The sequence below is a fragment of the Saccoglossus kowalevskii genome, chromosome 5 (assembly GCF_978046115.1).
Source record: "Saccoglossus kowalevskii chromosome 5, keSacKowa6.1, whole genome shotgun sequence".
NCBI classification, from domain to species: Eukaryota; Metazoa; Hemichordata; class Enteropneusta; family Harrimaniidae; genus Saccoglossus; species Saccoglossus kowalevskii.
In genome coordinates, this window is record NC_140645.1 from 30,905,965 (window position 1) to 30,978,053 (window position 72,089).

The 72,089-nt window shown below is 35.4% G+C and overlaps 2 protein-coding genes across 2 annotated transcripts in view; both read left to right on the forward strand.

The window, feature by feature from the left end:
• Nucleotides 1-569, forward strand: part of LOC102801152 (tyrosine kinase receptor Cad96Ca-like) — a 3,977-nt gene extending 3,408 nt beyond the window's left edge. Inside the window, exons 8-10 of the mRNA XM_085498911.1 lie at nucleotides 117-213; nucleotides 314-413; nucleotides 522-569. Of these exons, the coding sequence (XP_085355037.1) occupies nucleotides 117-213; nucleotides 314-413; nucleotides 522-569 (245 nt within the window). The remainder of the gene's footprint in view (nucleotides 1-116; nucleotides 214-313; nucleotides 414-521) is intronic.
• Nucleotides 570-30,097: 29,528 nt separating this feature from the next.
• On the forward strand, nucleotides 30,098-60,071 carry LOC144361011 (nephrin-like). The gene is made up of 14 exons (XM_085498912.1): nucleotides 30,098-30,366; nucleotides 35,114-35,181; nucleotides 36,575-36,901; nucleotides 45,920-46,201; nucleotides 46,844-47,128; nucleotides 47,651-47,920; nucleotides 49,713-49,979; nucleotides 50,714-50,995; nucleotides 52,691-52,990; nucleotides 54,037-54,324; nucleotides 58,362-58,495; nucleotides 58,789-58,884; nucleotides 59,061-59,108; nucleotides 59,641-60,071. The coding sequence occupies exons 2-14, from the start codon at nucleotides 35,130-35,132 to the stop codon at nucleotides 59,644-59,646; spliced, it is 2,637 nt and encodes an 878-aa protein (XP_085355038.1). The 5' UTR covers nucleotides 30,098-30,366; nucleotides 35,114-35,129; the 3' UTR covers nucleotides 59,647-60,071.
• Nucleotides 60,072-72,089: the final 12,018 nt, after the last annotated feature.

Genomic DNA, 72,089 nt, shown 5'->3' on the forward strand with positions numbered 1-72,089 from the left:
CGGAACCCGTCATCGCTGCTATGCAGCTATATTTTATATTTAAAACTGCGTCAAGTCAAGTTGGAGAAATATTGTACGACAATCTCACCCACCTATGTTATTCTGTTTAACACCAGGTGCAGTGCCATACCAAGGAGCGTCTGAACAAAAAGTGACAAGTATGGTACGAGAAGGAAATCGAATGCCAAAACCAGTACATTGTGGAAATCATATGTAATTATAATTTCTGATTGTGTAAATGCTTTAAATACAGACAATATCCCACCAATGAGAACTCAACTTTGAAACTATGTCAATACATATACCTCTTTAGATTCAAATTACTGACCTCTTGTTGGAGACGTCATCCAATACACCGACCATCATTTACTCAACTAAGACAATCTATTAGCCAGATAATTCAAGACAAAAATGTAAGTAAATTAATTTTGAATTTGTTATCAATTGTATTGAGTAGCAATTCGCGGCAGAAGTACGATTCCTGTTGACTGACACGTGTTTATTATTTATATTTCTTACAGGTTCATATTAACGTTCCACTACTTGAGTCGCCATATGAAAATGTTTGAATATGAAATAGAGTTATGAGTGTACTTGAATTTAACATGTACATCCTCGTGGAGTAGATTCATAATTACTTGTGTGATTAATTTTAATATTAATGAAAGTATTAGTTACCCAAATGCGAAATAGTTGTCTTGAATACATTATATTCCCTTAAACTTTGTACTCGTTTATTTCCATCTTACTAATATTTTCAATATATAATATGCAGTTGTCTATATGTGAATTATAATCCACAATTAAGAAATATCTGGCTAGAGCATCAACAAATAACCGAAAAAAGTATAATGTTAATCAATTATAATGTCGATCACGATATTAAACCTTGGTAATAATATCTTAATAAATCGCACTCTTTTTTTTAGCAATGTTTATATTTCAAATCAGTGTTGTGAGTCACTTTGTTGATTTATTCATATTTGTATTGTTGCACAAATATTTTATTTATGATTCACTGTAGTTTTATCCTTGATGTTGTAATCTGTCCTGTTAGTTAACTATTTGTGTTATTTTGTATGGACTGTGGAAAATATCATCTCGTAGATTGACAGTTTAGATTCCGAGCCTCACAAATGTAAATGTAAATGTTAATTTCTTGGCATCTATGTATAAACATTGTGTTGTCGTATTCCTAATATGCATTAAAATTAGTATTTGATGTATACTATACCCATCTCGGTCGTAACTGATTGGTAATACCACGTGACCATGTGATTGTAAGTATATTAACGTGTCTATATTGTAGTTGATGTTGTTCATCATAACGTAAATGAATCATTTTCTGATTTATACTAATTTGTATTAATTATAATGTTTATGTACTATTTGTTATTATTGCTATGCGAATTGAAGTGTTTACAATCCAAGTAATTTTTTGGTCGATTTGTGCACAGTTTCACGAACTGTGATCTTATATTGGACGACCATTCAAGTTAATAGCATATCCGTTGGCCTTAATCTAAGTTAGTAAAAATAGCAACACAGGAATTGTATTTCAGCCTTGATTTGAATACGCGGTTAGAAGTCAGTGAACGCATTTTTTTATTCTCAGAATGCAGCGGTAGAATGTTGTTTTATATTGAGTGATTCAATTGTAGTGATATTGATTTGTATTATCTTTGTATTACTGTTTTCCACTTCTATGAGTAAAATCGGACAGATTGTTTTAATACGATTTTCGCTCTGCTAAGTGATTAAACATTTAAAGGACCGTGCTTGTGACTTTGGACATTTTGCCTTCCCTTTTTTATGTTAGTTTACGGTGTTTAACATACATGAAGAACACTTTTTACTACATTCAAAAATGACTTTTGAATTGTGAACACATTACAAATGTAATGGATGTTGTGCGTAGTTTAGTATAGGGGTGTATAGTATCATTTGTATTCAATAAATTATATAAACAAATAAATATTTATTCTGTGAGGGTCCCAATATAATTAAATGTTAATGCATTGCACCATAATCTACGACAGGCAAATACGTGATGAATAAATGTTTTTAGGTAACTAAATAACTCTATAAAAAATACATAATTTATATATTGTGTCTTTGCTTTGACGAACACGAATATTTAAAACATTTTTTGGGCATGAGGTGTGGCTTGTATAAAATTCAAATACACGATGTTGAAATAATTTAAAAAAAAATGAATCCCAAGCAATGATAACATCACAAGCTAAAAACGCAAAGGCTTATGGGTAGACGCCTGTGTGTAAACAGTGACACGCTATGACCATCAGACCATGCTCAGGTGATGTCTCTCCGTTTTAATTATATGCCAAGATTCGAACCTAGCCACCGGTTAATCGTTTCTGTAAATAATTTTGTTATTAAGGTGTAGTCATATCTGTATTTTTTGGGACTTCCTGTTTCAATAGCATAACTTTGTACTGTATCTGCGTGGGCAACCGATAACCTAATAACAAATATTGACTTTTCTAACAGCTATGTATGTAAATATCTCGCTAAGTTTTAGATTTTCAAATGGTGTGTATTTTTATATCGCGGGTCATTAGGTTCTATCATAATATTAGTTGAATTAAGTATGTGTATACTCTGATAATATGAGCACATTTAGTGTATGACATGCGTTTCTGTGACTCTATGTAACGCTTTTTGGAAACATCTCATATAAATTTATATCGAAATATATTCATGTATTTAACATTCATATGACAACTGTCCAAACATCAGTAAAATTAAAAATAAACGAAGGCGAACAATTTTATTTTGACCTTGGTGCAATGAGACGGACTGTTCGGCCTTTGTAATTTAATTGCCCATGGACATAGACATCTTGATGCTGAAAATACCAAGAATTGCACCTTGATTCCACCATGTGAACACACAAATTTAAAATAATAATATATGTTTAGATTGTCTTAAATATATTTATCACTTCGGTTCATTTTGAATGTATTAACTGCAAGTACATCATGATACACTTTGATATACGACAGGGAAGTGCCTGGATAAATGTTTTACGACGGGAAGAGCGTGATTAAATATTTGTATGTAACTCTACATAATTTACTTCTTACGAGTTGAAATATTTATATTAATTCATTATCTGTCTACTTATACACGAGCGGCATAGATCATATTTATATTTTACGGAACTTCTTGTTTCGATAGTACAACTTTGTATTGTACCTACGTTGGCAACCGATAACATGATAACAATCATTGACTTCAAACTAAAAATACCGAGAACGAACAATTTATTTCACCTTGGTGTAAGGAGTTGGACTTTTCAAACTTTATAATTTAATTGTCAATGGACATGCATATATTGGTGCTTAAAATACTTTTTCAACAAATACACTATACATGATATGTAGGTACACTGCCAAAACACAACATAATACTTAACACAGTGACGCCGTTCCACGGCAAAGTCCATGAATCTCATTTCTTTAACCGAACTGTCAAACCACAGATCGAATGTCTCAAAGCGCGATTGAAAAATCAAAATCATGTAATATCCTATATACATCACGCAATGATGTCTCGTCATCATAACATTTGTACTTCTTAGTGTCATATCTACATCAGTTAACGTCATATATGCAACACGTGATGTTAAATACTAAAATAGTAATTGTAAAATATGTACATTACAAAATTCGTATAAATGCCACGTTATACTAACGTATTGTTTAACAGCCGGCATATTGTATTCATAGACCTTCACAGATACAAACTATGGAAAAACAACACCAGCAGCCGAATACGGTTGCTACGAATTGAGGTCAAAGTGCGAAAAGGATACCCACAACTCAAGCACACTGTGATGGCGGTATTGACGATGTCGAAAATCTAATCTACATACGAACATGTATATGTGTCGTGTTATGAAAAAACAATGAGAAATTTGATAGCACAGTCGTTAAATGCTGCTAGGTTTAGGTTGCATTAATATTTTATGATCTGCAGAAAACATCTCACTAATCCTTGTTCGCATCATAACGGACCAGTGCGGTTCTTATTCAAGATACTCCTGAAAACGAGTTTGGATGCCTCTCCTAAAATTAAATGTAGTGACTATGAATGAATGCAGCAATGACAATTATGTTTGGTTTCGCCAGCTCTAGTGCTGAACTATTTTAGGATATATGGTCAACTAAAATGATTTAAAATGTTCCATGGTAATAACTACAATAATAAGTGTTATATATAGTATACAATTCGGAAAAGCAACTTCAGGATTTGATACCACTATTTCCTGAGCTGACAATCACGATAGGATTAAATGATCATATCTGTGGATAAATACCCAGAACAGGTACAGATACACAACTAATGTCTAAAGGGTGACATTTTCGCATTTCTCCGTCGAAAGTTGGTTTATATACAACACAAATCCGACAAAAGCTCCATAAAGTGTGTAGCAATTTGCGATACTGGATCTGACAACAACTGATAAAAATCGTTTTTCTAATTTTAATTTTGTCGTCTCTTTTTATCATTCAAACATGCATGACATCGGTTTTGGTCAATAAGCTATGCATTTACCATGTAATTACTTTACACAATGAAGCAGTACAATGAGGTACCATACTGTAACATTTCTAATGATTCGACTCACTCCGATGTCTACAACACAGTCGTTCCCCCAAAAAAGTATCTTTGAACCATAATTACATTAGTAAGGGGCGTCCCACTACATACGGCTTCAGAATAAATTCACACTACTGCATTTTTATATGTGAGTAGAATTATGCATTGACCGTTAGGTCAGGTCTTAAACCGGCACATGACGTATGTCACATTCTATTGATCCACGGGTAATCTAAAACTTATAATATATGTTTTACACGTCTGCTTCTTCATCAATCGATCGTTTACGTTTGTTTCTGCTCGGAAATGCAATGGTGATAACACCCGATTGTGAAGGACGCAGCTCGCATGGATTACACATTTCTGATGATGTTGTATGTCAAGAAATAGAAAAACGTTTGGTAATTACAGAAGAAGTTGAAAAATAACTGTGATGTTGAACATCACTAATGGCGATATCTTCTACACCTAACAATTCTAGGTGAGGTCATGTGACAGTTTTTTTTATTATTGAAATAACTTAAGGAAGAATATCAGTACAGGATTATTCATAACAGCTTATATTTCTTGGCCACTTGATAACATAAGGCTACCAACATATCAAACCGCGAGAATGTCATTTTGGATGAGAATGGTAAGTTATGGGTAATCCGTTGTAATTTATCTCGGTTAGTAAAAATTGCCATCTAATTCTAGAGTTATGTACGAATCTTACTGCGTAGTAATAATCCGGTATGAATATGAGGTTATTACCAGGATACCTCAAAGTATGCACGAAGACCGTAAAGCCGCAGTACTGTCTGATTACATCCTTTCTGATACTTCGTAATAGCCTTATTATTATACATATTTTCCTTCCAAGGATACATCATGAGAATGACGGAACCCAAAATATTTAGAACAGATTTGCGTTATGGAGTTGACAGATGTATAATAATAATTTGTATTCGAAACAAGAAGATTATTTTGTTATTCGTATGGATTTTAAATCACCGCTTGATGACTTCATGTATGTGACGTTACTAATTTACCGCTATACAAAGGTTTAACAAAAGCTGCATACATATTTTAATGCATATAGAGTAAATCACACATTCAATGTCATGTGACGAGATCAAATGCACGTAATAATACTACGGGAGGAAATGACATCATTTTAATAAAATATATAATTTAAATTGCTCGTATATTCTAGCGGGATCACGATTGTTAACAATACAATGAGTAAAAAACAAAGTCATTGTCATTTCAATTTTTGGTTTGAGTGAATGAAACAAGCCATTATTGAGTTGCCAGTTTATTCGCGGCTTTAATTTATACATGCGGGCATGTGGTTGACGTGAAAAATATTCAACCCAGTCGGTTACAAACATTTATTGCATTCACAATGTGCAGTTATCGCATTTCCGTCATTCGTTCATTTCCGTCTATCGTATTAATTACCAAAGAAATAATTTAGATTTGCAATTATTTATTTCAAGCATTGAACATACTATTATACATACTATTAGCCCCTGATTTATGAATAAATATATTATTTGTATGTCACAATGTTCGCCGACTAAAATGTGTTGATAAGCTTCAAGTTCACTTATATAGATTATACACATTTATGTCTTCAGAAACGTACACTCAAAACATCAGCTGAGCAGATTCACTTTCTTAATCTTCGTATGTTGGTGCCATAGTGTAAATATCCATGTGTTTTCGTCACAATACGTTTATTTATTTTATTCTAGATTATCATGACTCGGATTACATTTACATAAATCTAACTTAATCACTGTTTTATAGTAATACTACGGATGCTGATGGACAGATCGAATGAATTGAAATATGCGAGAAAACGATGGGACATGGTACATCTTTCTATTTTTCAAACAAATTTTCCATTAATCATCGGTTGATGACAGAAATAATAATCAAGAAATAAGTGTTTAATATGTTGGACGAAGCATCTGGTCAAATCAGTGTTGTATGTCACAGTTTCGGGTTGAAATATTCATCAAACTTCATGGGTTTAAATAAAACAGTAGTGAAACCTACGCATAATTATGTATGCAAGTTAAACGTGAAATGCCGGCATGTTAGATTTACAGACGTTTAGTGGTACGGTTGTGAAAAAACAACAAGTCAGGAAATTGAAACAACCATGAATACCATCAGAATGCACAAAGAAATTACACCGTGGTGGCAGTAGTGACGATTTTGCTCACACGGTGCCCGAATTGTTAAAATCTAATTTGCATATCAAAGGTATTGAGGACATGAACCTAAATTGCCAGTGTTTGCTTCAAACACGATTGACCTTTGTGTTGACCTGTATTGTGTACCGCATTCCATGGTATTCAATGGATTTTCGAGTGGTTGGTGTAGCGTTTCCATTCAAAAGAATGACACACAGACACAATTTAATTATGTAATGTTTACACTCATTTATATTTGTCGTAATTTTGTGTAAAATTTCGTTATTTACCATGCACAACGATAGGAATAGCCATAAATACATAATATGCGGTTCTGGTCGTTTATTTATTTATTTTTGTAAATCTGCACATATTTGTTTGTTCTCATGCTAATTGTAAACCACCAGTAAAACAGATTTTAGGAAAATTACATTTGTTTAAATGAAGCAGTGTTTCACACTCTCGAGTGCATACATGAAATTATGTATGCAAGGTAAACATGAAATGCTGAAGTCATAAATTGAGGCCAAAGTGCAATGAAACAGTTACTGAAGAACACTGTGGCGACAGTATTGCCAATTTTGTTCACTAAGTGTCTGAATTGTGGAAATCTAATCTGCATATGTAAGGTATTGAGGACATGAACCAAAGTAGCCTGTCTTTACTTCAAACACAATTGGCCCCTGTGTTGACCTGTATTGAGTCGCGCATTCCATGGTATTCAATGGTTGTTGACTTGTCTAAGTTAGAAGGTGTAAACTGGCGTTTCTAATAAAAAAAATGACAACCACAGACACGCTCATTTATATATGACATGAATATGTGTAAAACGTCGTTGTTCCCCATATGCAATGATAGCATATTGTATAAATAAGAATGTATCTGTACCTCCTAGCCATAGATAAATGATTATGTAAGCCATTACTTTCGTTAATTAGTTTAGTAAATCCACACGTGACTCTTTTATGCAAATTTTAAACAAGCAACCTTGTATTAATATGCAGAGTGTAATTTCTACAGTTGCATTTATATTGCTGTACCATATTTTGCATTGTCTCAGCTACATAACTTTAACATATTTAGTATACTGGCATTGTAAATCAGACTTTACATCTTAGTTAGCAATTAGCAGTTTTAGTCAAGGTGCAACGTCTGGAATTGAGGAGGTCATTGAGTTCCTCAATTATTGAGAGAAAAACAAATGACTACCCAAAAGACTAAAGGAAAGGTTTCGAACGCACAACATCATGGTAAAACATTCAATGGACGCTCGCTTAGCAGAGAAACACAACCTGCATGGTTTGGTTAGCTGTTTTTAATATTACACAGGAGAAGTGTGGCCAGAAACACCATATCTTGCTTGTCATGGCGATTTCGGACGTATAAAGCTCAAGTATAGTCGACGCCACACACTTGAAAAGGCAGGACTGGAGTCACGCGGCATTGTGACAGGCCGGGGCGATACTAGGTTTGATGCGGCTCCGCTTACACGGCGACAGGTAGCACATTTGCTAAGTATCTGATTGACTACCCGGCGGATGGAAATAATCCAGTAATGTTCACGCAGCATTGTTACCGTTGATTTAACAATCATGATCAAGGCGGTAAGAGGGTAATTACTTGGATGTAGAATAGAATATTTGGTTGTATATTCCAATCACAATGAGGGCGATATCTACTTCATCATGAAATGCAACGTTTGTAATGCTAGAAAGGGTGTAAAGTTGTGCCAAGGCGACCTGACGCTAAGAGGGTCATTACTTGAAAGTAGAATTGGATAATTGGTTGTATATTCCAATCGCGAATTATGTAGTCGTCCACCTACTACGATAAACAACTGGTTAGAAGGAGAACCGTGTTTATTTTCTCTGATTTGCATCGGCGATATCAAGTCCGCACATAACATTGTCGAAGCCACGCTTCGTTTCAGAATATCCACAAAACGTAATATATGCGAAGTCACACGTAGTAATTTGACATAATTATTATAGCGAATAATGTCAATAGTGAGATGTACATTGGTCGAAGCACTAACCTGCGTTGCACACTCGTTGTCAATGGAAACGGTGTCGTCGACCTCTTGGTGGTTCTTTGCGTGCACGTCGACGACGGGTGATGTAAACAGTGGTTCGATGATTACTTCCGGTGCAGTGGTGAGGTGATTGACAATAACGGAATAAATCACACGTGGGCCAATTCTAGATACTTGAATTTCGTAAGGCGTTAGGCGTAATTCCTCCCGTTAGCAGATCGGTAGGGTTGTCACTCGTTGGAACGTAGCGATACTGCTGGGTGAATGCGTTGATTTCCTTGGTGCGATTACGTGTAAAGACGTCTAGATTTCCACTGTCATTAATCCAATGATAACTCAATACCAACAACCACTGCATCCATCAAATCTAAGGCGGGGTAATGTCAAAATTTGTTCTGGCGATGACAAACGAAGTGCGAGTGCTTGATCGAGCATAACTCACAGCAGCGTAGGGTTTACTTGACGCGTCGGAGAAGGCATGGATTTCTATCTCGCTCGGAGCGGCAATACCCGGGAAACATTTACGCGGAATGTCAATTGAATTGCAGCTTCTTGAGATCGAAGGCGATTTCGGATCAACTGCGCTGGAGATCTTCGAATAGCGCAGCGTTCCAGTGCCGATCTTCCTTCCACAAGCATCATATAAACAATTTGGCTCGAATGTGAACGGGTGATAAAGTACCTCATGGGCCATATAAGGCCGCGGTGTAGCTAACAACATCGCGTTTAGTTAGCATGGGTCCAATATCTGTTTTTTGTGCGGTTTGACCATTTAACCATTCCATTTAACACCAATCACACGATTGTGTGGCTGTTTTAGTTTGAGAACGGTCATCTCGCGAGGTTATTTAATTCTCTATTGCCGGAGACGTAAATTAAATCCTCTGGTTTTCAAATTGTCGGTGGCTTCGTTTAGTAACGAGTGGCGGCTTCAGTCGAATCACAATGGTGATGAATGACGTCATCGACGTATATGTTGTGTTGAGATAACGAGCGGTGGCACTGTCATTATGATTGTTCATCATCATTTTGATTCAGAATAAATGGGCTACATGTAACACCGAATAAAACTGAATTTGTAGGTAACGAAGGGGCTTTTTATACATTTGTCGGATCGGTTAGCCATATGAACTTAGTATACTATTTATTGTCTTTGGTGAGTCGAAATAATAATGGTTGATTATTCTCCCTGTCATTGACATTATATATGCGAAATATTGCATGACACTGAGGCAATATACATAATATCGATGAACGCCAAAGGAAAACATTATGGATATCTTTTAAATAGGAATGCGATGTCAAGCAAACACACCAAAACATGCTTTTTGTTTAAAAACATTGAAGATGACCGCCTGTATAAGATGTCTAATGTATGTATCTAATGTATTTCAAAATAAGATGGCTGCCAACCCATGTGACTGATTATCATTTTAAATCCCAGTTACCATTTGTCCGCATCAGCATACACAGTTACAAGTTTCTAGAATCAAACGACTTGACGAGAAAAAATACAGAATGAAATATTGATTTTTAAAAAAGTACGTTTATCCTTTTAAAAGTACAACTCAACAATTCAATAATTTCAAAGCGATAGCTTATTTTATAAACTGTAAGCTGATTGCAACGTGTTAGTTTCATTTTAGTTACAGGGCGTCAGAGTGTGGTTGTTGTTAGTATTGGAAATGAAATACACATGCACCAAAATATCGAGTTAAAGCTCGTGGATTTAATACCTCTCAAAATAATTACAAGAAATAAAGCACAGAAAATACAATGAATACATTCACTAAAATAGAGGATAGCTGAGGGGCGTGCATTGGTGATAATTCACAGTTCCAGGGCGTAGAAATGAATGACAGTCAATGGCTTCTGCAACACAACAACGAAGAAATACGGGAGTCTTGCTTACAGAGAAACGCTGTTATTCTGGAGGGCACCACTGAAAACAGGAGATCGCAGAGCAGTTCATACAAGTCTCACATAATGATGTTTGTAGCCTGTATCACTTGTCACACAATATCGTAGCAGCAACACACATGATACTAGGTTGGATGATGGACCCCAACTCTCCTCAGTCTGTCCAATTTATAGGCATGATTGAGTGACACCACCTGGGTTTCCACATGAGCTAATCAGAATGTGATCTTGCCAGCAGATGGTCACTTCAGGCAACTTAGTAGATCATAAACATCTTTTGTTATTCAGTTAACAGCACACCTGGTAGATTCTGATTCTCCTTCCAAAGTTGTAAATACCCGTTGTTATGTAAATCACAAGCACATCTGGTAGATTCCAACTCTCCTACCAAAGTTGAAAACAAGTATGACCTGTCAATCACCTTTATGACAGTTATCACACGACAGTGCACACCGTTTCCTCCCACGATTACATGCACACTTCTATTACCAGGGTTTGAGGTAATATGACAAAAACATAAAATAAAGGATGCTGACAGGCGCCATGGTGACTGCGCTTTGTAAGTTGATGAATCAGAACTTGACTGTTGTCTACATAAAATGTAAGCTGAGCAAGGGTAACACAGGGTAAAAAAATTCAGGTTTACTATTTCTAATGGGAAAATATATTTCTATATGTATTTCTGTATATTATATAGTTCTAAGGTGGGAAAATATACCTCATAGAAAAATGGTTGACTACAAGTGTTAGTATCGATTTTTTAATGAGATGTAATGTCTTATCAGTAATATTCTCATTGAGTACATTTCATTTTATATCTGAGGTTAGTTAATATTAGCCAGCGATTTTTTTTCTGTGATTTGTCAGATCCCCGATAGTCGTGATATGGGCATAAATAAAGTGTTTTATTATTAGCGGTCAGTGCAGTTATTTTGGATAAGCGGGCCATTTCAAATATCCTCCACAGAAATTGGTGTGTTTTCTTTGATGATTTTATAGACGAGAATGTTGGCAAAAGGCTGAGATGGGTGAGATCATGATTGCTCTAACTGGAGGATGGTTAGAGTCGTGACAGACATTTGCATATTATACATTTATATGAGAATATTCTGTAAAAGCAAATCATGGATGTTGTAAATTTAAATATAGGTAATTTAGATATGCTGTATTGATTTGTGTATGCTTTGATGCGACTGGTTGGATGTACAAGACCAGGACCTCCACCTTTAATGGAGTGTAGACAAGTCCTGCTGGCTGCCCTTGACGACGACCTTGCCAACAAATTAAGAAAGAAAGATTCAATATCACTGATGACTGAGGCGGGTGGTGTGGACAGATTGTTTGCTGGGAGATGATACGGTACGGTACTAAACAATAGGGATTATTTCCTTGCAAGTCTTCTCATGCCAACTATGTTAAAGTTTCATTTTCTTCAACTTATGGGTCGATTATGTCATACAAAAATGGATGTACGTGACATTGAATATCACATAATTGATCACATCATGAATTGATCATTTATGACAATAAATACTGTAAAGTTGAGATTTTAACAAATAAAAGTTACAAACACGAACCGGCTGACGAATGCACTGCTTAGCTTTGGATTCATAGCTCTTGTTGTGCCGGTGCATGTTCCCTGTGACGGTATTTTAGCCATTTCTGATACAGACATTAGAATTTGTTATAGACTTGCATAAAAAAATCGATGAAAGTACACAATTTTCATATAGTACGCAACAGAGACTATCACCTATCGCTACTATGTTTATTATTATGATTTACCTCGCTAAACCGTACGTAACTCTAGTGACAAACTAACATTGCTTTGCTGAATGACGTCACGGTATTATAATTTCTTTTGGAAAGTGGAACAGCTAAAATGTCAGGTAATTGTCGCCTGCTATTATTAATATTCACCGTTGTTGTCTATTTTCCCTGCATCCTACATGCTTGGAAACACATTTATCCTTACATTTATCTAAAAGAAAATGTAATCAGTATACCCTTGCATCTAAAGTAGAAGACGAATAGTTCACTTCAGCGGAGTATCCAACAAGTTCTCAGGAATACATTCTTCAGTAATGTCATATTGTCCTCGCTCAACTGAAAGAAAATACATATGTAGGAGGAACCGTAGCTCTTCTATATCGATAAAAATCCTATTACCTGAAAATAACAAAACATGACTTAGTACATCAGAAATTATTAAAATACCATCAAAATCACTAAAGACCAACGCAAGAAGAGCTATATACCCACAGCTACGCGCTGCTAAGCTTGAATAATTAACTAGTGTCAATCAAAGTTACATGATGTGGAACCGCTTAAACAGGATACAACAGGGTGCGTCATCCAATCTTTAAAAAAAAGATTTGCTGTTCCTAATGCCTTTCTAATTATCACATATCGGATTCAAATTTTAAAAAAAATGCCACAGAGAGTGCGAGCCAGAAATATCTCTAGTTGTTCTTTTTCTTTAGTATTGTTTACTGTTCAGAATGTGTGAGTGTGTGCGTAGGGGTCTAACCCCGCATCGTTGTTGAATTCTTCAAATGGTGATTCGTTCTGATTCCTACCAACAACCAACTTCCAATCTGAGTGAATAAAAAATGCGCGGGTGTTGGCTTCTTGTTCTTCGATAAAACCTATGATTATTTTGTGCATTTGACTGAAACTTGTACATACCGAAATGGAAATATTTCAACACAAAATATTCATTCCGTTGCATTAATTGCATTCAGGCAATGGAGGGGCAATTTATGCACACACCCCATTGTACGTGTTATATCATGAGTACAACTTTCTGTATTAAGAAAGACCAGCAATGCTGTTGCTAGTATTAACATACAAATGCGTGTTCGCTTATTTATAGTAAAATAGAACTAATCATTCCAGCATGCCGATATCACGTCCTATGTATATGGTTGAGTTTATTGGCGATCCGCTCCGCTAGGATTGCCCTTAAAATCACTCTAATGTGTGTGTGTGATTTTCACTGTTTTCACATATTAATTCTTCTGTGATTTTTTTGGCTTGGCCGATTTCGCTAAAACCTGCAGGTAGTTCACACCTTCGCCCTAGTTATTAGGAAAAATCTGAACAAAATTTTGGCTCACCTTTGCCATAGCAACACCCAAAAACTGATATTTTGGATAGCTTCGCGCCAAATGTATCTTCTCCTACAAATTTAGGATACAACACGTCAGACGTAGCTCATTTTACTCAGCTTGAGTGTGGGCAAACATTGACTGTTTTTTTATGTATATTTTCATAGCCGAGGAAATTGACCTGAAAGTTGTGGTAACTTTTCACCAGCAACGGCTTGTAACTCCTCGATGACATATTTGGCTTAGCTGATTTTGTTCATAATGGTAGGTCGTAACGTCACTAATTGGAAAAAAATCCTGGCCCACCACTGCCATGGCAACAGCCAAAAACCAATTTCTGAATACTTTCGCCCCAAATGTATTACCTACTACCATTCTTGTAATAGCTGTGTTCAAATGAATACGTCCTAGCAATAAAGTAAAATGACTTCTAAAGACTGAATGTTTTTGCGAACTTCGTGAAGGGGCCCGGTTTTAGTATAAAATGTCCTACCATAGCAACAACTACGGTGGCCCCTATATATGGGACATATATACAATTGGTCCGCTACATTAAAAATCATCCGCTACTTAAAAATCGCCCCGCTATTTGAAAAAAAAAAACGTCGCTCGGCTACTTTGAAATTTATCCGCTAATTGAAAATTGGTCCGCTAAATGAAAATCGGTCGGCTACATGGAAATTGCTTCACCACATGAAAATCAGTTTGCTACATGAAAATCGACCGGCTACTTGAAAATTACGTTAACGCAAACGAAGTTAAAATGGAAACAGTCGACTATATGTACATCAGTGGGCTGAAAATGATGCCTCTGTGTCGCGTATTTGTTATGATGTACATTTAAAACTATATAACAGCATGGTGTAAAACTCGTATATATATATATATATATATATTTACTAAAAGCTTGTTACACATACAATGAGAGGTTGAAATTTAAATCGAAAGCAATGACTTGACATAAACACGGAGGTCTTTAACTTAACGTTGATAATTTAGACATTTTTTAATTAACACTATTGTTGTTTGCATACTTAGTCTAGTAGATATTTCTAGCTGTTATTGTAACTAACATTATTGTTGTTTAGAAGTTAAAATGTTATAGATATTCATATTGTTTTGAAAATATAAGTTTATGTATTACCATCATCGCCGGGAGTTCAGTTGGTTTTGGACCTTCACCCGGCTTGTTTCTACTATACGATGTCGTTGAACTTGAATATATCTACATGTAGTACTCGAGTATCAATCTGATCTATGCATATATCCATTTAGGCAATCGAGATTCTGTCCTCGTTATTAGTATCCAAAGTACATGGTTAGATTTTGTTCATTCCTGGGTGATAACAATTATTTTACTTCGCATAGAAATATGTTTTCTTTATTGATTTCCAAAATAGTGTTTATTGTTAAACAATGTGCCATGTAACCGAATTCATCAGCCTTTCCATTGGTTATAAGTTTCACAACTAGTTGGAGGGAGACGGTGATTACCAAACTTATGATGACTACATCCCAGACTGTATTAAAACATTTTAAACATGTGGATTTTTTCAATGTGGAAAAATCTGACTCCGTCTCTCGACTGTGCATTTATAGTCGTAGACACACATACTGCACGCAATTGGACGAGTTGTCTTGGGGCGAGTTACTGACATGAAAGGACATATTTCTTAGCTACAGTAATAGGGCTGTTTTAGCCAAACTCCTTAATCTATACCTGGTCATAGAGCATTTAAAGATGAAAACTATACCGCATGTTAGATCAAATTATGATTGAGTGTACCGAATTATAGACCAAACATCGACCACGATATTTACTAGGACTCATAGCAAGTCTTCATAACGCTATTTGTAGGGCCCCTCCCACAGTGTGGATGGGCCACACTTAGTAATAGTAAAGTGTTTAATGCGTGGATGCTAGGATTTTCAATGATGTAACCGTGATACACGATAGGCAGAGTCGTTATTTTTAGAAGTATGTTGATGTATGTCCTGTGAAATTTGTGATTTAATAATAACGCACTGACTTGTAACCTGAATACATTCAAAGCCTAAAGTCAGCATGCCAATACATTCACTACATGTAATTATAATGTTTCAAATATGCAGATTGGTTGAATTCATTTTATTTAATAAACAGATTTATGCATTGCATCACCAGTCACCTTTACCTACTTAGAATACGTGGTTTACCCAACTTCGTTACCTCACAACATACAACGCGATTTTCGAGATAGCGGAGCAATTTTCTTATAGCGGCGCGATTTTCAAGTAGCGAACCGATTTGTTTTCAAGTAGTGGAGCGATTTTCATGTAACCGAGGGATTTTAAAGTAGCAGACGGATTTTCATGCAGCAGACCAATTGTATATATGGACCTCAGTAGCATGGATTCTTAGCACGCGCTAACGAAGGGTAAACGCAATTGGTTCTATCCGATATGCAAATATAAGAGATTAGCTTAAATCAACTAATATCACAGAAAGAAATGCCAATCCGTCACCCGTCTCCACAATGTATAGCTGTATATTGCCCCTTGTTATTCCATAATGCTGTTTAGCAATCGCAACACAACAGCTAGCATTCCTTCTACATAATGTAAGTTAAAAATTTCCAAATTCGCTTTCAGAGGCCGATTAATCAAAACCACCCACCTCAAACGGAACACGGACTAAACAATATATAACACACAATTCCTAACCACTAATAAAAGAACGATTTGACATTTCACTACATTTGTGTCGTTTATTTTTAGTGGCCCAGAACGTCAAAAATCACCGATTTCAGGGCTACTGCAGAATGACAGTGAATATTGATGGCTGCCTGTTGTTAAATCTGTACCACCATAAATAATCACAGATATTAAAATGTTAGGATTTCATGATAGCTTTAGAAGCCACTTTGTAATTAATTTGTGTGGATTAAGGGATATGCGATATACAACAACAGTGAGGAAACAATATTGTCCAACAATAAAATCACATGACTATACTGGCTAAAGTTCATGAACCCGGAAACTGGACATTTATCTACAACATGTCAGACTGTGCTTGGTCTCTTTTACTGGTGGTACTTCTACTTCACCTTAATCGTGAGTAAATGATACATAATTTAGTATTTGGCAGGCTGAATGAGGCTTTGTGCGTTGGGTGCCCCTTGAAGTATTAATGCACAGACGACTGCAGCTCCGTTTGTTTACGGCTTGCTCACTTACTTACCCATATAATATTAGCAACCAACCAATTATATTCTTTCAGGTGTTTGTGTTGCCGAGTTCCAGTTAGTAACGAATCCAACACATACTGGTATAATAGGTGAATCTGTTGTATTACAATGTACATATCACGACCCAGCGACACCGTCAAATACATATATACAATGGACAGCCAACGGTGGAACAACTGCTGTATACACCAAGTATGACAATAACCCAGGAATTGGACAAGGTGACTATGCAGGAAGGACATCGTTATCTGGTTCAGACGCATCGTTACAAATTGATAATTTATCAGTGGATGATGAAAAGATATATCAATGTGATGTTAACTTTATTTATACAACTGATGATGATAAAGTAACCACGCAATTAATTGTAAATAGTAAGTATTTCTTTACCTGTTAATTATTTTAATTAATTTAGGATTCCTGACTTCTGTTCTACATGTACATTGTATTTCCTGAAATGTAACGTTTTCAAAAAATAAACATATCTTATCTATTATAACTATGTCAGTTGAGAATTTAATTAAATTAAAAATAACAATCCATGATGAATGCAATCCGAATTGGCTACATGTTTATCATACTGATTAAAATTTAACTCCTTGAGGAAACATGTTAAAATGTTAATTAGTTCTGGTCTATATTTGTTTCCAAAATCTTCAGCAATTAATTTTAAGCATACAATGAACTGTTTTACAGGCATGCCTAGGCTGATTTTATTCAAACTTTGCATTAAAATCAATTATGAAAAGTTACTGATGATATTTATTTTGTTGCATGGTTAAAATCACCGACTGGACGTAAATTACAGTGTAACAAATACATATGGTGAATTACTAATGCATACTGTTTACTAATTGTATGTCTATATTTATTTCAAATGTTAAAAATAATATAAAAATATTAAACTACGACTGTTTTGGACGATTATAAAGATAAGATACGCAGATTATGACACCAATTACAAAATCAATAGCACTTAATAAAACTTAAATTTATTCACTGTTTGTTTCTTTCTTTCAAGTTCCAGCATCAATCACTACCTTCCCGTCAGATCAGACAGTAACTGAAAGGGATACGGTAATATTACAGTGTACAGCTACGGGTAAACCCAATACTATTACATATACATGGAAGAAAAGCAGTGCTGACATCACCATAGGTGGTAGATACAGTCTGAATGGTGGATCATTGACTATTAGTAATATTGTAAGAGGGGATGATGGTGAATATACATGTTATGCTAGTAATGGTGTAGGACTACAAGCTATAAGTGATTCAGCTACAGTCACTGTACAGTGTAAGTATTCATTTTCATTATTTAATTACTTAAGGGGGTTTGGACCGCATTCAAGATTATAATTCTCCATTTTGGTAAAAATTCTACTGCTTTTTGAAAACTAACAGACCCATTGTTTAGATACACACAATTTAGATACCTTGGGTGGACCTTTTTCAGATTTGTTCATTTTATGATAAAATTATTATTCCTCTATTTTTAGTGACTTTTTTATGTAGTCAGTTTTAGCCCAATTAGGTCAACTGAGCTATACCGAAGAAGCTGTGTTTGACGTTTCAAGTCTGGATTGCTGTAAATGACTTCTTGTCAAAAATCGCTGATCCGTTTGACGTTTGATTTTTGTTGTGTAGCTGCCTTGATGAGTGTTGATGGAAATTTGTTCATAAAAAAGTAGACCCGCTTAAATGACTTCTACTATGATGCAATTTGGCCTACAGTTTTTTATCACAATTTGTTCATTTCGTGACGCTATTTTCGACTGCTTCTTTAAAATTGCTGGCCCTTTAACCTTGTTATTTTATATGTAGACATTTCGTATGGACATTTGTCATATTTTTTTCATTTTGTGATGATACCTTCATTTTTCTAATTTTAGAGAATATTTTAAAATTTTGGGTAAAAATGTATATTTTTGACTTTGACCCAATTGCATCAATATTTTATATATAAAAGCCTTGCAACAATAATATTGATGAATGAATAAACAATTAGTTTACTTTGTGACTTGTTTTTGACATCTACAAGTAAAACCACAGTACAGTGTCACACACGGTTACAGTAACAGAGGTCCAACTGACACATTTTCATGCATGTATCAAATTGAATTTACGTCTACAATCTTGGTGTAAACAAGGATTGTACAGTTATGGTTGGGAATTTGTCGTGCAACACATTATAGCATATTGAAAGTAGGTTATGATTGCCTCAAGGTTTCAGGGTAATGCACCTCATCTGTGACATCACAACATTGGCGTCTCTGACAGTTTTTACCGACCAGCTAGCAAGTTTTGGAAAGCTTGAGTTTCCACTAAACACTTACAGCTTACAAAATTCAGCTTTCATGTCACTTTGGCTTGAACAGGTCTAATATTTATTTCGTTCTGAAAAAATTAGAACATATATATTACTTACAGTCCGACTGAATTTAACTCATATGTGTTATTTATTCATTTTGCATTCAGTCAGGTTCAAAATTCAACCCTATATGTGCGATCTCTGAACCAAGACATGGAAACCCCAATATTTTCCTTTCCAATGCTACACGAATCACTTCATTTGTGCCTACACTATGTCAAAAACGAACGTTAATATAAACATAATTTATACATTATGAATTAGTTGTTGTTTTATTTACAATTTGTGAACAGTTCTTAGACGAATTAAATGCAAATATTGGTATGAGTAATTCATCGGTTCAAATCATATGGTTCACAGATACACGCATACCCCAGCGTATTTGATAATGACATATGTCGTGTCGTCGTTAATAGTCTATAATGTTATTGTTATCACCCGAATTATAAATGTAAGCTTAATTTGTGAAGATTGATGAATTAGTGTCACGACTACACATAATATCTCAACAATTATTCTAAATATAGGGTGCTAAACAATGTTTTGTAGAATTTATAATGCATTTCACAAAACAAATTAATAATTGTACAACAACCCTATATTTTTGGATAACAGTGAATGCACACCTTAACATCATTAACTCCCTAAACACAACTTGCATACATTAGTAACAATATAATTGTTACAGTCATAATTTGGACAAAATTTGAATATGAATGAATGCTTCAAAACTATTACTATCATATAGTTATAACTCGTTCATTGTTTGACTTTGTGAAGCTACCCAATGCATACGACCAACCAACCAAAATCAATCAATCATTCACAATTACAAACAATTAACAATTCCATGTTGTAAATTGAACAATACATATGAATGATGAGTGTAATTTCTAAACATTTAATTAGTGAGAAGTAGCAATTATCGCACACACATTAAACGACCGCTTGGTAAGCTGGTATGCATTTTGTGAAACAATGTGTAGTTGAATACAGGTTACTGTCAAATATAAAACACGTGTTGTAGGTTAACATCATAGTTTGTTAAGCTTGTCAGATTTCCAGTTAAATCAATCGTATGATTTGAGTGCCATTTCATCCGCTTAAACTTAAGTGTGAAAACTATTACTTTTACAGTTATACAAAATGGCATGTTGAATGAGAGCACGTGTTATGTGTTTGGTTCTGTGTATTCAGTCACGCAGAAATGATAATTACAACAATCTTGGGTCCTGGATAAAATGTGAACACTGTTTTTCGAACAATTCGCAATATGTCATGTACCTCGTATATAGCGCCACCATGGAAATACAACTCAACATACATTCACTTCCCTTCGACTGATACCACTGCAGTGTAGTATGTACAAGTAAGTTCAACAATTCATTACTGTCAACTGATAGGACCCTGGTAGACATAAGCTCAATGCATCAAGCCACATTGATAGAATCTGAATCGGGGCGCCCCTTGTATATGAGAAATATGTATAGTTAAGGTTAAGAATCAAAATCACATTGCATAAAGATATTTCGTTTGATACCTCACATGTTTATCTTAATCACCTGATGTGAAACTTTCCACATTGTAGAGGGCATTGCGGGAGATGTATTTAATAGCAATGCGTCCTGGGTAAGGGAAGTACGCGTTGTCATTCTAAAATTGTATTTCTTCATTACTTACATGTCGGTAAGCTATCATGAGTGTAATGTTGGGGATGAAACGTTTTGAAATTGTGCCTTCATTACTGATATCAAAGCCTTAAACTCTACAATATTTTTATTGAAGCCATCACAACTTAATCAAAGCATGTTTTTTGTGTTCACAAATTCATAATTAAACCTCCGCTCTGAAATGTTTAGCAAATGGCCAAATGGCGGTATTTGTAATATTCAAAAATCTTTCAGTACCGGGCACTTTGTTTTATTGTATGCTGTTCTGAAGCCATATCTCAGACTCTGACGTGACCTGAAAACTCTTCGGAATTATGTAATGTAATATCTTATTTTGAGATACCTTTTTTTAACCGGACTGATATACACCCCAGTTGTAAACCAAGTCCTGGAAATTTTGATCACATATTTTAGGTTAAAAAAAAAGTAAATTTACTGTAATTCAAATGAACAATATAATCTAAAGTTTTGCACTACAAATATCAGACATTACGCCTAGAATCACGTGAAAAAATCAACTTACTACTATATGGATATATTTTGAATACTGTGACTACTATTCATTCATTTAACATTACTCATTACATTACATTAAGGATGAGATATCAGATACTCAAATGACAGATGAATTATATGAGAATCATGTAATGTGTAATTGTATTTTGAGTTGTCACTGCTACATTTACAGATACGTAGGTGAACAGATGAATAGTCACCCGTGACACGACGCGGCACTGAGGCAAACCAACGAAACTAAATCGACGCCAGGAGCATATACCAACTAAATGTGTGCAAAGAGACAGAAAACATTTACCATTGGGGCACTGAAAACCGAACATTAGATTGCACCTAATGGTTTCCCATGTTTCAAACAGTTAAATTGCGTAATTAAATCTATTTCCTGAGGGTACGTGGTTGGAAAATGAAATTGACATATTGTTTTTTTCAAACATGTTTAGGTTGGCTGTTCATCAAGGGCGCTATAACACACATGTCTTCTATACAATCAAGGCTGATAGACATCTCTCTATTTAGTTGGCTACTGAAATAATCTCTGTAAACAATAAGCAATTTGTGGGACACGACTCCTTCACTATTACGACCACCGTTGGTTGCTAGAAAAACGCATGATGTAACATAACCCCCATTTAACTCCCGGGGGGGCCTACTTGCATAGAGATGCAATACGGGTATGTGCCGCCCGACTGGGGTGTCATTTCACGTTATTTTGTGGGTACTCATTTATCAATGGTTTGGTTTAGAAGTGTGTAGCATTTATTTACTTTTTCACTGGTCCTTATATTCAAAGCCAAATACCGGAAAAGGCTGAATAAAATGCATTACCCGGATGCGCTCGCTGGTTACGAAAATTGTGAGCTGGGTGTTTTTTTTCGATGAAAACACTTGTGTTTAGAATTGAGTATATAAATAGAAAAAAATGGTTTAGAAGTGAGTATGGTTTACGAGCGGTGGGCTCCACACCCTTACCCACTTAATGTGGAAGTAGCCCCCCCCCCCCCGGATTTAACTCCGTTACTTTGATTGCGATAGTAATTAACTAACTAGTTCACTCTGTGAAATGCTTTAGAAACATTCAGAAAGCTACCAAAGACACTTCTATCAATAATGCGCATTGAGAAGACAATACAGAAGCCGGTGGAGTGTTAGTTTTGAATTGATTGTCTGTTCGTCATAACTAATATCAGCCACGTGCAAAATCGTGATGATTTTTGACTAAATCATTCTAATCAGGTACATCATTAAATATCTAGAGCTCTTACGTCAGAAAGCATCGTCTGCCGTTTGTTAGAGAGAATTAACGATGTCATCGTAGGTATTGATCATATTATGATGATGAATATTTTGGCAGTTGAGCTCCGTACAGTTTTACGTTTAATGTAACTCTGTAATGTGCGAATATTTGTTGATTTCATTACGTGTGTATTAATAATAAACAGTGAAATGTCAGCTCCGGTGTGTCACGTGACATTCAATTAGTAACTGTAAGTTTAACTCCTGGTTTCCAATTGCTCAAAGTTAATGCATTCACGATTCTTATTGTCCGAAATATATCTTTTTATCATACCAGCCGTGGTGCCCGGTCTTTTCAACGACGTAAAAATATGGATATTCTCCACAGACCTGCGCGTTCCTTTGAAATTATTCAGCGTACTAAGAGTACGACTGTCTTGAGTAAAGGCAAGCGGTTTGTGGTGAGTCTTTGGCTTGACTGTGCTTCTATGGGTGACAGTTTTGTGTATGATTGGGTTGAATTTCAATGGTATCAGAGTCGAATAATTACGTTGCATGTTGCGTTGACGACGATTGTGGTTTGGTTTGAAGCCTTCCACGTCCACATCTTGTACCGCATTTAACATAAATGTACTTCTAGTTCATGTGCACCTGTTTTGATGTCAAACTTGAGACTAATGACGGACAAGTATAATCTGAATTTGAATCATTCTGACAATAACTCAGTGTATCCCAGCCATTATTGATTGAGAGGCAGATTTCACTCTTAAGGTAGCAGAATAGTTTTTTGGGCACTTTTCACATTTTTTTTTTAAAATCACACGAATAGCTCCCAAAGGCATGCTACATACATGGGTGTATTTATTTTATTGAAAAAAAATATCTTGTACAAGTAAACTGAATTTTTTCTAGTGTGCAAACAAATGGCCAAGTTTTTGTTTATCCAGTGTACACCCAACTAGTGCATCTCATTAATATGCATGGTTTACAAACATAACTGAACTGAGGGTAAATAGTTTTAAGTTGGGCCACTTTCTTTATTTGCTATTTACAAACAACTGATAAGATATCTGTTTGTAGTTTACACACAGCTGATAAGATGTGTGCACTGCTGCCTTTCTAGACAGGAAGTACAGCAAAGACAAAACAATCGCTTTAGAAACAACAAATTTTGAATAATCAAAAAAGTACATGAATGTACCACTTCAATGTAATTATATGTTAACAGAATAAAAACTTACAAAAAAATTTCTGTAATATTTTTTTCTTGGCTTTGTCATTGAAAAGTGTCTGACCACGGGGTTACTTTCTTAGTCCAGAAGTAATGCAGTTACATTGGGAGGGGGCTCCCTTTTACAAAATATGGTTGCAAACAATAAAATACGGCCATCTGTGGTGGCTATGCATTGCATGTAAATTCAGGCCACAAACTACATGTAAGGGTTGGTCAATGATAAGAATATGCTTGGACCTGGTTTATATAATCCATTTTTCAGAGGGGTTTTCACCAAGTAGGCATACTTGCATGATTAGGTTTTTCTAAATTCGTAAATTATGTTACATGTAATAAATCTGTCTAATAAATACTTGGTTGTTTTATCTAATGTTCTCATGCGAACAAAATGCACGGCAACGAAATAGTAGCGTGCCCCCCCCCCCTGGCCGACGTCTTGACATCGGATAGTGGACCAGGGTTTCACGCAAGGCAAGGGTTGACTTTTTCGTACGACTTCGGTAAAAAATAAAAGGATCATCTAAAATCTAGGTAGTTTTAATTTATAGATGATAACTGTGAGTCCGGTTACAATTAAATTTTGAAGAGATTCATCTACAAGTATAAGACCTGAGGTTACACGGGGTTTGATTTTTAATAGCACAGGAAATGCTACATGCCGGCATACATCACTGGGTCACATTTTACAATTATTATCAGCAATTCTTTAGTTTAGTTGTCATTCACTAATTATGGACGAGATAGTAAGCACGCGAAAATTTCCAAGAAAAAGAAAGCGAGGAAGAAAGAAGAAAAACATCAAAAGAATGATCACTCCTGTCAAAAAAGATTGTGAAAGAGACGATGCTGGGTTCGTACAGAACGGATTTCCCCGTCGAAACCAGTGTCAGCCATGAAGTGGGCGAAGAAAGTTTTACCGTGACACTGGGAGTCCGATGAATCAGACTTCGATATAGTGGGTGATACTCCTGTTCAAAACGTTCGAGAGATGTCTGTATCTCGCAGGAAAATATTGTTAACTTCCGACGTAGAAGAAGAAAGTGAGAGTGAATGTCACGGCCGATCGTTTGAAGACGGCGAGATTCGACTCGTTGACATGTCACTGTTGAAAGGCGCCCTAGAAAAAGAGATTTGTCAATTTTGCAAAGTAGGCAATATCTCAATAGTGGAGCGCAGGCGTCACGGTCTAGGCAGTTGTATTCGATCGAAACTGAGCCAGCCTAGCTTCCCGTCATCTCGAAAGAAGGGAGCAGTTTTCTAAATAAATAAAAAGGCTGCCATTGGAATGCGAGGGATTGGAAAGGGACGGTGCGCTCTGGTGAAACTGTCAAGCTATTAGGGGTTACCTCAACCAGTAACGGGTCCGCCCTTTCGCCAGTATGTACGAGCTGCCTCCAGGAGACTCCGAAACTCGTGGCATGCTTGAACTAATAAGTTTACAAACACAACGGCCCAAAAATAAATACACTGTATTTGCAAACACTTCAACTGCCAAGTGTAGTCTCTGTATTGTTTGTTACTCGCAAACAGAACCGCCCACTTTGCATAATCCAAGCTCTAATGAATGACGTCACCGTTCGTTATCAGCACAGACCGTCACAAAACTCCACAGCGTGAAAGAAAATGGCCAAAAAACAAAGTTTTTCACAGATATAAATGTCGGTTCATGATTTTTCTCGAAAACAACTTTCAAAGCATTTTATTTACAATTAGCCCATGTAAATTTTGCTGCTGAAACGGGAGGTAACGTTGATTGAAGTTTGAAATCATAAAAGTGCCGATTTCTCGGTGTTCGGTTTTTGGCAATTATCGTTGACCTAATTTTAAATGGCGTTTCAGTGAATAGCGCTACGATGTCACCGTTTAGCTTTTCTTACTCTTTGATATGTTGGCTTCATATCCGTATTTGCATATTTGCAAAATTCTATTGCGTTTTTTCACAAACCTCGCGCAAACCAACGGTATACTCTAACTTTAACACCAAAAAACGTGCTGGAAATTTGTGATTTTCGGAAAGAAAAAAAAACTTAATGCAAAAAATAGAAATACGGATTTAAACTTCATATCCTTTACTTCAAAACAGTGTAAAGTTTTTGATCGCATGAATGACTGTAGAGATGACAATTAAAATTTTATTCACGTTAGTTAAATTATCAGCCCCGCTGATTTTCAGAATCACGTGACGCTAAAACAAACACAATGTTCACAAAATATTAATAACATGAAAATACAAGTCAAGAGCTTTCCAAACATATATAGATTGTATGGTTTCTTGTAAAATTTATTCCGATTATAGGTGTTTACATTTTTCATGCAAAAAAACTATCCTGCTACCTTAATATTCTGAATGACTCCTCGTGTAGTTTGAAAATGACATTATTTTCGATTGTCTGTTATCGACATGATCTAAATTATTCGGTGGAAGCTTAGAAAGTTATTTAGCATCAAACACGGTGAATTATCGGATTCATTTCCTGCAGCAAAAATATTTTTGCACCTTGTCTTTTAATCATGATACATTTACCGAAATTGACACACAGTTTGAATCAACAAAACACTTGGATTCCTAGATGTCGGACTCCTCACGTGTATCCACGCACAGTTTGACGGGAATGTTCTATATTTCTCCAGTTCTCCAGATTCGTTTGGCATATATCATTTTGAATAAAGTAAATTGTTTTATTTATGGTCACAAATCTCGCTTAACTCTGTATAAATTCATAATGTCGTAATATATTGCCATTAGAGGGCGCACTCACATGCATATTTTGAAGTACTGGTATGTTAAAATGCTTCTTTTTTTCATTAATTCGTCTATTCTTACCTCTACCTTACACATACCTGCATCGATCAAAGTAACTTTTCACATTCAGCAGAATGTTTCGAACTCATGCACGCGTATTTATTTCTAACTTAATTAAAGATGGTCGAATGGTGGCCATTTAGGGTCCAACACATGCATGAAAGTTTACACATTTTTTTATAATTCCGGAACTGGCTCGCTGTTTAAACATGGGCTCGTATGGTTTGAAGCTCGCATGGTTTAAACATGCGATGCATTTGACACATTGAAATTTTGATGCATGTAATTTTATCTACTTCATTGTTTTGGAGGATGTGACATTAATGTGAACGTTGTCTCTAAATATTTACAGGATTTATTGGTTTAAAAGAATTCTGTAAAGATGACATTCAAGATGACATCTTTAAGAACCTACAGAAATGTTTATTGGGAAAAAAAGGCGAAGATAACGCCTAATGTGTGGTATGACGTCTTTTACCATATATTAATTTTATTTAGTCTATATTTTCAACATTTTAGAACATGTAGATTATTTTGTTTTATATTAAATATATAATATTATTCTACATCTCTCACCGTAACCCCACATATTACAGCGTGCCGTAATTTTGCGGTATTTTACTGGGTGTTTTCATCCTACCATATAAAGAAATGCGAATTCCAAATATGGACTGATTACGCGCGTAAGCGTCCTCTAATAATAAAAACAAACATGGCTGCCACCAGGGTTTGACCGGACTCCACACAAAGAAGTTCGCTGATTCTGTTCTAAACGTTTTGGATTTCGGCATTCCCATGATGTATCCTTGGAAGAAAAAGATGTATAATAATGTCATTACGAGGATACCTCAGAGTATGCACTTACACAATACGCTGTCGCATTGACCTCCGCTGCGCGTCGGTCGATACTCCCGCAGTACTGTTTTCGTGCATACTTTGAGGTATCCTCGTAATAACTTCACAGTGTAGATATATGTGACAGTTAAGTGTTCATGCTGAATGCAGGTTCACAACTCTTAAAATATGTTTTAGTAGTAAATGTTTTAAATACAAATTTCGGTTATATTAATGCAATTATTAAAACAATGTATATCATAAAAAATATCAGTCAATAAATACGTATTTCCATTGTAAACCTTTATTTTTGTTTTATAAATACTAGTATCTATAGCAAAAGCTAATTTTTAGAGAACGTAAGTGAGTGCGCCCTCACACATATCTTTCCCATATGCTTCTGTTCGAGCGACGCTATAAAAAAAATGGTTCAGCCTTCATAAATCATCCATACTGAACGTATTGTGGCTATGGTAATGAGCGTCAGATATCAAACAACAAATACACAATTCATGTGTGTATCAATAGTACTAGAGCGTGGGTGTGTGAATGACAGAGTAAAATTAATGACCTGTCTGTATTCGGTGTGTGTCGAACTGTACATAGAATGCTATTTACCAAGGTATTTAATATGATCTGTTTACATCATTTAAATATGAATACATTGAATGGGAAAGTTGATCTCAGTGATGACCTCAGATAAGTAGACACGATACCTGAACCAAGCCATGCCCGTATAAGATAGCAAACAGTGACATGCTATTCCGTACTAGTATTTCGTTGTATTTATATGAACGCTGTCAAGTGTTTTCATGCACAGTCCGGTGTAGAGGAACTGTGTTTCATGTCTGCGTTTGTAACAATTATGACGATCATGTCATATTTTGCTATGACACATCTGAATTTCATCAGAAATAATTGTATTGTCCATATCCTATGTTTTAAGAATGATTATTTTGATGAGAGAAATGTTTTTGTAATATTTCATACAAAATTTGAATGATATAAAAATATTAAATCAAGGTTATAATGAGTATTAATTTTATTATGATTGACTGGAATTAAGAACTGATAATTTTCTCATTTGTATAGGTCTCAAAAAAACTAGTGCTCTAACCTGTCAGCCGAGTGTGAGATATTATGCTTATCAGAAAAAGATATCATTTCACTTGTTCACTTGTATATGTATTTTCACTGACACTTTAATAATTAGGTGCGTAATGTAACTACATTCGGGATATATCTGTATTATTACTGCAGATAGAATTTACTATTTAATATTATAATGACCAAATGTTTTTATTTTATTCTGAAATTATAAAAAAAAAATTAAACTTAATTTTTCTATCATTGTTTCCAACATATGTCTACGTCATAACCTCGTTATTAGGATATTGGGATTGTTTCCGTATTCCACAAGGCATGCATCTACACAGTGAGGTCAATTGCAATTTTCGTTTTATGTGAGGTAACGTTCAGACCTCATTGATGGTGCTGAATGTTGTGTTATTATTCGAAGCCCAAACATAAGCGACGCTACCAACCCAGCGACTGCTCAGATAGCAAGGGATTTGTACACACTCCCACCGTGTCATACGCTACTTGTAGGTTTTTGACGTTGAAATATTCTAAAACTCTGGCCTAGAAAGTTGGGCTGGCAACTGACTTTAGTTTAATTTTTTTTTTATTAAAAACGACAATGCTTTCCTAGACAACCTGAATTAGGTATTATGTTCTAGTCATCGACATCCGCAAACATAACCAATTTTTTCGACGAACAACATTCCGGTTCAATTAACAAACATATAAAAATGTATTCTAAAAGTTTAGAATCTCATGTATTTACAGCAAAGTATCGTAGAAGTAATAACTGCTTCTGTTTTTTATTTACTCCAGCACCAGAGACGGCGACACGAAATGTTGCATGAGGGGGCGAGATCTGCTCACAAACTTCGCGCCGGAGGTTCGACCTTCCTCACGCTTAAAAATGTTGAAATCTAGACCCTCTGAAACGCTATTTCCTTCCTTTTGAAGGACAAATTTTGAGGGGCGACCGCCCCCTCTGTACCCCCCCCCCTGTGCCGCCGCCACTCAGCACGTCGCTATGTAATGGTTGTATGTTTCATAGCCAAACTAATATTTTACGAGAACGTGTTGATATGAGTTCATATTTGTTTATTTGCTCACTGTTGTGTACACTGTAAGTAGTCTATATAAATACTATGCGTTGTGCTTACTATGTGACGTCATCGTATATCATGACTATGCAAGTTGTTGACTGTTTACGGAGCACAATATCCTAGATTCTTGAAGCGCCCAACCAGGTGTACAAAACACGTCCGTTCGATACTAAATATGTATCTTAACGATGTCACAACACTCAAAATATAAGGTATATTTCTGAGTACTATTTCAATACGTTGAAACTAGGCATTCTATATGTCGACTGACAGAAATAAGGTCAGAGTCCGTACGCAGTGCTGACATTTTGTACCGGAAGTAAAAGCCAAGGTGACATTTGCATATCCAGCATAATTATGAATCACGCTGTGCATGATTATAAATCGCGTTGCATCACAGTTGTCAACAGTTACGTCAACAGTTAAGTGTGTTTAAAAACAGTTTAATTATCTTCTTGTTATTCATTGTACTTGGCTTTGCATCGTATGAATGTATGTATATATTCCTACTACCTGCTGCAGTTTATGCAGCTCGCTTGGTCGTGGTACACATTGCGGGGCGGCCGCAAACAGACAATGAGGTTTTCCAAAACAATAAACGTTCATCCACCTTTGCAACAGTATGCAATGTTAAATGCTTTTAGCAGCACGTTGATCATCTAACTGTCTTGGATGGGTACTTCGTTGAAACATGCTATTGAATCTCGAGTGTCAACGACGACGTCATACAATCTATTCTGTCGATCGCTATTTGGTTTACAACACCTGTTCATTCCTCACTCAGATTCTCTTTCAATGGCCGGGATGGCCATTAGTGGCGACGTTTGGGACACGTAGCACAATTTACTATCCGACATATATATGTGTAGTGTTAAATTTGTCTAAATTGGGGCTATAAATCCTAACTCCAGCCTTGGATATAAACATTAATTAACACATATCATGTTATAATGAATAAATATATATCCAGACACTTCGTGATAGACTCGCTCCTAAGAAATTGCTGTATTCTGATCTGCAAAAACATTTGTAACTTGAACTATTTAAATCACCCAATGTAATACTAGTAATGTCAAATATTGATTAATAATTTGATTAGAATTACAAAATATTTAGATAGTGATTAATTTGCTAATAATGTAGTTGTATGCTCTATTCAAGACAAATGTTAAATATCAATGTTCCCCTAGAATATGTTTGCTAAATATGCTTGGTGAAATCGGATAGTCTGAGAAACATCCTTCTTGTGTTCTTTAAATTAAATTCAGTATTTCAAGGTAATTTTCTATTCATACATATACCGGTAGGAATTCAGCCTCTGTCATTTTTGTTGCAATAGATATGAAAATTAGCAAAGTCTGTAATAAAGACATGAAATAAGACTAGAAATAAGTTTATATTTTTATATTTCATAACATTTTCCCCCAAGCCTTGTCTATCTGTTTAAGCAACTTGAGTAAATTGTTAAGAACAAAGACGCATGTTGCTGTCATACCAAATACCTACCAGGATTTATGACTTTCAGGGGTCATGAAAGTGGCATATAATTTTGGGTGTGGTTCAATAAACATAATTTTGAAACATTACAAACGAGTGTAACCTGGGCTTTTTCAAATTAGCTTATTGAGAAGGTTTCTGATTGCTGATTAATAAAGTTAGTGCAATAAATTTACTGTATATTGTCTGTTTTCAGACCCTTTTTTCTGATCAGTATTTACTGGACTAAATGATGAACGAGATTTCGTAGACAAATTTTGTTGATAGAAGTTGAAATTAAAACAGGTTAATTAATTGGACAGGGTTGCAAATAAAGGTACCAGTCTCCAGCAGGATAAATAAAGAAGTTCCATTCTTGGTTTATCATTTCATAAGTCTTAACACTCTAAGCAATTATTTGGATTTGCTACTTTGGGCTCTACTCAATTTGGTAAGGGACAATTTGTACATTAACCTGGTCCAGCTAAAATCTACCTGTCTGATAGGTGGACATGGCTTAATTTTGACCCCTGAATAATGTTGGTTCATTTTATTGCGGCTTCTTCTTTTTAAAATCCTATACTTCATAATTATTTATTAAATTTATTAACCTGTCATTCTAGTTCATAATAAATTATTAACTTTATTAACCTGTCGTTCTACTTCATAATTGATTAACTTTATTAACCCGTCATTCTACTACATAATAATTGATTAACTTTATTAACCTGTCATTCTAGAATGTATTGTTATACAGCAGTATTATAACACAACATATAATATTTTGAAAATGATTTACAAACTTTATGCAAATTTTAAATTCGTAAGTCTAATTTTGTGACTGGGACCTTATTCTCTGAAAATGAAACCAAATCAAATTTTGTTATTGTTCAAATTGCATTACTTGACACGCCCGACAAAAACCCAATTGCGGAGAACACTGGGTCAATAGTTAATTTAAGGTGAAAGCCCTTACTACCCCAATACATTGCAAACCTATTTTTGTTTACGGATACATACGCAGGTAGTGTTGCTTTAATTATTCAATCTTGATTGTATTTTTAATATCATTACATTGACTGTCATTATCTTTATCTCTGACAACAGCAAAAGTATTCTTTTCTTTGAGGATTTGTCGAATGATTGAAATGTCAGGATGTGCACGTAGTCGAGTGTAAATTAGCTTGGTCATCTGAATCGTTATGTAGTAGTTTCACGCACAGTGTCCTGTAACAATATTGCCTGGTGTCTTATCTTTTTAATAGTTTTTTTTTAGACTAATTATGTATTAACCTGTTTGGGCGGGATGTATTGGAGTTGGTAGTGGTTTGTAATAACAGAATGTTACATGTTTATTTTGCACTTTGTAAATATGTCAGACATAGTATACATGGCACATGGCCAATTATGGTATGCAAATTAGGGTGTCAATACAAAGAGGCTTTCAGGAGAGTGCAGTGGTCTAGTTTTGCTACTCCTATCGGTAAAAAAGGTGCCAGTGTTTACAAAAAAAGTTGTGACAGTGCAACTGTTTGCGGTTTTATGAGTACCCCCGTTTGTTTGAATATGCTCTATAATGATTACCACACTTTTTTTTCTGAAAAAAACAAGAAGGAGCACTGCAATTCAGCGGCGCCACCAAGTGGGGTAGATAAGGTTCTCCCTACCAGGGTGTGGATTTTTTGATAATTCTAAGTTAAAGTGGAACATTCTATGACTTCCTTGGGGCCAAAAATACTATCAGACGGATCACAGTTGAAGACTGTGGTCACATGTGATCCCTGGTCAATTAGAATTTTATGTTTTCTCCCTGCTTTGCAGGTTAAGTGGGCGCATGCCCATAGCATAAGGGCGCTGCCCCACTGTTTCCTTGTTTAAAAAAAAATCCTAGAATAACCCATGGGTTACTTAACCTTTTGCCACCTTACCCTATCCCTATATTATTGTTCACATGTTCTTAATCCCCACCCCCCTGAGTGAGAAAAAAAAACATGAGAAAATGCCAGACAATTTCAAGTATCTCTGAACACCGCTATCCAGAAATTAGCCCCACAGTTTTATTGTACATGTTCACATATATTTAATTTATTGGATTTTCCTCATCAGTGAAAATGGCGAAATTAATACCCAGTGAATTTAATGCATTTGCAGTACTCAGTGGAAGTGTCAGTTTTCCATTGACTCTTACATAACTGATGTCCAGTAAACATCTGAAAACTAGGTTCAGGTGTGCTATTGTACAAAAGGCACCATGAACTAAACTATAAAAATCACCTCCCAGATATCTCGTTATTGCACCAATATTTTTGTGAGAATTGTGCTGTTGAGGAAGATAATCAAATCATTGATAAATTTGAACATGCAATAAAAGTGAATTGTTTTTATACAATATTTATATATACAAATGTCCGGTGTTTCAAAAGTTTATAAAAATAGAACATGTTCACCAATCCTGAATTTGCATTTTCCAAGGCAGTTTACTGCCTCTTTCTATTCTAATTAGTTAACAGATTTTTAGGTTATAATGTTGAAAATATTATGCAAGACTAAGAAATTCTAATATCTGTATCAGAAAAAAACATAAATACCAAGACAGACAAAAGCTATAGACTTACAGTTAGTGATAATGCTGTTTAAACTATTGACCCAAGAATGAAATGTCTTAATTAGAGAATGTGAGCCAATCTTTCAAGGCTTGGAATTCTTTGGCAGTAGACGCGTCACCTGAATTCATTGACGCCTAAAATATTCAAATATTTTCTTTACAATTAAGGCTGGGCTTAACACAAAATAGTCTCATTGACCAGGCAGGACAAGTACTATTGCCATTCAGACAACTCAATATCAACTTGCTTGCCTGCCTGTCCGCCTCAACAGACTATAGTAATTATATAGGCGAAGTGGATGTGTGAAGTTGGAGCTAATATAAAGTGTCATTGATGCACAGGAAGGAACAACTAGTTAAATCTCAATCGTGCATAGAAAAAATGTCCTGAAACATCTTGATATGTTGTGTGATGTAATCAAATCAGGTTTCTCTTTTCATACAATTTTGACACTATATATTGACCTTTACACTACAATTCAACTGCGAAAACGTGCATTGTATGTTTCACAATCATATTACTCAGATGGATAGACAGCAGTTTTTTCAAAAGAACAATTTGAGGAACTTTCTGCTACTTGATTTTTAGGCTTCATGACTAAATGTCCCTGCATATTAAAATTGGCTAATACTTATTAATTAGAAAAAAAAATCATGAATTTAAATTGGTTTAGTTTTAAAATCAAAGCACTGGCTAAAAATGAGATGCCCTGTTGCTCTTTTCATCTGAAAATCTATACACTCTACGCAAAATAAAATTTACTTTGAAATTTGGCTACAGAAATATTTTTATCCATACGCATTTTGTTTTCTATTGGAAATTCCTATTAATTGTACATTGGAAAATAGGATCGGATCTAGTCTATACATTTGTAGGTGCTTATTTAAGAACATTGATTCTCTAACGGTTTTTGCGTTTCCTATGCAAATTACATTCGCATGATAAAAAAAGTTGTTTTTATTGCAGTTTTCATTCATTAGTCAGATTTATATTTCCCCGGGACCCTAGGTATTGTTATGCAAAGTAAGAAGCCCCCGACTTTTGTGAGTTGTGTTATGTTTACATTCATGTTTGTCTACTTTTCAGAGCCTGACAACCTGTAATGATGATGGGAATCTCTCGCTACGTAATCTGCTGTCTATTACCAGTAATGGGTGAGTACATTGTTACACATCTTATTATATAGGAGTATGACATACTGGCATTTTTGGGGGTATGGGTATGCTTTAATACAATACACTGATACCAAAATTAAAATCTGCTGCTTTGCATTGCAGCTACTTTAGTTTGTGATGAGGCCTTCTCGGGGATATTTCATCCAATTAGGGTGATATATGACATCATGCTTGTAAACAAGGTTAAATTTTGTTCAAAAAATAATATAAAATGCGTGCTAATCAATATGTTACACAAACCTTTTGGTGGGACTTCTTGTTTTCACTGATTAATTTGGACATACCTTGAGTGAAAAATCTAGGAGCAAATGACAGTTTGACGCAAGATTATATATATATATTTATACATATATATTCATAGATGATGTATTTTCCAACCGCCAAACAAATTGATGGTATGATGCTAAGTAAATGTGAAACGCACACAAGGTTATTGCGTCTACATTCATGTATTGTCTGTCTGACATGCCAATTTGGCATCTCAAACAGACAATACATAATGGACCTTCTGTTAGTGTACCTGTGTGGTGCTTTCTGTTTTGACATACCATATTTGTTTTATAAGAAGCGCTTTCATGTACATGCATGTAGAAGACCTGAAGATAATGGTTGTCTGAAAAATACGGTACTTGTCTGTGTGATGCCGCTTTCTACAATGCAATGTCACGAATTATTACATTGTACTGCAGTTTATTTTGATTCGTTCCTGAAATCTTAAATCGGTATTTTAAGACTCAATATGCAAACGAGGTATGAGAGCAAACAAAGTAGTTCATTTAGGAGTACCGTTTTTCAAAACGTAGCAGAAATAAACAATAATTAGAAGTATGATATTTGTCGCTTGGGGTACATGAATATACTTGCCGAGTGAAATGAAATTTGAACAACAGTAAAGGTACTTTTAGGAAGTCACTTATTTTGACTAAAACTATTTTGCACATCACACATGGTATATCCATTGACAATCAAACTTTTCGTCTGCTATTTCTATCCGGTTCAAATTGTTCAGCAACATTTTTGGCAGATTAGGTGTACATCGCATGGAATACTAAGATCGGGAGAACTTAATGTTTGTTGACCATCTGGAAACATTCAACCGTGAAAATACGGCCGCAGGATACACCAAATCACTCGTGAAAATAACTTCCATATGCAACGAAAGCCATGGGGAGGGTGTGGGGTTCTGTCATAGTATGTAGTGGTTGCACTTCGTTTCTTCTGATAACTGACAAACTTTCGTAGAAAATGGAGACTAGTGCAGTCGTCTCGGACACAGCTATGAATTAGGATATTTCATGCATTCATAATAAGATTTCTTGTACATTGTTGAACATTACATCTTTTAACTGAATGTATTCTGTGTTTTTTACAGTATTGTCGCAGTCATTTCGTGGTGTTCCCGTAGATACTGTGGTTTTGGAAGGAAATGAGGTATTGTTGAATTGTAGTTTTAATGATTTTGAAAGCACCGCTACAGTCGCATGGAACAGAGGGCAATTATCATTGTACCTGGGTAACAAAGCAGGCAAGGTTTACGCTGATCCTGATTTTGATGATTGTTGCGAGATTGTCGGTAATACGCAAAACTATGACTTTATGTTAAAGATAAGAAATGCTAACTTTGATGATATGGCGATATGGAAATGTTCCTACTCTGAAACAATCATTCTGGAAGAAGAAGCTAAAATAACAGTTTTGGGTAAGTGCTATTATAATATTTGTACTTTTTATGAAAGTATAACTGATACTTAGCGATGATCACGCGACAATCCGTGTGATATTTCCCATTCCCTGCCTTAACAGGTAAAAGATCATGAATAAAACAACATAATATCACTGAGTTGTTCTGCAAAAAACGTTTTATTATGCAAAAAATCTTGATAGATATGTGCCGCCAGACAAATCATAAATGATTTTTGTCGGTGCTACTGTGTAATGCTTTTTTGATTTAAAAATGTAATTTAAAAAATAATTCTGTTATGTATTTTGTTAAAGATGCTAATTGTCTGCTTGTAAAACTGTGAAATAACATTGTGAATACCCCCCTCCCCCACACACAACTTTCCAAATCATACAAAAGTGATTGAGACTGATATTTAATAAATATTTGAGAACAATATTTGAAAAAAAAAATGTTTTTGCAACTGCAGTCAAATTACACCTAATCTATTTTTCGCTTGTCCTGAAAGCTGTGTTCTGCGAAGGTGTTGAAGGCCATTCAGGGTCAGCGTCTGACAACAACGCTGTACAGTGCAACTGTATGTTGAGTGCGTGTGTAGGAGGTTTTAATACAAAGTGCCTATACAATATCATTGTGTTACCTTTGACCCTGTCAGTTTCAGTTTACATAAAAAAGTTAAATGTAATAGTAGGGTGTGGAAATTGAATTGACAGTTGTAAATGTATTGTATATAATGCCAGTTTTGTCCGTAAAACAGACATTTGCTGTCAGATGCAGCATGATTGTAGTTGTCACTTGTAGCCTGTAATTCATTATCTTTCTTGATTACAAACAATAATTTTGCGTGGCGGTTGGGGGGGGGGGTGACATGTGAGTGGGTTTGGGACGTGCAATGTAGTCAGCTTCCTTGCTCACAATTTGTCACCCATATTTGTTTAAATCATGCCCTTGTTACATATTGAGTGCAGCAATTGTGATTCAGATGTAGTAACGTTGTCAGTATTGTTAGCATCTCAGTGTATTGATTATCGTGCATGCTGATAAAATACTGATGTGGGATTTTCATTACGAGCATGTTACGTTAGTGTGTTCGTGTTTCTATTCTACACTGAAATCCCTTTTTAGAGTGTTATATAAAGAAAGACCTGGAAGACCTCAAAGACCTCAAAATGTTCAGCAGCTGGCAAGTTCACTTTCACGTACTTGGTATCATGGTATCACTTCGGTAATAAATGGACAGACTGAAGGGAAGTTGAAAATGTTTCCTGCCTCATCTCTGAATCCTGATGGTTTCTCGGTAATGTTTGATTTAGTTTGCTGACTAATAGCAAAGTACAAGTTTTAGCCATTCCTGCATAATCACTAACTGATAAGTAGCAAGTATTGTTTAATATATAACAAGTCATCAAAATGACATGCCTGTGTTACGATCCAGACTGTGCAAACACAACAGATTTAAATAAACAATAAGCTTTAACGTTGTACTTCCTTGATTCAGTATAATCCTGTTGTCTGAACTTGAGAACAGTTGCGACCATAGAGGGCGATGTAATCCTAATGATAATAATTATAAAAATATAACATGCAGAGACATATCAAATACATTGACCAAAAGCCCCGAGAAGTCAGGACGTGTCGTTTATTCGTTATTTGACACTGTCATCAATGAGCGCATAGCAAATCACACAACGCAATAATATTCAATGCTATCGTCACTATAACAACAGTCAAACGAAGTATACATCCACTGAACAATATATGAACAACGTTATACATAAAATGAAATAGTTCAGGACTAGTTCCGTTACTAACAACTCGTAATAACGTGGACGCACGGTGAAACTGACTTCACCTAATTTGCTTAGTTACCGTGTCCAAGGTCACCCAGTGTCACTGACCTCTACATGATTAAATGATCTACTGCATGAAAATACAACACAATACAACAGTATTCATGTAAATCGTATAAAAGCAAAATACTGAATAAATCTGAGTAAAATATATCACTGAAAGGATGACTATTTATCAGTATACTAGGTCGATCGAACACAAACACTCAATTATAACGGTGCGGGGAAATGCCAGTTTAGTGGAATTAAAAAATTGCCAAACAACTAAACTTCAATACAATTCCTGATGCAATGTTATAAATCCATACTCATGCTAAACTCATCCAATGTGATAGTGTAACACAGGGGGGAAATCATACGATTCAATATAAATAATCCACGCTCCGTCGGTTGCGATTGTTTACAGTTATCGTTGATTTCAAACTACATGGAGCGGACAGCACACGATTGTAGTTACAGTTAGTTTGTACAAACCTCCAGCAAATCTTCTACGTTGGTCAGCGATGAGCCAAAGTTCCAGGAATACACTCGTCACAATTTCTCTGAAACACTGGTCGGTGCTGTTGTTACGGCAGCACGATGGTTAGCAGTTCGTTCGTTATAGTCAGATATTAAGTTTGATTGACACCTAGCAATGATCATATTATAAGAGTTTGTGCACTGTGTATGAATTATAAACAAGATATTTTTAACATGTCTGATATTTTACACGCAAGGCATTATGTTAATGGCTTCCTTATGATGCCTTGCCCTATAGCTCGACTTATCATCGTTTTTTTCAACTTCTCTTTTAAGTCTACTTTGAAACCCCTGGCATATTTTATTAACCCATTAGGTTAGTTGACTTCATTTCCCATAATGCACATCTCTTGCACTGACAATTAATTGTTTCAATTTTAACCAATCTTAACTGGTTTGCCTAACATTGTTGCAAGGTGTGAATTTATGCAGTTTCATGATGACGCATCCTCTGATAACAACGACTCAAGTATACGGCAAATGTAAACTTGCAGGAAATAATCGTCACGTTCATTTATTAGATGTGGCTGTCCACGTTGCCATTATTGGTTGCGAGACAGCTGACCATGACGCGCGCTCAAGTCCTGTTCGTTCCTGTAACTTCTGATGTTTTTTAAATCGAGTTAGATAGTTTGTTGAACTGAAGTTTTGGGGCTAAACCATTTTGATCAGGGGAGATAGAGCTGATGTCTGGATGAGATATTCATATAAGCATGGTGGTCAAGGTTGAACAGTTTTGCTTTTCATATAATCTTCATTGAACATTTACAAAACTGATATTAATGTTGATGGCCTTCATATGACAGAATAAATGTTTTCTTCTCTGAAAAAGTATTTTTGAAGAATACTATACTGATCAACACTGAACTTAGCAGCAATTTACCACGTTTAGGGGCCAATTTTATTTATTTATTCAAGTGTGAGTTGCAGTTATCTATTCTCATATGTCCCAAATATGATTCTCCACCAAAGAAACCTGGTCTTAGTTTCTCATATAATATATGAGCCCTGTGAATGAGCCAAAAATGAATAATGACTAAAATGGATTTTTCGGGCAAATTGAAACCGAGTCCAATACTTAATATATTTATTAGCCTTGGCATTATATGCCATTTAGTGAATGCATTTGTATAAAATCAAATTTGATTCGTCAAAAAAACCATGAAACAAGCTGTTTTCTGATTGGTGTTTGAATTGAGTATCTAATCAGGTACAATCTTATGAATGGTTTTGCATTGACTAGAGTTTAAGACCAAAATAAAATAGTACCTGGTATTTCAGGTATTCTGGACCGACCCATGTGTTTTAAGTAATCAAAGTTGATTTAATGCGTGAATATGTTTTACAATACAAATACTTAGTTCCGGCTCGGACGAAGTCCGAAAACGGGGACTATTAATTTGGGTTCCGTCCGTGCGTCCGTCCGGAGCCGTTATCGGACATTTCTCAAACTTGGTATACAAACAATGTATGATGACCTTACATATGCACGCCTATTTTCAACGATTTGATTAAATATGGCTGACTGGCAGCCATTTTGCCCCCTCAATTTTGCTAAATTCTGATATTTAAACGTGTCTGGAACTGTTTATTGGAGCTGAACAGAGCGATTTCAATCAAACGGTGTATGGCGATCATGCGAATTGGGTTATATATGCATGTCACTTTGTTTTCGAGATTCGGTCTTAGATGGTCGACTGGCGGCCATTTTGTTTGTTTCCTTCTTTGTGTCGATTCCTCTGAAAGATATGGCCTGATTCACTTGAAAGTGTGTACACTTCAAGGTAACATAACAACATGTTTTGTCTTGAGATTTGATAAAATTTGTCAAAATGGTGGCTGTCGAAATGTTTTTTTGTCAAAAAAATGTAAAATATCATTCTGTAACATGTCCGGAACTGTTTCTTAGAGCTGAACAGCGGGATATGGCCTGATTCAGTTCAAAGTTGAATAGACCATTTTCAATCAAACTTTGTATGATGACCTTGCATATTAGGTTACAGTGCAAGCCATATTCCTTTTGAAGATACTTAAACAAAACACCCAACTCGCTGTGTTTTCTTTCATGCTATTTTCTCTGTCAAATTCAGTTCAAAGTTTCCACTTTGTCTATACTGACAGTAACACAATCTATAATCTGTGTTATTGTTAAAAAACATTGATCTTTCATTTCTACATGTCACTTGTACTGAACATTTACATCAACTACAGCTAATACTTAACGGGGACTTTGCAATATCAATGCTTGTCTGATTTGTTATTCTCTTCTCTTGTATATTTATTTATTTTTAATGCATTTACCAGAAACGCCAAATTTGTCCTGTAATGTATTTTCTCTATCAGGCATACATGCTCCAATGTAAATACATGGGTACGTGGTCAAAACTAATCATATTTTTATGGTCTTGAAAATACATATCTATCTAGGCAGTTTACTAATATAGAAAATTAAGTAGCAGGAAATTTAAATTTTCCTTATTAATTTACATGTCAACATTTTGACCTACCCGTGTGGTTCATTCTTCACTTTCATGTTTATTTCCTTTCTTTTCATTTTTCTTTTTTTTTACACCTACAAAGAACCACCAGTTGAACATAATTCAATCGCAATAACTGAGTCGAGATGAAAGAAAATACCAATTACAGGTTTTTCACGATTGACGTAGAATTGCAGAAATTTATTGCGAGATGTTTACGAGCTTTAACGTTTCTTGAATTCAGGTCATATGCTAATGAAGCGAACAATAAAACGTCAAGTGCTGTCTGATTTCAACAAGGCAATTTTGGATAAAATCATGTTTTTAATGTTTTTACTACATTGTTACATTTAGAATTTAGTCAAATGTGATATTCTTTGTAGCAAAGTTTGTCATTCTTAACTTCATGTATATATTTATTTTCTAGACTAACAATCGAAGCGAAAACCATAAAATAACAAAATATAGAAACTCAAATTTGTTCTTGTTATTTTAATCTCGATTAAATCTACAAAGGATGTGTAATTTTGTGGACCAATAAAATGCATTGAAAAATGATTCTGACAAGGTGTTCTGGATAACAAGGACTGAAATCGTGCTCGAATATAGAGAAAAACACGTAAATTGATGTGACCTTAAAATAGGTCAAATTTTCTTAATGGTTATGACCATGAATGCCAATGTATTTGATGTTATTGATGACCATCCATTGATATGCCCATATTACATGTATTTCGCTGTTAACGATAGGTCAACATATGGTTCGTTTTATCTCGTTTCAAATAAAGAATTATTTCTAATTACTTATTTGTTTACAATTAATGCTCAATAATTTATACCGCTTCACCATGCCAGACATTTGTGACTTTTAGCTTCGCTGTTGACTTTGTCGAGCGGAGCTTATCATATGAGTGATTGTCCACCGGCGTTCGTCGTCCGTGTCGATGTTTTACTTTTTCGACTTCTTCTTAGAATCTACAAGTCTGAATGCTTTGATACTTGTTGTATATGTACCTTGGGTAGACTTCTCTAAGGTTTGTTCTCTTGGTTGGTCTCGTAATTTCTTATCTTGTTCTTGACGTTTATGGGAATAGTGCATCGTGGGTAATACTGTATTGATCGAGGTGAAACAAACATGGCTGCCGTAATGCCTGTTGTTCGACTACATCGCTCGTGTTTCTCTTCTTGTCTTAAAGCTCTCTGTTTTCTTTGATTTTTTTCTATTTCAATTGAACAACAGTTTGACTGTGGCCATGCATTTATTCATTGTCTACTGTTTTTTCTCGAATTGGTTGATTGTCATAGTAACATACGCTAAGTACAACTAAACGTACAGTTGAAATGTAGTCATTTCTAAGGTTGAAAATAAACAAACATGAATATGTAACTTAGTTTAATTCCCTCAGTTAAAAATAGAGTTTTCAAAATAAATAAATAATAACACGTACCCACATGTATACTTAAGTTTTCATTAAAACAAAGTTTTTGAAATGTTTGGACATGTAGATTTAATTTTTAATGGAAAACTTTTCTACCTGTAGTTGCCTCATGCTTAGTACATCTAATATAAAATCTATAATTATTTTCTGATAAAAAATTTCATAATTCACTCATTTAATGTTATTTTTTATTTCAGCCATGTATATACAGAAAAGGCTTGAATTTGCCCCGTTAAAAAATGTTGTTTCTGATACTCGCACAGACACAGGAGTTCTTCCACAGTTTTCTTTGCTTTTCTGCCTGTTCGCCAATCCATTGCTCCAAAACATACCTTTAAATAGTCGTATTGTCAGTTAACAAGGTCATTCATAGTAACACTTCTATGAGGTTGACGTACTAGAATTAATGGGTTTAATTATCAGTGTTCACTGATGACATCATTGAATGGCCATCTAGAGGCGAAAAGACGCCAGGCAAAAAGATGTTTGTCGTGTTTGTCATTTCTATACGTGCCAGTAAAGAAATTGAAGGAGTACATTTGCCTTATGACAATGAAATTCGATTTTTAGGGTATGCTGATGATACCACGCTCTTTTTGGGGGATCAGGTGACAGTTAAGCACATTCTTATTTTGTTAAAGTACTTTCATAAGTGTTCTGGACTTAGAATTAACTTGCAAAAAACACAGCTTTTACTAGTAGGTACTATGAAAAGGCAATGGAGGGAAATAGATGAGATTTCACCCACTGATAAGCCAATTAGATATTTAGGCATTTACCTGGGCCACAATAAAAGGTGTAATAAGAAATTAAATTTTGATGATAAGATAAATAAAATTTCAAATATTCTGTCAGTCTGGAAATCACGTAATTTAACTCTCAAAGGAAAGGTTATTTTAGTTAAGGTATTTGGTGCATCAAATCTGGTGTATTCAATGACTGCGATTTCAACCCCAAGTAATGTTATTAATGAGGCTAGGTCCTTGCTATTCAATTTCTTGTGGAGGGGTAAAAAACATCATATAAAGCGTAATACCCTAATTGGTAACTATGATCAAGGAGGCCTTCGTATGGTGGATATTGAAATTTTGAACAAAACAATAAAACTTTCCTGGGCTGTTAAAATTATAGATACAGAATCAACTATAGCTGTATTCAGTCATTATTATTTTAGAAATTATGGGGGTTTGCGATTTTTACTCCAGTGCAATTATGATTGGGGCCAAATAAATGGTAGAATACCTCCCTTTTACATGGATATTATAAGATATTGGAGTGGGATAAATAAACAGAAGGAACCAAGTTGTGTACAGGAAGTTATAACGCAAACAATTTGGAATAATAAATATATTTTGATAAATGGGAGCTCTGTATATTACAGTAAATGGCACATCAGTGGAGTAAGGTACATCGGTAATTTGTTAGATAATAACGGTAAATTTCTAAAGTGCCATCAGTTTACTGAAAAATATAATATTGCTGTGAATTTTATAACATATACAGGTATTATTTCGGCAATTCCATCAAAATGGAAAAAGCTTTTGAAATCTAATGACCATGTGCATGTAACTGGACAAAATGTTCAAAATACAATTGATTATGGAAAGGGTAAAACAAAAGATTTCTATAAAATACTGACAAAAAGTAAATTTGAACCCCCAAGCTCAGAAACTAAATATGGGTCAATGATTTATGGGCGGAACATAGCAGGAAAATGGAAGGCAATTTGGGAGTTACCTTATAAGGTAACAGGTGAAGAAAAAATGAGAATTTTTCAGTTCAAAATTTTGCATAGAATTGTAACAACAAATTTATTCTTATACAAAAATAACTTAAGTACAGATAGTATGTGTAAATATTGTCAAAATGAGGAAAATTTAGAACATTTGTTCTGGTATTGTTCAACTGCACAAAGATTTTGGAATTCGTTTGACGAGTTCTGGGAAAAGATCTCTGATGATAACACAAAATTAATCACATGTTCAAGTATTATCTTCGGAGTACTGGAAAACAGATCCCTTTTAAATTTGTTGTTACTAATTGGTAAATATGTCTTGTATTGTAGCAGGTTTACTGGTTATAGCCCAACAATAGCCTATTTTATAAGTAAAATTAGAAACCAAATTAACATTGAAAAATGTGTTTTAACTGAAAAAAAGTTTGAAACGAAATGGAGCAAAGTGCTGCAAGTGATTGAAGGATATTTGTAAGTTAATTTTATAAGTTTATTTAACATGTAGTCATTGTAAATTAATGAAATTCAACAGTTAATAAAAGAAAACAAATGAACCCCTCCCTCATACACACACTAACAACAACAGCCCCTCCCCCAACCATTTTTTCCCACCTATCCCCCTTCTCTTTTTCTTTTTCTAATATTGCTTCATTTTATGCTGTTAATTACCTTTATGTATATCTTTTTGACATGTAAGATTATTTTGAAGTAATGTACTTTTGTGGGAATATATGTGAATAAAAAAAACAAATTAAAAGAAAAAAAAAAAAAAAAAAAAGATGTTTGTCGTCTGATTCACTGTCCGTTTTATACCCGATTTTTAGGGCATTTCGCAGCACATACAAGTTGTATTTATCGACAAAATTCATTCATAGATCTCAAATTTCAACTACAGAATGTCAAAAGCCAGACCTCTGCTCCCCTTTAATGTGCCGGCCCTGTATGACATTAGGTGCAAAACAAGACACTTTCTTTACTCTTTACACAACAAATGTGACATTGTTTTACTCTTACAGAGGGTCCACCTACCTGTGAAGTGAGCGGTGCTGGTCCAGAAAATGAAGTGGTTGAAGGTCGTAGTGATGCAACTATGGTATGCGTCACTGATGGCACACCACCAGCAACTCTTGTGTGGATGAAAGATGGAATTGATACAGCAAGCAATGGAAACTCTCCTTTTCAATATTCCCCCGTCTTCAGCAGAGATGACGCAGAGGTGCCATTCAGCTGTAAAATAAGCCATGGTACATTAGCAGACGCTGTCACTTGTGAAGATGATATCACCTTTGATGTTCAGTGTAAGTACATGTATAGAAAAAAAAGTATATATACATACATAACAAATAAATATTGTAAATTCCTTGCTGGGCTTGAACATGAACAGATGTGTTAAAGGTGATCCGCTCAATCCCATTGACTGCACCACGTGCTCATGGGTAACCGCAAATTGCACATTTCCCGGAGCTCTCGCCAAGATGCGAGTGGCTTGTTTCGGATTAGCATACTAATGTCAGTGGCCATTTATAGTATCTGTTCCACTTAATTAATTTTCTTGTTGCCTAAGTTTGTCTTGGTGTTACCTGAAATGCAGATTTTTAGTATATTGGTTTTATAAAATTATTTGAAAATGGGAACCTCCTAAACCCGAAAGTTAAAACCCTGTATTTGTTCATATTCAATCCATATAGCTTTGAAAAAAATAACAGATCAAATATGGCTTACTCTATATTAGTGTCTGGTATGGATATTCAGTTTGGCCGATGTACAGTGTACAATGTATTCAAATGACAAGCCATGTGTACTCTTACGATTGCTGTTGAGTATTGTTACAATAGCTGAATGACAGTTAATATCAACGACAGGTTAATCGATTATCATTACGCTTTGTGGTGCTAAACTAAAATCAGAGACCTCTGAGGAGATATATTTTTTTTTTGTAGACCCTCCTGATCTCAAAATAGATGTGGAAGCCAGATACAAAGATGGAAAGATTAAAGAAGGCGAGGACTTCTTTGCTTCTTGTAATGTAATATCGTCAAATCCACGAACTGACAACGTGGCATGGACTTCATTATTGGACAATTTTCAAGTGGATCCTAATAACCCACTGGAAATATTAAGCATTACACGTGACAAGGCTGGAGAATACATGTGTTCAGCAGAAAATATATACTATGATGGAAGTACAGGAAAGACTGAAGTGATCATCACAATAGATGTGCAATGTAAGTAAAGGGGGCTATTATTGTTTGTGAGAATGGCACTAGAGAGCGCTATCATTGATATTCCTTTTACAAACTCTGGGTATGCCGAGCATACTGTAGAATACTTTATTTTTGCTTGTAATTTATTTTCGCTGAAAAAATCCAGCGAACATATTTTTTCCTATATTTCACATTAATCAAAAATCAGTGAAAATAAACTCCATACAAAAAGCCTTTTCAGCGAAAATTAATTCCATCAAAAATAAAGTATTCTCCTGTATTACCTTTATTCTATTCACTTTAGATATCTTAATAATTTAAGTCTTGTTAGCACAGAACTCATTTGCCTATTCAGCTATAACAACTTTAATGTAGAGTCAGTGTTTTTGTAAATGATCTCCAAACGTTTTACTGCAGTGCTTTAAGATTTCTTTATTGAAATGAATTGCAAGTTCATACAATGTCTTGTTTATATATGTATGTGCAGATATAAACATGTCCCATGCAATTTATTATTAAATTAATCTTTGTTATAATCACTAGACATTCCAGTTGTTGTGTTGGATGAGAGCAAAACTGTGAAAGAGGGAGACGCAGTGAGTATGATCTGCAGTACATTCATCACGGAAGCCAATCCCGCTGCCAGTGAATTCCAGTGGATCCGTAATAGTGCTGTGGAGCAGACCACCGAAGAATTAACCATGGATAGTGTAGCACGAAGCGATGCTGGGTTGTACAGTTGTTGGGCCTTCAATTATTTCTATGATGGCAGTCCAGGCAAGGGAGAGAGTACTACTGAGCTTGTTGTCCAATGTAAGTGTAACACTAATTGTGGATTGAGGTCATTGGTCAAAAATTTTAATTGTAGTATAGCGCAAATGTAACATGCTGATTGCCATGAAACTGAACAGATGTGAATAGTATGCCTTCAATAGTATGTTTTCTTTCATATTGCATTTTACAGATTCCTCGTTTCAATTTTTTATATTATTTTTCATATCTTCATCTTCTATGCAAGAGTACGTCACTAATTTCGTGAATTCCATGCCATGGCTTTGATTGGTCATGTATATATATTATAAGCACTGTTGCTGAGTTAGATGACATTCCATTTTTAATTTTCATTGAGGCCAAATAAAACAAATATTGCATTTGTGGCAACTCTATCTTTCCCAGATTTTCAGGCTGATCCTGTATCTTTTTATGGCTAAGACAACTTTTAACTCTATTTGAAATTTCTCATTAGTCTCCGTTCAGGCGTAGCCTGAAAGGCGACTACTAATTCCTATTTCTGGTTCCTTCCGTCCACCCCCTTTATGTCTCCAACATTTTCTCAGAAATTCTGCAGCAGATTTTATGAAATTTGGCAGGTTGATGAGCAAGTCTCTGTTGAACATGCACGTAATTTTTATTTCCAGATCAGAAAATCCTATGTGGGTCAAGATTTTCATCAACAATTACTTCTTCCTACTGCACTGACAGAACAACTGAGCATGCTCAGAATACATTGATTCGGTTAGATTCAGATTTATGAATTATTGATTTCAGATTCACAAGTTTTACCAAATGTATTCGATCGGTAATGTATACTTTTCAGAACTCAGAACCTCAAAACCTCAGAACTCAGACCCAACTTTGCAGAATCTCGGAACCAACTTCTAGAACCCAATTTCAAAATAGCTTACTTATCATTGGAAGTCATATTTTAGGTTATTATTAATATAACCACACCCTACCCAAAAATATGCAAATTAGCTAACTTGATTTAAGCAACCATTGAGCCAATTTCGTTCATATTTGGTAGGATTACACCTTGATACGAGTAGATGTGCTTCTGACAGCAATGACCAAGCTTTTTCAAAAATATGCAAATTAGATCAATGCAGTTATTTGATGCTATCTCTACCAGCACCGTGTCGATTTTATTTGCATTTGGTATGATTACACCTTGGCAAGAGTAGATGTGCTTTTGGCAATAATGACCACACCCTCCCAAGAATATGCAAATTAAAACAATGCAGTTATTTGATCTTTGATTCGACCCAGGTCCTAGTTATATACTAAGACCTTAATTAACAAAGAATTCATGTACATCAAGGTTCATTCAGATTTATGAATGTATGACAAGTAGTTTTGTTTTACTTGTGTACTCTGAGATTCTGAACATGGGTCAGTGGAAATTTTTGGTGGTCAGTACAGATTAGATTATGGGAAATCACTTGATGGTGACTGTGCCCACACAGATTACATATTCATTCACATGTTTGCAGATATTGTTTGTACTACTTTATAATCAAAGAACGGAGACTGTGATATTCATGTCTTGTTTTTTTAACTAAAATGTTAACCATTATGCAAAATGTGACGTATTATCAAAAATATCCTCGTATAGTATGGGCCAAGCAGCTTCAAAGAATAATAAATTATTCATTTTCATAAAATAGTTGTAATAAATCAATATTTTTTTCTATATTTTTTTTTGAAAGACAACAACATAGACCAACATTGGTTTAGAATGATAAAAAATGATCAGAAGTTTGTACCAATTTAAAATTTCAGCTGAGAAATGTATGGTATCGAATAATTTACAATTTCATTTTTCCAGATGCCCCTGTTGTGACTGTGCCATCAGTGGTAGCTCGTAGAGTAGGAGAGACACTGACAATTGAGTGTGAGGTTGATTCTCTGCCTGCACCAGAGTCAGTTCAGTGGGTTGCACCAGGTGCGGATCAGCCACTCAGTCAGACATCTACTGTGGAATTAGTCGACATTGGTAAAGGTGAAGGCGGAATCTACACATGTAATTCACAGAATACTTTCTATGACGGTGTACAAGGCACTGGTAGCGCCACAACGATAGTACAAATTGAATGTAAGTATTGCTCATTTCACTAGCGTTTGGAAGCCCTTGTTGCCTTTAATATAAGATCGCAGGGCCCATAGCATTGGGAAAATCATTTGAAAGTCTTTGGATTTTTTTTGAGGTCTGGAAAGTCTTTGAGTTGCCTTCAAATTGCAGGAACAAATCTTTGAAAAGTCTTTAAATTTCTTCATAGTTATTAATTCATTTCAGAAAGGGCTGTTGGTCACAGGTTGAACCCTGAAAGTAAGTGTTCATGGCTATGAACTTGTAAATAAATTATTTTTGTACACGTATGAACTGCTATTTTGAATTTTGATGAGCTTTGGTGATGATGTTAACTGAATTAAGGGTCAAAATGTCAAGGGATGCAAGAAAGTTTAGGAAAAGGTCTGGAAAAGTCTTGGAAATCATTTGGCTCTCGGATCACCTGTGTGGTTAAGATTTATGGCATGAACATTTTGTATCACGTGTCTAACTTGAACAGTTATTGCCTTGAATATGCAAGAAATAGATCTCTTTGAATATACTTTGATTCATTGACGAGTTACAATTGCACGATGAATGTGCATTTTGACATTGAACTATGAAAAGAAAAAAAAAAGAATTCAAGTTAAAAATGTAATATTTTGATTTCAGCGAAATGTTTTTTACATTGCAGAGATTCGCAGTCAGCGAAAATCCATTATTCAAGATTCCTAGTGTATTCTATATTGGTCGAAATTTTGATGCAATTATTTTCTCAGATGGTCCTGAGGTGAGTCTGGAAAGTCCATTATTGCCAGTAACTGAGGGAACCAAGGTGACTATTAACTGTACTGTTGATAGCCAGCCACCACCTTTTAAATACGAGTGGACACAGATCACGAAAGATGGAACTGTCAATGAACTTGGCGAGAATATGGAATATCTAAGCTTTGCATCGGTCGATAGATCTAAAGGCGGTAACTACACTTGTAAAGCAACAACAAAGTTCTACGATAACATGGATGAAGAAGCTTCAGCCTCGGCAAAACTTGTTATCCACTGTAAGTAAGAATGCATTACATAATCACTGAGTTATCAAATAAGAACAGTCGTGGTTCCGAATCTTCGATAATTTGATTGCTTTTGTAACAATTTTGTCACTGCTACAAAATTGTAATTTTCAGACTCGTGAAAATGTGTACACTCTAAAATAGAACACTGTCTACTTTTGACTCGCTCATTTTCACTTTTTGCATAATATGTGTGCTCATCTTAATCTTGAACTTGTTCAGGGAGTGTGCAAACCAATATACAGATTTCATTAGTTTAAATTGCTGCAAACCAAAATAGTCGCATCTGTCATCAAATCTCACATTTCACTGTTACAATGGCATAAATGTATATCTAATAACATAAGCAGTCAACAATCAATTTACTGAATTTTCTTCTAACCTTGATCACTTCCCATCTTCCTACGTTCCGCACTTTGTTGTAAATAAGCTTTACATAGACGAAGTCCGAAAACTGGGAATATTAATTTGGGTTCCGTCCGTTCCTGTGTTCAATCCGTACGTCCGTGTGAACGTCTGGAGCAATTTATCAGGCACCCCTTGACCGATCTCGTTCAAACTTGGTATACAGACAAGGTATGATGATCTCCATATGCGCGCTGATTTTCGTTACGATTTGATTAAATATGGCTGACTGGCAGCCATTTTCCCCTCACTTTTGCTAAATTCTGATATTTAAACGTCTCTGGAACGGTTTCTTTGAGCTGAACAGGGCGATTTCAATCACACTTTGTACATAACCTTTTTTTCCGAGATTCGGTCCAGATGGCCAATTGGCGGTCATTTTTCCCGTTTTCATGCTGATTCCTCCATAAGATATGGCCTTATTCAGTTCAAAGTTTGTACATAGGTACTATACTTCAAGATAACACAACACTGTGTTTTGTTTTGAGATTTGATCATTTTTTTCGAAATGGCGGCCATTTTGTTTAATATCTTAAAATCAGTCTGTAACGTGTCTGGAACTTTTTCTTAGGGATGAATAGGGTGATTCCAATTAAACTATGTATGATGATCATGTATATTGGGTTGCACGTGCACGTCATATTTTTTTCAAAATTTGGGCCAAAATGGCTGACTGGCGGCCATGTTTTTTTTTCTTTTCCTTTTTTGTGTCGATTCCTCTAAAAGATATGGCCTGATTCACCTGAAAGTTTGTGCGTATGTCGTATATCGCAAGGTAACAAAACAACATGTTTTGCCTTGAGATTTTATCAAATTTGTCAAAAAAAAACACATAAAATATCATTCTGTAACATGTCCGAACTGTTTCTTAGAGCTAAACAGGGCGATATGGCCTGATTCAGTTAAAATTAGAATAAGGCATTTTCATATTGCATATTAGGTTAGGGTGCAAGCCATATTTCTTTTGGAGATACGTAAACAACAATACCCGACTGGATACATTTTTCTTTCATGCTATTTCCTCTGTAAGATATAATCAGATTCAGCTCAAAGTTTCGACGTAGGTACTATATTGACAGTAAAACAATTTATTATCTGTGTTAGTGTTGATCTTTCATTTCTACATGTCACTTGTACTGAACATTTACATCGACTACAGCTAATACTTAACTATGCATTATCAATGTTTGTTGTATCTATTGTAAAGTTTGTGTTTGACTAATAAAAATAAAGTTAATTATTTTTTGCTATCTCTCACCAACGGTACATTTTTATTTTTAGATTCTCCTGATATAGTTGATGCTGTTGACAAAGTTGCAGTTGATAAAGATGAAATGGCAGTTCTCGTATGCAAATCCGATGCTTTCCCTGATCCCCAGTTCAAATGGTTGAACTCAGCTGGTGGTGAGCTAACCAATGACGTTGAAGGATTACAGATAGCTGAGAAATACGAAGATAACCTTTTTATTAGTACCTTAACAATTGAGAAAGTGAATTCTGCAAAAGACTACGGCAGATATGATTGTATGGCCTATAACGAAATTGGAACAAAGTCGCTGCAGATTGAACTTGTTCCAATAAGTAAGTAGTGAAGAATATTACTTTGGGGGCCTGTTGTTTCATGGTATCCATTTAGTCTGATTTAATAAAGATATTATAGATAAATTTGTAGAATGTTGCACCACAATTTCAGCATCCAGCAGTGCACATGGTCAACAAAATAGAAAATTATCTTTTTGTCCAAAAATAACAAAATAATAGTACATTTATAAGAATGTGTCAAATCGTGCTCTACATTTTTCCAGAAAACAAAGCCTAAGTAAAATAATTTATTTTGAAGTGGCTCAAAATGTAATACATTGAATGTCACTCCTCTGATTTGTTGGCTTCACTGTTGACTTTGTAAAGCAGAGCTTATCATATGAGTGATTGTCCATCGTCCGTGTCAACTTCTTGTTAAAAACCGCAAGTCGAATTGCTTTTATATATTATACATGTAGGTACTACCGTTAGGCAACTCACAGATTCATTCATTTCACGATGATTTTTTCGATTTTTCAATTTCGGAGAATATTTTTGGTAAAAAGTGATATTTCGAATTATTGTTCAAAACAGCAGTCTGATTGCTTTGATACCATACATATATATATAGGCACCCTGGGTAGACTTCGCTCAGATTTGTTGATTTTCTAATGATATATTCAGTTCTTTAATTGAAATGTGCATTGCTAACTGCGGAGGCTGCTTGTTTTTGTATGTGGAAACTGCCAGTACTCGTGTTGACACATAGAGAAGTTTTGCTACTGAAGTATATTCATGTTTAGGACTTCATGACAGGGCTGTGTGGACATCTCTATATCAAATGGCAATTTAATGTATTATCCTGGCATCAACCAGGTTTGATCCAACACAAGAACCTGTAGACATTAATCATGGTTTCCCCCAAAGTCGCAAAACTTAGTGAATTTCCGCCAGTGGAACTGTCTGCGGCACACTCGCCCATGGTTGTGGGTTGTTGGTGTTGAGTTTATGACAAGATTTGAACTTGGTTCTAATGATCGTGAGTCTTATGCTATAACTACTATGTTATGCCAAAATGTTTTACAATCTAAATTCCCACTTTGTAGCCATACCTGAAAAACCCACAATAACTGAGACAAGCGTCACTGACACAACCATAACAATCACCTGGACTGCCGGATTTAATGGAGGGCGCCCTCAAACATTCACGGTGAAATACCAGAACTTGGAAACTCTGGATGAAGCTAAATCAACCGAGATGAAAGATGATGGTTCAGAATCATATACATATACAATAGAGGGTTTGAAAGCAGATACTGAGTATACAGTATGGGTGCTAGCAACTAACACCAAGGGTGAACAAGAAGTGAAGTCAAGTGTTTTGAAAACTGGCAGTAAGTAATATTCAGTACTAATCTTGGATTACTTTCCTTTCACAAATATGGTTCATAATTTGAGACAAGGGATGTATTGGGGATGGTGTAGCAATTCAGTAACTCCTTTTATTGCCTTGCTCGAATCATACATGAGCAAGGGTATAGAAGGGGAACGTTTCTCTTAGTGGCATCTGTTGTCGGACTTATTAACTATGGCTTGCTAGTACAATAAGTCAAACAATATTTATTCAACTGCTTTCTACTATGTGTTCACAATATAGTGACATTAGAGGTAATATGTACAGCTACAAATACTGTGGGATCTAGTACACCATATACCCAAACAGTCTACAAACTATGTAAGTATACAATGTGTTAATAATAGATAATTACAATTCTAGACCAGGGAGACATTGAGAACTGACTGGGGTTTATTGTATCCCTCCCAAATATGCTAATCAATAGATAATATAATTTTTAATATTTTTGAGATTGTGCTGGCACCAAAACCCTGCGAAATACTTTTTGTAATTTGTTTCATTCACTAAAAATATCAAATAGAACTACTTGAACCAGATCAATATTATTGTCACGTCAAATGCAAATGATTCTAATGTGATATGTACAATTTTTTTCCTAATCAGTTTCATTTGTTTCGACAACGTTCCTAAAAATTTTCACACCTCTTTATTATTCAGCAGTGATAGGATGTCAGACGCACTGTGACACTGCTTTTGTTCTTGTGGCAACCTTTGTCAATACTCCATATGAACACGCCTGTGTGCTGCAAGTTTTCGACATTGAGCTGTGGAACTGTTAAATTCTTTTTCAATGCTCAGTTTATCTTTTGAAAACAACTAATTTCTTGTCGGAAATCAAAGATAAAATATCACACTGAGTTATCGGTAAAACCCTTTCGTTTTGCGTTCACCATCAAGTCGCTGAACTCTCATTTGCATATTTAAATGAACTAAGGTAATTTAAACACGTGGGCAGCATGCAGCATTTTGATTGTTTAATTAGCGACTTGGCCTATCCAATCAAGAAACGTCTCGTGTGCATTCATACAACATGGCGGATATCGTATCGCATCAATCGTTTACATGTGACCGAAATCATTCACTTACGGTGAAACTAAGTAGAATTTTACTTGCATTTGATAACAATAGAACGAATTTATTTTTCGTGCGTTATTGTGATCACTACTGAGTAATAATCAAGAATTTCAACACTTCAAAATCAAGTTAGTTCACTTGTGAGCCGAAGCATGGCTGGATTGCGTTACCGTACCCACTGTACCATACTTTTCTAGTAACCGTATCAATAAGCAATGCATTCGTGTTTATTTTTATTTGAAACTTCTGTCAGAATATACTTTCCGTTGCGAAGAAAAAATAAATAAATGCATATTGCATTAAATATACAGACTTTTGTTTTTAGTTGTCAATGCATGCCACACTTATGAGGTCTATAGTCATTTACATCAAATTTTATAGCGTCTGTCAACTTGGGTGGACATTTTGTAGCCCACATGTCATGTGCAAGTTCTTTCATTTTCAATCCAAATATACCTTTTATTTTTATTAGTTTATCGTGATATAATGTACAAATAAATTTGTTTGCTAATAAACCATTTGTCTTTCTGTCTCTTTTTTTCTAGCATTAAAGCACAATGTGAGCTTTTAAGTTTAAGGTGGGTGTGTGGGTCTATTCCACAGAAATCTACAGAACTGTTGATATTTCGATGTAATTTGGTACACACATGCTTTGGGGCATACTACAGACCCGATTACATTTTGGGCTAAATCTGTTGAAGTTAAATACGTAAATTACCTCATGAACAACGCAACAGATTTTGACCAAATGTGATAAGGATGTACATTAATGTAATCTCTATGTCATGTTACTATTGTGGATAATTTGCATATGTAAATTAGCATATTGTTTTTGACTCCCCCGTGCAAAGCACACAATGGGAGTCTTTGCAGTTACCCTGTCTGTATGTGTGTGTGTGTCTGTCCGTTCTACCGATATCTCAAGAACCGTGTGTTGGTTTTTAATGAAATTTAGTGCATATGTGCTCTAGGCTAATGTGCAGATATGATTAGGTTTTAGTTGAAATCCATGCATATTAATTACCTGATTATCATGACAATTAGCTAATTTTTAGCTGTTCCGCGACTCTTCAACTGATATCTAAAGAGCCATTCATAAGATTTTGATGAAACTTGGTGCATAGATGCTCTGGACTAATGCACAGATATGTTTAGTTTTGACATTCCATGCATATAATTAACCCAAATTGCATATTGATTAGTCAATTTTCAGCTTTTCCACTGATATCTCTGGTACTAATCATAACATTTCAATGAAACTTGCATAGCTACATAGTATGATGCACAGATAAGTGAAATATTAATTACCTAATTTGCATAATTCGGCAATTCTAGGTATTGATGTTTCAAGTACTATTACTATTACTATCAGTGAATCTTGGTACATAGATCTTCTAAGATCTTCTAATACAAAGACCTGATTAGTTTTGGGTTAAAATCAGTGTATATTAATTACCTAATTTGCATAATTAGCCATTTCAGCTTTTATCACTTGTACTAGTTATTCCATTTCAATTGATACATTGATGCTCTAGAACAATGCACAGACCTGCTCAGTTTCGAATTAAAATCAGATCATATTAATTAATTAATTAATTTGTATAATAAATCATATTTTCGGTTCCAATCACATTTCAATGAAACTTCGTACGTAGATGGTCTGGGACAATAATTTTGATACATATTTACTCTAACACAATGTGATGATCAAATTAGTTATAGGTTTTTATTCGTTATTAATAATTACCTAACTTAATAATTTACTTTTCAGCTTTCCACTAATTTAATAACGATTAATTATCACAATTTGTATAATAATTCATTTGGTTCATTGAGGTAATGCACAGACATTATTACTTTAATATTGATTATCTATTATTAGCCCATTTCTGATATCTAAAAAATCTGATTTAAATTGAATTCATTGCAGAGGTGCTCTGAAACTAATTAGATTAAAAACCATGGATGAGAAATCAAATATATTTTCTGTATGTATTACACAGTTTGATAATGTGAGTAATTTTTTTTATGTTAGGCATCACAAATAACAGACAAAAATTAGTTCCCAAGCTTCTCGTTCAAAAAGGAAATCCTAAATTTTGAAATGATTTTTATTATGTCTCAAATACTCTCAGCACACGGGAGTTCTTTTTAAGCTTTCTTTGATTACTAATTCGGGATTACCTCATGAACAACTCTACAGCTTGGGATCAAATTTAGTAGTCGTGTGCATTGATGTAATGTGTATGCCATGTTAGTATTGAGAATAATTTGCATATTAGTTAATTTGTATAATGTGGCTATTATAGTGTAATTTCATGAACATGTTACTAAATGATGCCATATTTGTATTCTGTAACGTATTCTGGATAAATGACAGACCTGTTTATTTCCAACATTTAATTCTTAACCCTTCTAAGCTATCTTTGATTTTATAATTGGGTAGCAGTAAATCCTGAGAATGGTGATAAATCAATATTATTCTAAAAACCAGCAACACATTACACTGTATTTATCCTGGTAAAAGCCAGGGGTTCCTGAACGTTCAAATTGTCACTAAAATGTGGGATGGGCCTTTCTTGACCTTGTACACAGAAGAGCATGTGCAAATGCAAAATTGTCAAAATAGACTCGTGGGCCTTTACTAGGATAGTAAATGTAAAATAAAGTCATTGACAGTCCCATATAAGTTGTTTATTTATGTAGCACTATGCATATTCCATTTATATATACAATACAAATGTAGATACATGTAATTCAAGAATTTTTAATATGGCCTTTAATTTTTTATGGATGTACTAAGTGGTTCACAAATCAAAATAACATAAAAATGTATTTCACATCATTTTAGTGTATTCATGGATGTAAAGTAGTATTTACCTCAATGGTGTCTTTCAATGATATAATGTATTTGATTTATTTTATTGCATATTATTCCAGAAACTGACCAAAATTCGTGTATCATATGTGTCAGCGTGGCGGCATTACTTACAGTTCTTCTGTGTTGCTCAGTGACTGGCAATATCGTCGCATTTGTTTTACATAAGCGTCTTAAGCAAAGTTTTTCAAAACAGGTATGCTCTATGTTAAATAATGACGAGGAAATTGCCATGTTTTCTATGTTTTTCTGTGTGGTGCATAGCGTGGATATTGACAATTTATTTGAATACATTAACTCATCCACATTACAATTAGGTCACAGTATTAGTAAATAGTAAAAAAAAAATACTGTCAAATAAACTAGTTTTGAAAGTGTTATCAGCAACATCATTTACGTATAAACGGTAGAAACATGTATCCGTGTATTTATTTAAAGTGTTGTATTGTTTAAGTGTTCTATGTAGGTATTTTGTATTTTGTTTCAAAGTCTATGTCGGACTCGCGTGGTTATTATACAACACTTTCTACAATGACTAAAGATGCAGAACATGTATATGAAAAACCTAAAATAGAGGCAGCCGAGGTAAGAGACCATATTAACACTTAACAATCGCATACAGTCACAAAGTGAAAACATTATTGATAAATTGAATGCAAATTAGTTTATAGAAAACTACAAATTCTTTTGAATTGACAATTAGCCTGAATGGATCATTATGGTAATAAGATATTGTTGATTTACATTATATTTTATTGTAGAACATTGAAGACATTAATTATGCTTATGAGGTGATAAACACAACACAGGTAAATACAGAGCAATCTAATTACTTTCTTTACAAATTACATCGATTTATATGACATTTGTTTTCTATTTTATTTAATAAGAAAGTATATTCTGTGGCAGTTCATGTTCTAGTATGTATATGCAATGAAACAATATACAGGATTATGCCGTAAATTCGCCCTGGGCCGTTAAACGGCAGTTTGGGCTTTAAAAAATGGGACCAAGAAAGTCAGTTTTTTGAAATTGTTTTTTCTAATAATTTGGCGTCATTTATTGGACATTTCAAGCTTTCCTGACGCCTAAGATTTATTCAAGATTATGTTTATTGCGACTAGCGTGAATGGGTAAGCTTCGTTTCGACAACGAGCTGTTATCATTGTAAACAATGTTAAAATATTCTTCATTGCTCAGTTTATCTTTTAAAAACAACTATTTAGTCCCCGTTGAGGCGACTATCTCGCATATTTTTTCAGGGACTGAGCAGCAGATGTTAATGAAACTTGGTAGGTTGAGAACAAGTATATGTTACATATGCACGTAATTTTTTTTCAGATCTGATTGACCAGCTTTGTTATTAGTCCAAGAAAAGTGTTCAGCTTGGAATGTGTTTGAACCCCTCATTTAATATGCAAGAATGTAGGAATGTACCAAGAAAATTGTTTTTTTTTCTGGAGTAATTTGTAGTGCATTTTACTTATAAATGGTCAAAACAGAGCATGGAGATTTTATGAAAATGTGGTGATGTAAACAGAATGATGTCGTTAGGTCACAGTTGCGCAACAAAGGACTATTTTGCGCGTAGCTATAAAATGTGTCACCGAAGTACACATGTGCTTGATTCCAAGCGTTTGTGATGTGAAGAAACGCCATCGAATAATAAGTATTGTGTAATTTGTAGTAAGAATGTATTCAAATAGATTTATGTTTATGAATCATGTTTCTTTTCAAAGTGTATTTTATACAATAAACATTGTTTATGAAAATGTTTTTTTTGTTATAATTGAATGATGAGTCATTTTGTTGTACCATCATTTGAATTATGTTTTACGAATTTCTGATAGTTTTGGCTTTGTGTTCTATGAGCTGTTCTTTCAAGTGTCCATGTCCACTGTACACCACTTTTCCCGTTCGCAAGCGATTTGTGTTAATTTCGCGGAGGGGGAGGGCTGTTTTCAGTTGCAAATGCTGAAATCAAAGTCGCATATTTTCTTAGCGAACGTATTACAAAAGTTGTGAAATCATTGTACTGTTTTGGCATTATACGACTAGCAGTTTCCTTTTGATGGATTGCGTGTGCATGGCCGTGGTGTTTGTAAACTTATCGAACTGTAGTACATGTAAATCTGCTCCGGGAAATCTGCATGCAAAGTTTTAAATTGCCATTTTCACGCTGCGTCATAACATGGAATCGTCATCTATGTATGCACAATTGTTAATCTTATGTTCCCCAACGCATTTAAAAATCCCTTTTGAATTTGGGTGACTTTGTGTAACTGACCGTGGTGTTTGTAAACTTTAGTCGAACTGTAGTAGTGTGGAAATCTGCATCGTCTCTTGTGTACCAACTCATTTAAATACGTTTGTGCCTCAACGAGAGCTGAAAAGCGATTTCCATTTACTTCGACGGTTATAAATCAAGTGTATCAGCTTTCTTCGAACTTCCCATTGCCATCTGGAGTATGTCTACTACACTCGGTGGTGTAGTGCGTATCGGTCTTCTTATATATATATATATATATATATTATATGAAACGCACTCGAACCCGGAAATCGACGACAAATCGGTTTGGTCTCGTCACGTAATTTATTCCTTTGTTCTTGACCGCAGTACGCTTGGCTATGAACTTCCACTTACCCATGCTTATAGGAATAGTGCATTGGCGATTTGGCTGTGGCCATGCATTTAGTCATTGTCTACTGTTCTTCTCGAATTTGTTGATTGTCATAGTAACATACGCTAAGTACAATTAAATGTCCCAAGTTGAACAGTAGTCATTTCTAACATTCAAAATAAACAAACATGAATATTTAATTTAGTTTAATTCCTTCAGTTAAAATTTAATTTTTAATAGAAAACTTCAGTTGAACAAGTACATTTTTCTACCTTCATCTTTCTAAATTCAGATTCTTGAATTCCTGATTTCTGATTCACAAGTTTCACCAATTGTATTCGATCGGTAGTGTATACTTTTCAGAACCTCAAAGCCTCAGAACTCAGAACCAACTTTGCAGAACCTCAGAACCAATTTCTCAGAACCCAATGTCAAAATCGCTTCCTTATTATCAGAAGTAATCTTTTAGGTTATTATTAATATGACCACACCCTACCCAACAAATATGCAATTGTTAAATTCAGTTATTTCCTTTGATCTCAGCAACCATTGAGCCGATTTCGTTCAAATTTGCTAGGATTGCACCTTCACACGAGTAGATGTGCTTCTGGCAGTAATGACCACGCCCTCCCAAAATATGCAAATTAGATCAATGCAGTTATTTGCTGCTATCACTACCACCACCGTGTTTATTTCATTCATATTTGGTATAATTACACCTTGGCATAAGTAGATGTGCTTTTGGCAATAATTATCATGCCCTCCCAAAAATATGCAAATTAGATCAATGCAGTTATTTCCTGCTATCTCTACCACCACCGTGTCGATTTTATTTATATTTGGTATGATTACACCCTTGCACGAGTAGATGTGCTTTTGGCAATAATGACCACGCCCTCCCTAAAATATGCAAATTAAATCAATGCAGTTATTTACTCTTATCCCAGCAACCATTGAGCCAATTTTGTTCAAACTTGGCAGGATTATACCTTGACATGATTCGATGTGCTTCTGACAGTAATGACCATGCCCTCCCCAAAATATACAAATTAGATCAATGTAGTTATTTGTTGGTATCTCTACCACCACCGTGTTCATTTCATTCATATTTGGCATGATTACATCTTGGCACGAGTAGATGTGCTTTAGGCAACAATGACCACACCCTTCCAAAATTATACAAATGAAAACAATGCAGTTATTTGATCTTTGATTTGACCCATGTCCAGGTAATATACTAAGACCTTAATGAACAAAGAAGTCATGTGTATCAAGGTTCACTCAGATTTATGAATGTAGCTTCTTATACATGTGATGAGCAAGTATCATCCAGCATTTTGATTGGTTAATTAGCGATTCAACCTATTATGCTGTTAGGTCAACACATGCAAGACAAGGAACATGGCGGATACCCGACAGCATCAAGCGTTTATATGCGACTGGAATCATTTACTTACGATGAAACTAACTTGAATTTTAGTTGCATTTCATAACAATTCAACAATTTATTGTGTGTACGTTATTATAATCACTACTGAGTAATAATCAACAATTGTGAAACGCGGTATGACAGAATTGCGCAACCGTGATCATTTGCTGCTACGCAATGCAGTTGTGTTCGTTTTGAGTCCCCGTCCAAGTTGCTGCCAGTTATCTCTCACATTTTCTCCGGGACACTGCAGCAGATGTCAATGAAACTTGGCAGGTTGATGAAAAAGTCTGGGTTACATATGCACGCGATTTTTTTACAGATCTGAAAATCCTAAGTGGGTCTTTCTCAAGATTTTCATCCAAAATTACCTCTCTCTACTACACTGACAGATCAACTGAGCAGAATAATTGTTTCTGTTAAATTCAGATTCATGAATTCCTGATTTATGATTCAAAAGTTTTACCTAATGTATTCAAACCAAATGAAACAGAAATTCAGTTTGCACTATACATCAAAAATACAGTGCCGTAACTAAGAAACCAAAAATTCTGAGCGTAAGAATTTGTGTTACAGAAAATATTCACAAAATGTATAAAGATACAGCACGCCTTATAATCATAAAATTTAAAATTATTATTACATAATATGTACTGTTTAATATAATGAAAACTTTTCATTACGAAAAACATGAGTATTGTATATGCCCTTTATATGTGCAGTTTTTAAGTAAAATAATTCTGGATTTGCTGAACATTTTCAACAAGTTATAAGCAGATAAACCTGTGAATGTGTATTATAGAAGTACTTGCAAATTATAATGAAGACAAGTTTTCTAATCATGGATTTTCTACCAACAAAAAATTGTAAGAAAAATATTTGTATTATTAGTTCCCGTTCGGACGGTAGTCCGAAACGAGAAGTAGTGTTCTTAGTTTCGTGCTTGCGTGCGTGCTTGCGTGCGTGTGTGCGTGCATCGCCATATTTCAAACACGCGTTGATGGATTACATTAAAATTTGGTACACATACATGTCATGAAGGTATACATACGCACGTGAAGTGGAGCGTTTGGCAGCTATTTTAGACCCAAAAATGTGCAGATTCTGATTAAATTACATACATCTAGGGTCTGTAAATTACATACATCTAACACAAAGTTGTTTTTATGTTGTTAAATTAATGTCCATAAAGTAGTGGTAATAGGTTTGGTTGTCAGAATTTTACCTTTATTAGTATTTTGTTTGATATCCTGATTTGATTATGATTGCAATAAATATATCAGTACTTTTACTACGTACCTCGATCATGGCACCCCCCTCCTCCGCATGATTTCGGGTTCAGGCAATGTGTCCTACTATTGCATCATGGGAGTGAATTCACTTCGTGTACGGCACTTTCTTTATGATGCTCTCTGTAACTTCGCGTTAATACTGAATAGTTTGAAGATCAATAAATTATTTGGTAAGTACAATGGTGTAAAATATATCTCCTGTCTACAGGGTTTTATGTATTTAATTAATGCATGCGGCAATAACCGATTTGCCTGTTTTTTATTTACGCTCCTTCAAACCAATTTTTATTTTAATGGCTAAGACAGTAATGTCTTTGTCGATCTACAGAGGTAATTTGTTCAAATCGTCATTTCAACCTTGAGTAATAACACTAAAATGTATTCTATTTTTGCTGTGTGCCATGTGTTCAATGAATTATGCCCGTTTCTAGCCACAAGGCGTGTATTTAACCGTTTTTGTGGACCGGACCCGGGCGGTCCCATGAGTTGTTGTATGTATGTCACAGTCTATGTTCTGGATGTTAGTCGGCAACGGTCGACAGGGTGATTTTAGGCATGTGCAAAGCAGACAGATTTGTGGAAATTGGCACCGGGAAATGTTGTATTTGAAAAAAAACCCACTGTGATGAAACCATGAAATTTCGTAACAAATTGGAAAGATCTTGAAGATTTATCGCTATGTATATATCGACATCGCGTCCCAATGACTGGCTACACTATTCGAAGTCTAATGACTGTCAATATATATGACACGGTCAAAACAAATGAATGGTTTAAATTTCATTATTTAGACGGTGTAACTCGGATTTTATCTAACTGCAATTTTTTAATGACCTGAACTAGTCTACATTAATATCGTGACAACCGTCAGTACTTTTCGTCAAAACGGGCGCCATCTTTAATATTTTAAGTGCGTCTTGTTGCTGTCACAGCGCCATCTACGTCACTGTCACTTGTTTGAACATATTTGTTTAAATGAACTTTGAAAGAACTGAATTATTATTGTGAGGTTTTTGTGGTTTCATGTTATGTTTGTAATTTTTTTTACAGGATCTGGGTTTAAAAGAAGATTTTTTTGTCTTTCATTTTTTTTTCTGTATTTACTACAGCACCCCTCTCACCAACTGTTTTCGAGAAGCTTGTCAGTTTTTAACGTACTGTAACATACACTTACCAGAGTACTCCTGATTGAACCAGTATACATTATACCATTATTATACTATATCTTTACCATACTATTAGTACCATATAAATTATCGTACAACAGTACCGCATCCAATATTATATTATATTACAGAGAAGACTTTCTGACTGAGAAATCATATATGTAGAAGTATGCATTTGGTCTTCTGAATTTGTCATTGTATGCAAACTAAAGTTTGTAATAAAAAGATTTTTTCCTGTCTGGATTATGCAACTTTATTTGTATATATATAAGGATGATTCTGTTGCTAAGTAGTGATATAGAAGGTAATCCTGGTCCCACTTAAAACTGTGACATAACAGGTCAAGGTAAATTGCAGGTAATGTTAATCAAGGGTCACCTAAATATTTGGGTACTACATCTGGGGCCAGTACATGCATGACAAACAGTCTTGTAGCCCTGGTATATTCAATGATTATGGATGTTGCTAACTGTAACAGTGTGAATGTTGATAACATACTAGATGTGGGGCAATTGTTGTATTTAAAACTTTATCCTAACAGGCATTCCAAAAATTCTAGTACGTATTTACAGGTTGCTGATTTAAATAGTAGCACTACATTTGGACCATATCATTTTAGATGTATTCCATGCACATCAATTTTTGGGTGCCTTGCTGAAGTTGACTTTGACCTTACAGTGCATTTCAGACATTGGACACTGCATTAAAACATGTTTTTTGAAAGTACTGCTCATGCCATTATTATTGTCAAAGACTAAGGATTAGGCATATTTACTGATAAGACTATGTTCTATCTTTTTTATTCACATAGCAGAGAGGGCAAGGTTACATGGATAGTGATAGACTTGCCTGTAGTCTGTTGCGATTCCGATGAAAAAGTCTTCAAGAATAAATAATAATTGCGATGGGTGAACGCGAAAGTCATGTGGCCGCGAAATCCAGACAGACTTGCCATCAGTGTAAGCGCCCTCACATCACTGGCCAGATTCGGGCTTGTAATGATTGACATGTCTAATATGTTTCAACCAATCAGAAGACAGGCTAATTAGCATATAAACTGATACCCCGGAATCGGTTTATGATCCGTGACTCGACCGTTCCTCCCACCGTATGACGTATATGCAAATTTACAAGTCACTGCAATTGGAGATTCGTTAGAATTGGAACCAGTATCAAAACATTTATCATCACTTTGTCATCTGTAGAGACAATTGATTAGTACAATTATACCATTCATGAAGATTGTAGCATTACCAACAGGTGCACAACATGGGTTGCATGGCCAATTTGTACTTGTGCCCTCCAATGTACAAAACAACTGTTGTTACTTTACCAATATCAACTTCTCAGTCACAGATAATAGCTCTAAGTTTGAAGAGACGTTTGTCTGACAAACACTCTGTAACAGAGCAGTTCATTCGTCCTAATTGTGTTAATGATGCATTAGAGTTTCTTCAGGAAGACAATCCTCATTATAATGATGTCATAATTAATGCTGATTGGACAGATATTAGTAAACGAGAAAATCCTGAAATCTGGTCATCTGTTACTGAGCTAACTGAGACCATTTCCATTCTGATATTCATGTCTTGAATACACCTCCCCTAGACAAAAATACTGATAAAGATGTGGTAAATTTCATGTGCTATTCCTGATCAGCAAGAAGATTCTATACTTTACAATTTGGTTGTATGACGTCAAACACATCATCACACTCGAACATGCAAGAAGAGGAAGGGCCTGGAATGTCGATTTAATTGAAACTATTATTGCAAGAAAGGAAGCTTCCAAAGATGTTATTTCATATGCAAAATATGTTATGAATAGCGTTATGTAGACTTTGGAAAAAAGTGGGCCTCAAATAAATACATCTGATTTGTTTATAGAGGCTAATGTATCTGTGACAGACTACTATAAAGCTTTGACAGTATCCTTAAAGCGTACATCAGTAATTTTTTTAAAAAAGAAACCAGTAGAGGCTAATATCAATCCATATATATTAAAAGCTCTTCCATCTAACATGGATATTCAGTTTATAACACATGTGTGCGCATGGATTGCAAATATCACATCATATATGTGCAAACCTGAAAGAGAAATGTCAGTACTTATGAAGAATGCAGTACAACAAGCAGATACTGTACCTGACAAACTCAAATGTATTGGTAATGTATTCCTACGGTCTCGTGAGATTTCTCAGCATGATGCAATTGCTGGGCTGATTAGTTTGCCATTGAAATATACAAATACGGCAGTATTGTATGTCCCGACTGGATATGAAAAAGACCAAACGAGGATGTTAAAAAGTAAATCAGAACATGAAAAAATGGCAGATAACTATGAAAGTGTGTACATGATAAGCATTTTAGATACTTCTGCATCAAGACCATTTAGTCAAGCATATTTGCTTGGCAGAGTTTACATCGATGTATTCAACATACACACAATCTTAAAAAAATGGATGATGGAGAATTTGTTGACACACTGTCAGATGATGTTAGTAACACAACAGACTATGAATCAGATAACAGTTAGATAACCAGTTGAGCAAGGCTAACCGAGTCGTGACCTCGATGTGGTTCGTAACCAGTTTTGTGATTGGTTGTTGCCAAATGCTTACAGGCCACGCCTCCAAACTTTGCCATGCGTTCGGGCAAACCGTTAGGAATTCCTAAATGGAGTCAATTTGTGTAGTTTTCTTGATTTATTCTGCAGATATCGGTAAAATGTAGGTAAGGCTTTGGCGAAATTCGAAGGAGCAACTAATATTCTTCAACCTGGTATTTTTTTTAGATTTTATTTTTCATTCTTTTCGTCTGTTTTTTCGAGTTTAAAAAATGTGAGCTGGCAGGAGCCTTCATCCCTTGTCTATTTCTTACACTCGATACCAGCCGATACCCCCCCACCCGCGCTCATAGAGACTGCGTACTACAGTTGATTATAGTTCCTGGGCTCCCTGTGGTTTGACTGGACTATACACAAAGAAGTTCGTTGATTCCGTTCTTTTGAATTTCGGCATTCACATGATGTAACCTTGAAAGGAAAAGATGTATAATAATAAGGTTATTACAAGGGTAACTCAAAGTATTCCCTCAGACAGTACACCATCGCATCGACCTCCGCTGCGCGTCGGTTGATACTCTCGCTGTATAACCTCAAAATATAGCATATTACATTTAATATTAATACAACGTATACTTTCTCTTATACAACACAAATTAAGAAGGCGTTCCATTCGTGACTTTAATGACAATGCATTTCTAATAATATTTGTATTTGCCAGAAGATAGGGAGGTTCGTTGTGAATTGAAGTATAACCAGTGAGTGTAGATGCCATGCTAACAATATGTCATATCATACATAAGTGTTGGGAAATTGCAATTGCAAGAATGAGGCGCATTGAAGATTACGCTCCCACTGTCAGAGTTGTTGAAACATATTTGCATATCAAAGGTATTTAGGGCATGGACCCTGGTTGCCAGTCTCTAATTCATGTATAAATTACCTTTGTGACCTGTATTGTGTTTCACATTCAATAGTGTGTGTGTTGTTCAAATGTTAGCGCTATTGGTATAGTACACGCTTTTCGTTCAGAAAAAAATGTGATATATCATTAATAACAATATCTCCCTACTTCATTCAACTCACTTTGACATTTACTTGATGATCACTCAGTTCACTATAAATTATACACCTTTGAGCCATCAGAAAGCCTTTACTTATAACGGGTTAGATACTAAAAAATCGTGGATAAGTACATTTCTAAACTGAAATAATAATAAAGTACTGATTTAATTCACGTATAAATTAATATGAATAGTTTAACTTTGGATGCATAGGTTTCAGTGGTATCAACTGTGGAACAAACAAAAAGTCAAATATTAAAAACAATTACAAATAAACCTAAAGCTAAATTGTTGAAATCCATATTGCATATCAAAGATATTGAGATCATGAACCTAAGTTGCCAGTCTTTACTTCAAACGCGATTGCCCCCTGTGTTGACCTGTATTGTGTACCACACACTATGGTATTTATCTGTTGTTGAGGTGCGTATGTTGTAAGATATTCTTATTTATGTTCACAGATAAATAACAAATTACGCTCATGTGTATGTTGTGACATACTGGGGCATCGTCTCATCGACATACTGGAGCGGCCGGCGAAAAAGATACCTTGATATATTGTTGATCTCAATAAAAATAAATCGCAATAAAGGATGTGATTAATAAAATGATGTCTCAATTGTTCGATGTCTTATGATAATAATCATCGAACAGGACATGCATACAAACACAGTGGAATAACAAGGTAGGCATTATACAACTATGGTATTGTTGACAATTCAAACAGTGTTAACATGCGAATAAAACGTCAATGATGCGTTCATCATCAAGAAACAAAATGTCAATAGTGAAATCACCATCATGAAATGAAAGTCATTGCATTGTTGTTATTCGAAATAATGTTAAAGGTTACTTGAAACAGGAAGGCAGCAATTAATCCAAAGGGTAGCAAGTAATCAATTAATGAGTTGTGAGTCTGCGTTGAGCTTCAACAAAGGCTTGCCTTTGTGGCCGTATAGATTGCATTGTGTCTGGAGTAAGTTCAACAGCTGTACTGTTTATATCGGTAGACGGTGACGTCATCTCGGGGGTATCCCTCGGAGTTTCCTCGGTTGGTGCCGTTTTGGGGTCATCTGGGGTCAATTAAGAAGACGTCTTGAGTGGATAAAGTTTATTCACAGGGCGGTTCGTTTTGCCGGCTTTCGTAATAATCTCCACCGAACGCACGATTCCATCTTTGCCCGGAAGTAATCGCGTGCCATGTGCAAATTTATCCGTTTGTTTACATCGCTGTGAATCAAAACAACGTATCCAATTTTTACTGTATTATGTCCCACTCCTGAAGTCAAATAAGTATGACGTTCATGGAGTGCAGTCAGATATTCAGAATTCCATCGCATCCAGACATTTTTGACAAATTCTCGTATCGATGGTTCAATTGCGTGTGGTTGTTTGAAATAAAACCGGGTGGTCATCTCTCGTTGAATAAGGTAACCCAGTAATGTTATGTCCGCTCACCAAGAGTGAAAGGGTTAATGGGTTTATGTCCTCAATATTCAAAGAAATGTACGTTAAGGGTCGGTCATTAATAGTAGCCTCTACCTTCATAGGAATAGTCCGTAATTCCTGAAATATTACATAAGAACGTCTGAGTACCTTCTTAATAGCAGTCTTGGTAAACATCGATGAGGCGTTCGTAGAAATCTCCCACCCACGAGCACGTTTGGTAATAAAGTTCCACTTAGTCCTGTGTTGTGATAACATTTGCTGGACGCGGGGGTCATCCATAATTTCGTTGTTCGTTGGCTCCTGAGACGAAAGTCATTGCATTATCCGTAATTATCGTAGACGGAATAGAACGGCGGGCTGCGAACTTTCGGAAAGCCATCATAAATTGAGTGGTAGTCATATTCGAAACCAGTTCTAAGTGCACGGACCGAGTGACTGCACATGTGAAAAGACATACATAAGTCTTGCTTGTCATGGCGATTTCGGACGTATAAAGCTCCAGTATAGTCGACGCCACACACTTGAAAAATCGGGACTGGAGTCACGCGGCATTGTGACAGGCCGGGCGATACTAGGTTTGATACGGCCCCGCTTACACGGCGACAGGTAGCACATTTGCTAAGTATCTGATTGACTACCCGGCGGAGGGAAATAATCCAGTAATGTTCACGCAGCATTGTTACCGTTGATTTAACAATCGTGATCAAGGCGGTAAGAGGGTATTTACTTGGAAGTAGAATGGAATATTTGGTTGTATATTCCAATCACAATGAGGGCGCTATCTACTTCATCATGAAATGCAACGTTTGTAATGCTAGAAAGGGTGTAAAGTTGTGCCAAGGCGACCTGACGCTAAGAGGGTAATTACTTGAAAGTAGAATTGGATAATTGGTTGTATATTCCAATCGCGAATTATGTAGTCGTCCACCTACTCCGATAAGTTTATCTTCACCATGAAACCGTGAGAACCGTGTTTATTTTCTCTGATTTGTAGCGGCGATAGCAAGTCCGCACATAACATTGTCGAAGCCACGCGGCGTTTCAGAATATCCACAAAACGTAATATATACGAAGTCACACGTAGTAATTTGACATAATTATTATAGCGAATAATGTCAATAATGAGATGTACACTGGTCGAAGCACTAAACTGCGTTGCACACTTGTTGTCAATGGAAACGGTGTCGTCGACCTTTCTGGTGGTTCTTTGCGTGCACGTCGACGACGGGAGATGTAAACAGTGGTTCGATGATCATTTCCGGTGCAGTGGTGAGGTGATTGACAATAACGGAATAAATCACACGTGGGCCAATTCTAGATACTAGAATTTCGTAAGGCGTTGGGCGTAATTCCTCTCGTTAGCAGACCGGTGGAGTTGTCACTCGTTGGAACGTAGCGATACTGCTGGGTGAATGCGTTGATTTCCTTGGTGCGATTACGTGTAAAGACGTCTAGATTTCCACTGTCATTAATCCAATGATAACTCAATACCAACAACCACTGCACCCATCAACTCTAAGGCGGGGTAATGTCAAAATTTGTTCTGGCGATGACAAACGAAGTGCGAGTGTTCGATCGAGCATAACTCACAGCAGCGTAGGGTTTACTTGACGCGTCGGAGAAGGCATGCATTCGGAGCGGCAATACCGGGAAACATTTACGCGGAATGCCAATTGAATTGCAGCTTCTTGAGATCGAAGGCGATTTCGGATCAACTGCGCTGGAGATCTTTGGATAGCGGAGGGTTCCAGTGCCGATCTTCCTTCCATAAGCATCATATAAACAATTTGGCTCGAATGTGAACGGGTGATAAAGTACCACATGGGCCATATAAGGCCGCGGTGTAGCTAACAACATCGCGTTTAGTTAGCATGGGTCCAATATCTGTTTTTTTTTGGGCGGTTTGACCTGTAGAATGTTATTTTCCGAATTCCATTTAACACCAAGCACACGATTGTGTGGTTGTTTTGGTTATAGCAAGGTCATCTCGTAACGCGAGGTTGTTTATTACCAAACGCTTCAGCGTGGTATTAAGATTTTGTTTTCAGGCTTGGGTGGTACCAAGGTGGAAAATGGTTGCACATATAGGGGGTAATTCCTGGAATTGCAATAGAGAGGGTTCAGGCCGAAATACATATATATAGTGTTTCCATGTTTCGGCTGATATTTCTGTGGTATTCTGCTGCTGTAAATAATGCAAGATTTGT

What these genes read in the sequence shown, in the direction of transcription:
- LOC144361011 (XM_085498912.1), top strand. Translation starts at nt 35,130, where the DNA reads ATGATGATGGGAATCTCTCGCTACGTAATCTGCTGTCTATTACCAGTA. An exon ending in AACGATAGTACAAATTGAAT is followed by an intron (nt 49,980 to 50,713) that starts GTAAGTATTGCT and finishes TTATTTTCTCAG; the next exon opens with ATGGTCCTGAGGTGAGTCTG. An exon ending in CTAAAATAGAGGCAGCCGAG is followed by an intron (nt 58,885 to 59,060) that starts GTAAGAGACCAT and finishes ATTTTATTGTAG; the next exon opens with AACATTGAAGACATTAATTA.